Source organism: Pararge aegeria, chromosome 18 (genome assembly GCF_905163445.1).
Source record: "Pararge aegeria chromosome 18, ilParAegt1.1, whole genome shotgun sequence".
Classification (NCBI taxonomy): domain Eukaryota; kingdom Metazoa; phylum Arthropoda; class Insecta; order Lepidoptera; family Nymphalidae; genus Pararge; species Pararge aegeria.
The window spans coordinates 1,933,241-1,994,188 of NC_053197.1; the positions used below are offsets into that span (position 1 = coordinate 1,933,241).

At 35.6% G+C, this 60,948-nt stretch overlaps 1 protein-coding gene across 2 annotated transcripts; it reads right to left on the minus strand.

Annotated features, from left to right (window-relative positions):
* Positions 1–53,790: 53,790 nt before the first annotated feature.
* LOC120631555 lies at positions 53,791–58,909 on the minus strand. 2 transcript variants are annotated; one of them, XM_039901187.1, is made up of 4 exons: positions 58,561–58,909; positions 58,056–58,129; positions 56,331–56,533; positions 53,791–54,463 (listed from the first exon to the last, which is right to left on the minus strand). In XM_039901187.1, exons 1-4 carry the CDS (start codon positions 58,746–58,748, stop codon positions 54,122–54,124), a joined length of 807 nt encoding a protein of 268 aa, XP_039757121.1. In that variant the 5' UTR covers positions 58,749–58,909; the 3' UTR covers positions 53,791–54,121. The 2 variants fall into 2 exon arrangements, with proteins under 2 accessions (XP_039757121.1, XP_039757122.1); XM_039901188.1 differs by lacking the exons at positions 58,056–58,129; positions 58,561–58,909 and adding an exon at positions 57,039–57,216.
* Positions 58,910–60,948: the final 2,039 nt, after the last annotated feature.

Below are 60,948 nucleotides of genomic sequence, written 5' to 3' on the forward strand. Positions count from 1 at the left end.
CCTCAACGCTTCGCTTATGAGGCGTGCAATTAAGCTTGTTATACTCCGCGAAAAGCAGGAGAATATGTATGGTGTAATTTATAGTTTCTTCAATCCTTATGCTCCACACTTCGGCAATGTACCCTCTACGCACGTTTCGCTCCGAAACCGGAGCATCCTCAGGAGATGTTGACTTTACGTGATTTCATTGTAAATGTCCTTGGCTAAAAAGAAGCCCACAATAAACTTAGCCGAATGTTTTTTTTTTATTATCACCATCTCACAATGTCATTTAAAACAAAAAACCCAATTTTTTTTATCAATTACGAAATTTTTCTATAGTAGCTTACGTTTAATACAAACTTTGAACTTTTTAAGAGACATCTCATGTCAATGGCTAGTTTATTGTAGAATTTTATGCTATTTCCTTTAAACAAATTATGAATTTTATGTAACATAATATATTGCACTCTAAGTTTACTCTTACTTCTAATGTTTAAATTATTGCAGCCACATTTTTTACACAGAACATACATTCAATTTTCAAATATGTACTGACTATACACTGTCATTATTTTAAAATCTTTAAATTTATCTCTCAATCTCTATCTCTTATTAAATGCCTATTTAAAAATAAAAACTCTTATAAACCAAACCGCTTTACCCTTGCGAGTTTCTCTTTTTCTTTCCTTTTTAAGTCTATAATCCAGATTACATCGCAAAATTATATATTAGTGGAGGTACTTCAGTTAATTCCTTGTTATTATAAAAAGGGTGAAGTTGACAACCCTAAATATAACGAGCATTCATTACAATTGCTGCTTATACGGTAGGTGATGCGAAAACTATTGCCGCACTAATATCACCTTTATGTATTCGCTCTTAAGAATAACTGAGATTTTAGCTATTTCTTACCAGTCTATTCTAATCGCTTGAGCACCATAATCATAGGTTCGTTTTGTTTCTATACAACCGTAATAGATTATTTGTATATATATTATGGTTCTATTTCTACTGTATCAGATAATGGTTTATAAGGAAGAATAAAAACTATAAAAATCAACATTACAAAATTTTTTGAATTTTGAATTTTAAGGAAGAATAAAAACTTTTTCATAAATTAATAAAAACTGATCATGTAAGTGTCAACGATACCATAGAGTATCGTGTTTATTAGATTTCCTTTCAATCAAATTGAATTAATTTATTTCAATTGACGCATATTTTTTTTTTTAATTAACAACTTTAAATTAAAGCTACGAGCGTTTCAAAGGCGCCTTGGACTTATAAAAAAATTCAAATTTTCAAATTCAAATTCAAATTCATTTATTGCATATTACAGGTCAGGTTGGGTAGAATTATAAGTATGAAGTCCCAATGTATATTGCCTCTTTGGGCGTGCAACAATTACAGAGTAGGTATTATATTTTACAGACTAAAGTTAATTATTTAGAACTAGTACATTAAATGTCATATTTAAACTAATTATAAAATTAATTAATGTTATAAAATGTATTGTTAACTAAAAATTTAAAACACTCTGTTTTAAAATTAATTAAATTATTTTCCCTTACGATCTTTGGTAACTTTTTGTATAGCCATCACACAGACACTTTTGTTAAAGAGCGCGGTTTTGTGAGGGGGAAACCTAAACTTATCCCTATATATAATATATAATATGCGTCAATTTAAATAAATAAACCAGTGTAGTTACACCAGGATCTCGATGTCTGTTTAGATTTGGTATATACGCTACAAGTGTGTTCTTGCCTATTTTTACACCCCAAACGCATTTTAATTTTTTTTGTTTGTTTACAAAGTGAATTAGTCGAGAGTGTTCATACCTGTGTAGGATAAAAATCTGTCCAAGATCTGACAAAATCGCGAATTACATTTTTTACAAATAAACCCTTAATACGGAGATCAAATGAAAGGGCACGACTAGTAGAATACAATAAACTCTCATAACTTTCAAAACCAAGATGGCCGCCACCATTCTTCTATGGGCGAAATTGAAAACGTTTTTCCGTTAGGTACTGCCTAAGGTAACCAAAATGTCGCTTGAAATGTAAACCATTTTCCAACGCGGTGGTTCATAAAAAGGTCTGAATCTAATTCAGGCAAGGGGTGCGTTTAGGAATATCTAAATCGGGTTTCCGGAGCAGATAGGGGGTGGATAGTTAATTACTTAATTTGTTTAAACACCTGTTTTAGGGATCTAATAACCCGTTTGGCTATATTACACGTAGGCTCGGAAAATTAAGATAATTTGTGTTCGTTGAAATATAAAATGAGACATTAACTCCAAAACCTTCACGTGAATTTCCGTAGATATTTTGTGTTAATAATTTCCTTTTTAACATATTATATAATAAAATACTTTATAACATATAATATAACATATACTTATAAATAAATCAAAAATAGTAAAGCCTTTTATTTCTTGCAACTTGCGATACCTAAGCTACGATACCGATATACCTTCAAGCTATTTTAATGCTAGCGCTACATATTTGTTTATTACAAGAACCCCAGATAGGGTAAAGGCCTCCGACAACGATCTCCATTTTTCTCTGTCTTTTGCTATTTTAGCCCAGTTTGGACCGGCTATATTCTTGATCTCATCCAACCATTGACGCATCGTGTCTTTAGTCTCCACATATTTTAGTTCCTTTATTTGCATGAGTAATTAAAAGGGCCTATTTAAAAAAAAACATCTGGTAATTGGTTATACAATGTCTTTTCTCTTTCCGTCATCATTTATTTGAAATTCTAAAGAAGAAGACAAAAAATTGCGTAACTATAACAAATAAATAGGTATAATAAGAGGCTTGATTTTTAAATTATTTATTTAGCACCAAAACAAAGTAATTAAAAAACGTATAAAAAGTCATGAAGTTGTAAAAGGACCGCTTACCTCTAAAGATAATGTGAGATAATTCAACTAAAGTAGTCCTATACGAACACTAGGTACATAAATTTCTATCTAAATACGTGCTTCTACCAACTTTGCACCAAACTAAAATGGGTTAGTATGTAGCAGCTAAATTATTATTACGTAATCTATTACTATAAGGAACTTTTTTGCGTGTAATAAATAATAATAATTAAAGTATCTATCTTGTAAGCTTTCTTAATTTTTCGTGTCGATTTTCGAGATTTTTTTCGTATTACGCGATAAGTTACGATGCTTTTGAATACAAAATTCCATACGTCAATCGTCACGCTTAGCTCTCCCTAACTCAAAGGACACAAACTCTACTTCCTTCCCGGCAGATATCCTCTTACCTTATAAAAAACTCAATCAATTATAACAATTAAAAAAAAAAATTGGCAAATGTTGTTATTTTGCTAAGCCAGGTTAGCTGTACGCTCATTACAAATTTAACGTCTCAAAACAGTACACATGTTAATTAAAGGTACCTTCGCTTTGTATCCTCTGCTCCTCAAGCTTTACCTTAGCAGGCAATCATCTAACATTTCTATAAGAACGATTCTTTTAAGCCAGTTCACCCACTTCTGTAACTGACTTAAGAGAAAGACAAATTTCCCCATCTTATCATCATCATCACAACAACCGATAGGCGTCCACTGCTGAACAAAGATCTCTTGTAGGGAGTTCCAAAATCCACGGATTGTGCCGCTTGGATCCAGCGGCTATCTGCGAAGCGCTTATTGTCATCTGTCCACCTCGTTGGGGGTCGACTAACTCTGCGTTTTCGAGCACAAAAGATCCTGGAGGGTCGAAGTGCACCCGCTGAAGCGGGCCTCATTACAAGATAGATAGATAGAACTCTGCGTTTACCAGTGCGTGGCTGCCATTCTCTCCAAACTATGTGCCCGCCCATTGCCACTTCAGCTTCACGACACGTTGAGCTATGTCGATAACTCTGGTTCAATCTTATTATACCAATATATAAAGCGTAAGAGTTTGTTTACTTGAGCGCAATGATCACAGAAACTGTTAAAACGATTCAAATCATTATTTCCGTGTTTGGTAGCCCATTTATCGAGGAAAGCTATAGGCTACACAGTCACACCATCACGCTTAAACCAATAGGAACATAGCCCCAATGAAGAATGTTTCAAAGGGTTTTTTTTACCTTTACCTTTTGAGAGTTTTCGCTGCGTGCGCTGCGTAAACGGTTAAAGTTTCGATAAAATCATGTAAGAAAAAAATGTACCAATTTAGAAGTTGTAAAAAAAGTCCAGGACAGCATATATCTTTTAAATTTGGTTTATACGCGGACGAAGTCGGAAGGGACCGCAAGTACCGTGTTTTCCAAAAAATCTTTCCGAAGTGTTATCGAGTGCCAATTACTTCGATTGCTCGGCATTTGTGAGCAACACGAATCTGGTAAGCTTTGACGTTTATTCTAACCATCCATCAATCTTTGCTTAAACAGAAACATTATTTGCTGTCGGGAAATATTAATGACTCAAGTAATTACTTCGCAATACAAAATATTTCCGCGTGTCAACCAGCATTCGAGTACTGGGTAATCTATCGAGCACTTGCCTACCGATTATTGGGACTCAAACTTACCTGTTCATGATGATGAAGGTAAGTCAAAAAGCTCATAGGTTACCTAAAGCGGTGATACTAAGGAATTCTGCCTGCAAACTTTTAAGGTAAACTTGCGAGGTAAAATGAAGTTATGCAATTTACTACTACTACTAAAGCTGGCATATTATGACATTAAAATCTTTTGTACTTACTTTATTACTATGACATGCACGTGCATTAATTAATTGGATACAAATAGTTTTTTATAATAATTTTGTTTGATTTGAATTTTTGCATACTATTAAATTAGTTGAGTGTTTAGGAGTCACAAATAATTATTGTAAGACCAAAATATTTACCACATTCCAGCAAATATAGTAAATCTTTTCTATTCCCTTTTGGGAATCGGTCCAAATCCCCGGCATGAACTTTTGATCATAATAATAAATAAAGTAAATATAGCGTTTGTTACGGGTACTAAGACGACTGATGAATATTTTTGTGAATAATATACATAGCTACTTATAATATACAGATAATTACCTAGACACAGAAAAACATTTATGTTATCAACCAAATAATTTACAGTTGTGGGAATCGAACCCACTGCACACCCACTTAGAGAGCAGGGTCTACGCCAATTGGCCGGCAAACTTGTCGGAGCTATGCGCGTTTTGAACAATTAAATAACACTTGATTTAACAACGTACATTAAGATTTAATTTGCTATACCTACTACGCGAATAGCAGGAAAATCCATACGGTGACAGCACTTTTCATATATCTCTTATCATAGGCTTTTGGTCTTTTGTACAGATTTTCGAGCCCTATACGGTCTTCTAGTCGTCGATTTCGGCATAAAATATTTCTTATAAAGTGGAAATAATACCTAAATGAGTAATTAAAATAAGAAAACGAAGTTCAATACGTTATTTAAGGTAAGTTTTTCTATCGAAATGATTTAACAATTTGTGTAAAGTGTACCTTTTAGTCAGAAATATGGTCAAGAATAACATAGCTTTTTTCGCTCCAAAGAATTACGTAGGTTATAACGATTTTAAGTCCTTTCAACTTCATTTATATTCTTCAACAAGAAGTAATCTTCAGATGCTGAATCTAAAGATTACTTATTCTTTCAATTAAAGTATTTTACTAATATTGTAAAAGGTAAGATAAGGCAAAAGTTTAAATTCAAAATGGCATAGCCTCTTCTAAAGTAACTTTTACATTATTTCCATTCATTCCACGTTTCAACTTCACCCTTCAATACGCCATAGAAATACACCGTTATACAAAAGTTGCTTCACCCCTTTACACCCCCGAAAACACTTAATAAAATTAAACAAAATGACTAAGAAACATTTATAAAGAACTCGCAATTAACCAAAGTCGGCTATTAAACACAAAAAGAGTAGAGTTGAGCAAGATGGCACACAGAAAACGATTGAGAGATAGCAGTAGCTTTAGGATTTTGGAGCTGTATCACTCTTTAAGTTCAATAAAATTCAACCATCATAGAGCTAAGAAACAAACCAAGTTTGATAATGCACAGCAAGTTTTGTGAAATAAAAAACCAAAATTTACAGAATATAAAGATAATATTATATACTTAGTTATAGCCAATTTGGTAAAATTTTAACGTGGCTTTAACTTCTGAGCTATGATTCCTCATTTGATAATTAGTTTAAGCTATAAATGAATCGTTTTTACATAGTTTTAAGTTTAATGTTTTCTCATCATCACCAACATTATATAAGCCCAATACCGACCTACTACAGGCCACGAGCCTGAGCCGAACGGTTTAGGCCGTAGCCTACCACGCTGGCCTCTACTGATTGTTTGACTCCTCTCGCTTTTGAGAATATTATGGGGAACTCTCAGGTATTTAGGTTTCCCACGATGTTTTCCTTTACAAAGCAAATGATAATTTAATTGCTTGACATGCACATAACTTAGAAAACTTAGAGGTAGATTCGAACTCAGCTCCTCGAAAGTGAAGCCGAAGTCATATCTCATACACGATGGATGCTACATGCAGCATTGGTGAACAAATTCATTCATTCAGATATATGGCTACTTTAAAAGCAGGAACTAACTCATTTATATATAATACAAACCAAGATCGTTTTTTTTATGATGTAACAGATGATGTTAACCGGCTCGTGGTTTGTGAACACAAGATTGTAATGTTCATTTTTATCTTTCCTTCGTGCACAACCCTATTATGAAAGAGCCAAAAAGTTTTTAATTAAACCCGTATTGACGTTTAAAAGTTCGGGGAAGATTGATTCCAATCATGGGCGGAAGTTGATCAGTATTAAACATTAATATAAATACTTTGCAAGATCCATTAAAAGTATCGGACTTGTCGAAGTTTTGGGCGTGTTTGATGGCTGTATTTATAACCCTACCTTAAGATATTCTAAGATATTTATAAGAGTCGAATTTACGGAAAATTTATGTGCGTTCTTTATTCAAGATGTTCATATAAGCTAACATACTGAGTCTTGGCTCGTTAGATTGCTTTGAAGAGTTTAGTGGGTTCAGAGCCGTAACGTTCATTGTTTATTTCAGTGATTAAAATATCACTCAGGCATGCAGGTTTTCTCACGATTTAAGTTAATTAGTAGAAGTGAATTACCATCCTATCGTAATTTCCGGGGATCCCAGTCTGGTCAAAATTTGGTAAGTTTCAAGTTTCATGCCTATACACGATCAGCACCAGCCCCGTAGGGCTAACATGACAACGTATTACGAAAATGAATCTTGTTGCTATACTCCGCGTAAAGCACAGAGTTTTGGCAATGTACCCTCTTCGCACATTTCGCTCCGAAACCGGAGCATTCTCAGGAGATGTTGACTTTACAATAATTATTGTCAATAATTGTAAGTCAATATCTAACAATAACTAAAACACAACAACTTTTCGCGGAGTATAGCAAATTAAACTTAATTTTCATAATATATCATGGAATTCCGCCAAGTAACGCCAAGAAGAAGGCGTCCAATGCACATGCCGTTTATGCGTCCTTAACTATTCCTTTTACTTCCCCTTTTCGAAGCAACGGATCCACCCTTTTAAAATCGCTACTCAAAATATTTCATTTTAACACTAAACAATCCAGAACCAAACACGAATTGTCCGGATTCCAGAATTCCAGGTGTGGTAGGGTGGGGGAGGTAATGAACTTCCAGAAAGTTGCCGCTGTCACAGCCGTGTAATATAATTAATAGCGCTGCGTTCCATCACCCCCCGGACACCCCCAGGTTTGTTCCGTACTGGACGTATAACTATATTTTCAGTGAACGGAAGAATAGAGAAGATTCTGAAGAAAACGCGTAGGTATTTAGATTCTGTATTCATAAATTTTAGCACAGCTACTTTATACTTCAAAGGCTAGCATCTTGAAGTCGGAAATAAAAAGCTTATTTTTTTAAATAAAAAAAACATACTCGTAACTAGTAGGAAAATAGGCACACCCACAGGTTTTTTAGTCTAAGCGCCTAGATAGACAAAAAAACTACAGATGGGAACTTCCAATTATTTGGAAACGGCCATCTTAGAGATTCTTTAATCGAGGTTTGATATATTGCTAAAGTACCTAAGTATGCATAACTAAATGAATAAATGAATGAATACACTTTTATTGTGCACCACATAAACATAAAGAAAAATTGTAAACAGAAATTTAACAAAAAGTATACAATTTGGCAGCTTTATCGCTACATAGCGATCTCTACCAGGCAACCAAAGGCGTAAAACACAGCTCAAGAACTAAACTTGGAGGAAATTTCTTCTTCCTTAAGAGCCTTTGTGTGTTTATACAATAACCCAATACAATCACCGGCGGGGGCTATTTGGAAATTTATAAATTCCAAAATTTCTCTATCTGCTCTGATGGGGGACTTTGACCGTCGCCAGTTACTATTCTACCAACAAAGTCATGCCACTGAGCTATTTAGGTACCACTAGAGGTGCCAATAAGAATATTACAGGCAAGGGCACTAGACATATTCAAACATTGTCTTGAGCAATAAAAACATTAGGTGATTTATTCTTACTCATATTTAAATATCTATAGTTAGTTATACTGTACATTAGTTTATAATTTTTTGTTAATTATTAACTTTCTCTTCGGTATGTCCTTATCGATTTTGAGATGCCTTACTATAGGTACGACCCGGCGTCAGTTATTGAAAATAGCAGTGCATTGCTCTACTGAGATCGATCGATTATCACTGACAGGTATATTACAGCTAATAGACCTGATATAGTGCTAGTCATATCTGTAGTGGAGCTTTCTGTGACAGAGCTCGTCCGGGGAAGTACTACCTAAATTTAAGATTTAAAATATTGAATAGCTTATGCTTCGCCAGTTATATTCAGTGCACGAATATCTAAAACTAAAGGTTTAAATATTTTGGTTTACTTTATATTATTTAATTTTAAGTTGACATTGTTATTTAATTTCACAGTTTTCATACCTTAACTTTCACATTTTTTATAAAATGGAAAAATAATTTTATAATTAGGGTGTTATTATAATTTGCATGCCATAGAATGGCAGATTGTAGCACGGAACATGTTATATTTTATTATGTATATTATGAAATTCCTTCGTTTTTTTTTTCCTAACGTCAAAGGTTGTCTGGAAGAGATCGCTTTAGTGATAAGACCGCCTTTTGCACGCTCTATTTTATTTTTATATTTTTAAGTTTCTTCTGTATTTGTGTTTAATTTATATAAAATGTGTGTGTGCAATAAAGACCTAAAACAAACAAACAAACAAATGTGTTAACCTGCAATCACGCAAATAAACATTTGAATTTGAATTTGAATTTACCATTATGGTTATTACTGCCGCTGTTCTGGTCTCAAGGGCGTCGTTGTCAGTGTAACTATATGCACATGAGGCTTCAGATTGAGATGGACACAGGGCAACACTTTGTTCCTTTCATGCTCTGCGAAGTGTTGCTCTAATTATAAGCGATGGTTTTCAACTTACCATCAGGTGGGCTATCTGCTTGGTCAATCAAATATTAACTACATATAAAAAAAACAACACTTACCATATGTGATTGCCGTGAAGGGCTATCTTGTAGATTAATTAATGTAGATACTGTAGTAAATCTTGAATTAACAAATGTATCCTTTTTTGTAAATTAATGGACCCAAGTAGAACCTACCCATCCACATATACAGGGAATGACAAACTTCCAAAGCGTCAGCAAATAGGTATTTGTTGACTAAATTCGGATCTGCCCGATCGATCAGCGGACCGGTTGGCCGATCGGTGCAAATCCCGATAGTACGATTAAGTTCCTTAATTGACATGAATTAATAATTTGATACAGGATTAAAATGTTCCATATAGTACGAGTACAGTATAATAGCACGCATGTTACACTGGATTAATAGTTTAGGCTTAACTGAAAGGTTTATCGCCATGGAAACTAATCAATTCATATTAGGGCGTGTTCTTAATTAAATTCAAGCTTCAATGCTTATCAATTGCACATTTTTTTTATTCACTCACTGTTAAGTAACACAAAGATACTCTTACTTAAATTTAAATATTACCGAATAACTGTGATTATAACATTACTTAAACTATATTATATTCAACCTTGTTTACTTTATCCTGGGGAAAGGGCCTGGTGGCTTGAGATACAGGTTCTACCTAGTTCAAGAATCAGTCCCCAAATTATAAATGTGTAACAAAATAGCCCGTAAGCAACATTATATTGTACTCATACTTATAAGTAATGTGGAGAAATAAATAAATCATTCATTCATTCAACGTGGCGTGGCGATTCCTCACTGGAAAATGTATTTCTTAGTAATAATTGACTGCCAAAGCAGATAGATATTAAATGATATACCTGATATTAAATGAAAACGGGAAACCCATCGCCTGTAAACTTCGCAGGGTATGCGAAGGACACTTCAAAACATTCTAAGTGTTTACCTACGATAGCCCTATTTAAGATAAAAGACCGGCACGCACATAGTACCTCCGCTACAAGACGTGTATCTTATAAAGTGACAGATTTGCATGTGACGTTAGAGTTGTATCTTATTTCATTGGCAGTGGATTACTCATAAACTATGAGGTATTCGGTTTCACAGATGAGGCTCAGAGACAGAACATAATGTACCTCTAAAGCCTGTTAAGTATTATTTCAGTTTTCGTTTACATGTGTGTATATTGCAAACCTACTCGTATCTCACGATTTTTCACGGGCATCCTATCGGAACACTTAATCTGAGTAAGATGAATGCATATTCTTCAACTTAATCGAAAACCACTGGGCCGTTTGCAGGGTAAAAAGCTCTATGTAAGCTTTAGTGTCTACCCGATGGAAATAAACAAGCTGAAGGTAATCACAATTTTTCGTTAAGGTGCTACCCACCAAGGCTAATAAGATACAAAAATAAAAAATTGGAATAGACCCATTCTGGAAACCCTTATCTTCCACTGACAAGATCACAACACACTGGTGCGCCTGAGGTCGTCAAATCTAGAATATAAGACAGTCAGCGGGAATCGTCAAAACTAGACGACTATAAGACAGTCAACAGCAAGACGCGTAGCGGCCTAACAAAACATATTTTAAATTACCCCAAGTGCTCTTGGGAGCAAGCGCGCTAATCCCCCAAAATAACTTCCCCAAAACCTCCCGAGTGCATCCCGTTCTCATTGTTACGATACGGTGAATTAATCGGTGTGACCTTAAAAGGTAGTTTTAAAAACTGAATTAATTGTACTCAATTTATCGTTATAATTTAATACGGCTTACTAAGGTGCCCCATCATATATGCCCCATTCTATAGAATAAGAAAACCTTATACTATATTGTTTAGAATTAAGATTTTTTTGAAATAAACATTTTTATTTTTTATTACTAAAATACTAAGTGAGCTTACATTTGTGGTAACTTCAAATCATATGACTACGGTCTCTTACTAGCCTAAAAAGTGCTAAAGAAGTAATGTATTCAAATTAGTATTTCATTTTGAAATTGTTTAAATCACTAAGGCTTTAAAGGGTGATTAACCCATTAAATACATTTTGAAATTGTTAATAATTAAAGATTTTCTAAATAAAATACAAATTTGAATATATTACTTTTTTAGTACTTCTTATGGCTGCATAACAAAACGGTAAAAAAATACCCTTATAATGCTCTATGTATCCGTCGTTCTAGGATAACTTTTGATTAAAGTAAGTTTTCTTCTCAGGTTTAGCCATGTTGGCTATCTATAATGACTTATCGAAAAAAATTGAAATAATCAAGACGCGATAAACTTTGATGTAAGCAACTCTCTCGCTAAAACATTTGAGGATCTCATTTTTAGTCGAAAAAAACAAATGAAACCGCCTTTAAAATAACAAATGCATTAAGATTCTGGTTCGAAACTATACCCATTAAATGTAGTGGCTTAAAAAAAAGTAAATAAAGAATCGCACGTCGTTCCCATTGGTTTAAAAGACAATGGAAACCAAGTTCAAGTTTCAATTAAGCCTCCCCATTCGTCCTCGCCTTTATAAGCCTACGATTCTGTAAACGCCTTGTTATAGAAGCCTCTAACTAAATAGTGTTGTTGTATTAAATTTGGGAATCTTACATCGGTATAATTAAATTATCTGGATAATTAAGATTTTCCAGAACTTTCCAAAACTTATTTCACGCCAATGCGTGCCGTGTAGTGACAGTAGATCAGAATACAGTTGTCGCCAGCCCTCACCTTCCCGCGGGTGTTATACGAGGCGAATAAGTGAACGGGCAGCTGTGAAAACTACCCCAACTGCAATCATCAACCCGTCTGGCCAGCGTGGTGATTATGGGCTAACCCTTCCGTTGCGTTAGGCTTTAAGTCAAGCAGTAGACTGTTACGGACTATTAAATAAATAAATAATAAATAAATATACTACGACAATATCATTCACACACATCTCCATCTAGCCCCAAAGTAAACTTAGCTTGTGTTATAGGTACTAAGATAACTGATGAATATTTTTTTGAATAATATACATAAATACTTAAATTATACATGTAAACACCCAGACACTGAAAAACATTCATGCTCATCACACAAACCTTTTCCAGTAGTGGGAATCGAACCCACGGCCATGGACTCAGAAAGCAGGGTCGCTGCCCACTGCCCCAGTCGGCTGTCTATTACTGATAGACTATTAATGATTGGCTTTGCAAATAGTAAGTCAAAGTTGTAAAAGATGTTGAATTTAAGTTACCAGTTAATAATTTGGTGAACTATAGCGATTTCCATATTAAAGATTGTCTCAATTTTTCGACTGTCTTTGGGGTTTTCCCAACTACCTTTTTTATTGAGTATTGAAGGAGAGAAAACAACAATTTAGTGTTTTTCCGCGATATACTTTAGGCAATTTCTTGATTGTGAACGTGTAACGGAATTAAGAAATATTGTTTAAGGGTGCATAAGTATATTTCTTAAGGAATCACCCTGTAAAAATATTAAATCAAGAAAAGCAATTTTTTTTTTTCCTACACTAATTCAAAACATTCTAAGTGTTGTCGTATGACAACCCTATTGAACATAAAAGACCGACACGTTGATTTTACTTTTGCATGTGATGATGCGGCTGTATATGATATCTTTCAGTAAAAACCATAGCAATGATTAACAAGTTTTGGTTTCACAGATAAGTCTCAGAGACAGTAAATAATGTACCACTAAAGCCTAAAAAAAAAGTATTATTTTGGTTTTCATTTACACCTTGTATAAGGAAGTTTTTTGTATATTAACCTTTAATGGTAGATGGAAATTAAGAGCGCGGGAACGCTCAAGTCCTTCTGGGAATCGCCATGGGAACCTCTCACCTGTCGCCAAACGGCCCTACAGAGGCCATCCCAGGATTTTTCGGATGTAGGTAAGGCTGCCTTTCTTTGATGGCTTTCTTTACTTTTTTATTCATACTCTGTCTAGACTCTAGACGGTTTTGTTATAACTCTGCATGACCATCTATATTCATAAGATTATTACCATAGCTAGTAATAATCTTAAGACATAGGAATAAATACTGTTACAAAGAATCCTATTACTAGGAATGTCCGGAGTACGTAACGGCGCGTGATCGAAATTTGAAATGTTTCTGGGTCATTTCTTTTGTTCAGGATTTCCGAGTAAAGAAGGTTCTTTAATAAAAATATCATCTAGGCATCAGATAGTATGAAAAATGGTGTACGTCTAAGTCAATTTGCACTAGAAGCGAAGCTTTGTAGCTTCAAGCGAACAAGTGGTAAATTGTGAAATCTAGTGAATTTGGCTACTATTCTGGACTACGATTGATCTGCGATTGGAAGTTTGTTCTGAAACCTTGTACTGAAGAGAGACTTAAAGCAGAGTCTTACAAAATCACTTGTAACAGAACTGAACTTACCATAAATAAGTATCTAAAGTTCAAACTAATATCTGACCATCTCAAAATGATTCAATGCGAGCCAGACTCAATAATAATACGGCAACCCTGTCTAAGCGGCTTACATAGCAGCCAGGCTGCCTATGCCCCGGCGGATTACTGGAAATAGGCACCGAATTTAATAAAATATATCACGTTCATACATAGTTTGGAAGACCGACGTTGTTAGATCCCTACTAGGGGAATAATCATTTATTTCAGGGTTTACTCATATCGGGGGTTAGGAGGCGCCGGTATGCACATCTTCTCCCACCGTAAATATCGGTGGGGAAATGTGGAGGGCGGGGAAGAAAAAAAAAGGGGGGGGGGGATGGGTGCAGAAGCCCATAATTTAAATTAAAGGATGGACCCTCCTAACGTAGGGAGGGGTGTAGGTTTAACGTCGGGATGCCACAGTAGCATGCGAAAGCGATCCTGTGGTGTCCCCAGTGGCGTGCACTGGGTTTCTTACCAGGGTATGCATACACCAGTAAAATTGCATAAAAAGGCACAAATTCTCCTCCTATACGACTTTTATATCTTCGTAGGGTATGCAGTGATTTTGTGCATGTATGGAGTGCACGCCACTGGGTGTCCCGGTATGGCGTAGAAGGTTCCGCTGGGTTTTAGTGGGTATTCTGGCCCCGTGTCAGCGAGTCCCACATACCCTTCCGGAAACAGGTTAGATAGTTTCTTACCTGTCTAAAACCTGTAAAAAAAAGTATTTTCTCATGAACATTAAACATTGTATATCAATTAAAAAATTTAGAAAGGTATTTGTAAAAAATTAATTAATTAAAAATTAAATTAAATTAAATCAAATCAATCAAATCAAAATCAAGATTAAAGAACAGAATTAAAAATAAAAGAAATTAAATATGAATAATCACTCAATACGGCATTGGTATTGCAATGTGTCCATCACAGCAATGCCGGAGGTAGTGACAATCCAGTCTAGCCGCGATCATCTTCAGAACCATGTTGGAGCTATCCCACATCCTGCGCACCAAATATGTACCGCTTGCGCAAAGTAGTATGTAAACAATCCGTGCACGCATCCGCTAACATGCCTGAGACGCTGCAGGCATCGAGGTAGCCCCAACAACATTCTGAATATAATAGTTACAAGACGCGGGGGTCGCTGCACCTTTTCTTAGAATAGACGTCAAGCGAGTTGCAAAGATTGCCTCAAAATTGCCAAATGCCTTTCTTCATAGTAATTGTCGGTCCAAGCAGACAGCTGACCTGATGATAAGGAGAAAACATCGGCATGCAAGGAACACGTCCTACCGCTCTGTGCCTGTCCACCTGAGGTGTAGTTGTTTAGCCTCATGTTCCTCTAATTACATCGGCAACCACGCCCATAAGGTCGATATTCCTTGGCAAAAGAAATAAACACGGCGGTAGTAAATCCCTGGACGAGCTCAGACCAGGTATTTTAAAAAACTATTCCCACAGCGTACATACTCAGACAACTTTTATTTATAAAAAATTGACGAGAACGAGGTTTCGTATTCCTCGGTTTTCTGATCCAAAACTGAGCCAATTCAATTTTTTTTGGCATGATAATTTTAAGACAGAATACGTCTATATTTCTATTACTTTCTTTCGTTTTAATTTTATAAAGTATTTGACTTTGAGCTCACTGTACATGGTGGGATAAGATGAAATGTTGGTCACTTTCAAGGGTCAGATTTTCTAAGTTATTAGATTTAAAAAAAAGAAAATGATAGCGATATATCTACTCTAGACTTGGAATTTACAAAAAAAGGTATAAGCTAAAGTAATACATAACTGGTTATCACATGCCATGCCAGCAAGAAATATATTCAAAGCAAAAATACGAGTGCGCATTAGTATTAACTTAAGTACGTAGGGCAATTCACCATTAATCAGCCTTCCCCTACCGTTCCAGATCATCGAACTAACCAGATATATGTACAGGAGTACTTCAGGCAGTCGAAAAACAAAGCATTTACCCGCGGGACCCGAATAAAGAACGTATGGTACTATCTAAAGTTTGACAGTTTGAATCACCGTAGAAGCTTCCTCGGGGTCTTAGGGATAAGTCCCTTTAAGTATATTTTGAGTTACTGTGCGATGGAGATAGTGAGTTTTGTTCCTAGAGTACTGTAAAGCTAGGTATTATGAATGAATGAATACACTTTTATTGTACACCACATAAAAATACGGGAGAAATTATAACTAACTAGTTTACACGATGTATACAATTAGGCGGCCTTACCGTTACGCAGCGATCTCTTCCAGGCAACCGATGGCGTAAAACACAGCTCTAAGCGAAAGGTAGGTGTTGCATATAAATAGTAACGCATATACAAATTCATATATATTTATACATAAATGCTACATATATAATAAACTTATGCACAATATCATATATACATACTCATAATTAATATATATATTTACAATAAATAGGAACAATATTGTCAATCCCCAAACAAAACAAAATAGGATAGACATTACAAAGGTTCCGAAGAGGCAGACCTCTGATTATGCTTAGATTATTAAAACAAATAAATATACTACGGCAATACACACATCACTTCTAGCCCCAAAGTAAGCGTAGCTTGTGTTATGGGTACTAAGAAGACTGTTGAATAATAAATAATAAATAAATATACTACGGCAATACACACATCACTTCTAGCCCCAAAGTAAGCGTGGCTTGTGTTATTTTCACCCGGCTAAGTTTGTTGTGGGCTTCTTCTTAGTCCAGGGCGCGATTGGAACCCTCGTAGCTTTAGTTTTAAGTTTACGATTGTAGTTATCGCCATCACTACTCACTGCTATGTACACATTTTGTATACAATAACGCATCAAAAGTGCCATCTATGTGCCTATTTGAATAAAGGAATATTTGACTTTGACTTTGACTTTGTTATGGGTACTAAGAAGACAGTTGAATAATAAATAAATATACTACGACATTACACACATCGCCATCTAGCCCAAATGTAAGCGTAGCTTGTGTTATGGGTACTAAGATAGCTGATGAATTTTTTTATTAATATAATAAACATAAATACTTATAATATACGGATAAACACCCAGACACTGAAAAACATTCATTTTCATCATACAAACATTTTCCAGTTGTGGGAATCAACGGCACGGCCACGGCTGAGAAAGTAGGGCCGCTGCCCACTGCGCCAATCGGCCGTCAAAATTATGAGTTGGCATTTCTATGAATAATATACATAAATACTTATAATATACGTATAAACACCCAGACCCTGAAAAACATTTATGTTCATCACACAAACATTTTCCAGTTGTGGGAATCAAGCCCACAGCCTTGGACTCAGAAATGATCATCGTTGTAGTACTTTCCCGGACGAGCAAACTGCACTACAACTGTGTACTAATGCTATACTTATAATTTATTGTGAATGTGCCCATCTGATGGACCTTATTTGGATTTGTGTGCTCTCAGCCTCCTATACTAAACGAGTAGTATTCAAAGTACCGGTGTTAGAGTCGCTACAAACTTAAACTTAAAGGTAGTCTTAACTGTTCAAAAGTGCTTATTAAGTTGACCAAGAGGTTAAAACCATTGAGTTCTAATTTTGAATAAAAGACATGCGAAACTTCCAAAAAAATTTGTATCTGTAAAAAAAAAAGAAAAATATTATGCTGCATAAGAAAAGGTGATTTTCCAATTGGCCCGAATACGATACAAAAACGTTATCGTGATACCTTAATCTCAATACAAACGGTACAATATACCCTAGAGGCACTAGTAAGCGATATTCGCGTATACGTTTTTTAGTCTGTATCCCTCAGGAATTGTAAAGGAGAAACCCAATATGAATATTGCAGGGAAATGTCAGGTTTTCTCTCTTTGTGTGTATACTTTTTTGTAATAATATGTCAGGAAAGGAGAAACGTAAACGTCTCAATACATAATACATTTTCGACGACCTCCCTGGCACAAGCGGCAACGGTGAGCGCTGTGAATTTAAGTAGTAGGCCCCGGGTTCTATTCCCGGAAATTTATAATCTCTGAATTTTCTCTGATCTAGTCTGGTTGGTGGCTTTGGCCGTGGCTAGTTACCACTCTACCGACAGTAGTTCCGGTGCGATGTCGCGCGGTAACCAATTAGGGGTATAACTAATTTACTCCCTGACAGGTTAGCCCGCTACCATCTTAGACTGCATCATAACTTACTACGGGGTGAGATTGCAGTCAAGGGCTAGCTTATAGTGACAAAAAAATAATGCATTCAGAATGATATTCTGTACAGGATTAGCTCATAGTTGTAGCAAGCTTGCTGCTTGGATACGCTACGTTATTAATTTTTCATATTTAACAAGATTTTTCTCGCAGTTTTTTATATTCCACTAAAAGTTTTTCAAAATTCAAATTAAAAATTTCTTTATTCATGTAGGCCTATCACTGGCACTTATGAAGCGTTCATACATATCTGTTTACATAATTGTAAGGGGATGGTGATAACTTCGTTTGCCAACTTAAACCTAAAACTACGAGGGTTACAAACGCGCCCTGGTCTAAGAAGAGCCCACAACAAACTTAGCCATGTAAAAGATTGCCTTTGACTGCAATCTCACCTGATGTTGCAGTTTGAGATGGTATCGGGATAATTTTCAAGCCGTATGGAATTTTTAGACCAATACCAAAGGAATTTGGCAATCATATTAAACCTTAGTTACATACCTAGTCGGTTGCAACGCAATATCGTACCGCAACGCTGGGCCGCACGTTTTTGGTGACTAGCCACGACGGAAGCCTCCCACCAGACGATGATGTAACATTGTTAGATTGCGAAACTGCACTATTGAAACTTGTGTTAACTCTCCGTAAGACTTTTGCGTTCAACGTTTTAGTAGTAGTAAATCTTTTTATGATAGTGCTCGGCCGAGGAAGTACTACCGCTTCGCTTATTTCTGTCGCCAAGCAGCATTGATGTGTTACGGTCAGAAGGACGTGGTTGCCGGTGTAATTACAGGTACCAGAGACTTACCACCTACGCCTCAGGTTGATGAACACAGGTGATTATCAGGTACGTTCAATCTGAAAGAACAAGTAAATTATAATCATTAATCACCAATCCCTATCCCTATCCCTACTAATACTATAAATGTGAATGTAAGTTTGTTTGTTACGCTTTCACGCAAAAACTACTTAACCGATCCTCATGAAACTTTGTACACATATCTTTGGAAAAGTTAGAAGTGATATAGGGTATTTTTAACCCCACATTTAGCTCAGTTCTTTTGGGAGAGGCGACGAAAGTGTTTGACGATTTTACACCATAACGCCGTCAAATGATAACTGATTTAAAAACCTAACAAAAATTGCATGCCACATTTGTTTCGAAAAACAAAAACAATCGCAGACGAAGTCGAGGACAACAGCTAGTGGAATATAAATGAATTTACCATGGGTCATGCCTGAAAATCATCGACTGCAGCATCAAGCCGAGGCAGCGCATCAAGTTCAGCCAACTTAAAATAATGAAGAAGTTAGTAAAAGGGAGCAGGGTGTCCGGAAAAATTTTTTTTTTTGTCTTTTTCCATAACGCCTTATTTGCAAGTTACAATAGGTGTTTCGGGGGGGTCGAGTTTGAATCCCAGCACCTCTAACTTTTCTAAGTTATGTGCGTTTTAAGCAATAAAATATCACTAGCTGCAACGGTGAAGGAAAACATCGTGACGAAACCTGCATGCCTGAGAGTTCTCCATAAGATTCTCAAAAGGTGTGTGGAGTACTCGAATCCACACCAGGCCAGCTTGGTGGACTACGGCCTTAACCCCTTCTCATTGTGTGAGGTTCTGTATCGTGTAGTGTGCCGGCAATTGGTTTTATGATCAATCGACTTACCAGAAACTGACATAAATTAGTGATATCTGCATATCGTCTGCGAAAGGTGCAGAACTCCTTTGTGGGATTGAGTATACGCTTTTACAACATGATGCCTAAAGAAATTCTTGACCTTCCAATGCATACATTAAAAAAAATGTTTATAAACGCATCTAGTACAGCGAGGTTACTATAAATTTGATGAATTCCTCAATGACAAGGTAGATTGGAAACAGCCAGCCTCGCTCTCATCTCCCTCCCTGTAAATGTTGATGTTGGAAAAGAGCAACTCCTGAGTTTCTTGCCGGCTCTTCTCGGTAGAATCTGTTTTCCGAACCGGAGGTAGAGTCACTACAAACATACATACTTGAATGTTTGTCAAAAGTGCTTATACTGTCTAATGGCCTACTTGAAATAAATGAATTTGAATTTGATGATGATGATTAAATAAATAAGTAATGGAGGCACTCGAATAGCCCAAACTACACCAATACATTTTGAAACATTTTGCGTCTATTTTTTCTAATATCCACGCCCTTGAGGATGTTGTAAGAAGGGTTAACGGCGAAAAACATTTTTCCGGACAGCACAAAGCACTTTGCGGGCAAACGTCAATCACCGACGGCGTGTAATTGGCGTTTTTACCCTACGCCTACTATTATACGTCAGATGTTTCTGACGGAAGCTTTATTAATGCCTGTTTCCGTGGGGACGCGGATTGCTAAATTGCTATTGTGTTCTTTGACATTTTGGGTATTGAATGCTTTTGTTCTTGGTGAAACGTTAGTTAAGGATTTAATTAATTTTCCGTTTTTTCCATCTCTTTTAGAACGTTTTATTATCAGTATTGAAGCGGTAATAGCCCAGTGGGTAGGAGCTCGACTTCACTTTCGGCATCAATAATATTTATATATTTTTATTTTAATGGATCATCAACAAGCCAACAATGTCATTTTTATAACGAAATATTAGAAAGTAGGCACCTGAGAACAATGAGAACCAGACAGACACTGACGAGACAAGCAAAGGTAAACAGTGCCACTAAAAAGCCTGATATAGATCTACAAAACATTAATGTTAGTATAACAGATTTCCAAGTACCTACACGGTACACCTAAAGTACGTACAATATAATATACCGAACCCAAGTAGTCCCATGTCGTGTGGCTCAATAAGCCCGTGTAAGTCCAAAAATTGGAAAATTGATTTAACCGGACCCTCAATACCGCCTGAGGGGAATAGGAAAGGGGACGCAGTCAACGGTGGACGGTCATGTCAAAGCGTAGCGTAAAAAATTAATCAAAGAATTCGGGAACACTGCTCGGTAATAGGGTATTTTAGGGATATATGAATCGTTATATATAAATACCGTTACATAATCGTATCCCAAGCTGGGTGCTTACCGCTTTCGCTTAAAGCAGTATTACCAGTTTTGTAAGTCAAACTTTTGACTGATTCTCACTATATTAGTATTTTTTTTATTCCAAACTCTAAAGCTATATTTACAACGTGTAACGAAATTACGATATACTGTTGAAGAGTGAATAAGTATATTTCATAAGGAATCACCCTGTATAAATATTAAATACAAAAAAGCATATTCTTTTTTTCCTACAAACTAATTCAAAACATTCCAAGTGTTCACTTTATCACAACCCTATTAAAGATAAAATACCGTCACGGGCATAGTACCTACGCTACGCGACACGTACCTAATAAGGTGACAGGATTCACTTGAATCTAATTATGCATGTGATGTTTCTAACTTCTTTCAGTAAAAACTATGGCAGTGGTTTACTCACAAACTATTAGCGTTTCGTTCGTAGATAAGTCTGAGAGATAATTAATAACGTGCATCTAAAGCCTGCGTAGTAATATTTCGGTTTTCGACGGTTTAGACGGTGTATAAGTGAACGTGTACCTATCTAAAGCAGTTGGAAATAACTTTGGCTTTAGCTTAAAATTCACTTGCAAATGTTTACCTACACGTAATAGATACTATTATGTGTAGGTAAACATTTAATATTACTACATGGCTACTGGAAATGAGCTATGATCAAACGGAAGAGTTCATTCAATGAAATATATGACAGCCATAGCCATCCTGTAGTACGTATCTATAATATAAATATAACTATAACTACACACACACACACAAAAATACACAACAACAGATATATATAAAATACACTAAATCTAGTGGAACATTTTGTATAATTAGTATACTATTACTCGGAGGTGGGTGGTGGTACATGCAACACAGTTTTTACTATTGCTCTGCCACCCTTGCTAATATTTTAAGTGCGATTGTAACTGTTCCAAATAAAGATTTATTATTATTAAAGATTTATTATTATATACTTAAAAGCTTGAAATAAAAATAACTTAAAATGCACAGCGGCATGACAGTTAGTTATGAAGTCTAGAGGTACATAAGCGATTAGATAAACAGTAAACACGCAGACAAGCCGGGCCCACATTAATATGCCGCGGCTGTTGCTCGCAGGTGCTTTCAAACTTACTCTGAATAACTTGGGATCACTGTCTTGATGTCACTGGCTCCCAGCCAGCCGGGCTTACTCTGGTACGATAATAACGATACAAATATTTGTAATATATGACTAGGTATGTTATGAATTCGATGATTCGATTCGATTCGATTTAAATGTTTAGTTTTTCTACTAAATAAATAAAAAAAAATTAAATATACTACGACAGAAATACACACATCGCTTTCTAGCCCCAAAGTAAGTAAGTTTTTATAAATAATATACATAAACTAACAAAATTCAAAGATCATTACACAAAAGTTTTCCAGCTGCGGGAATCAATCCACTGCGACAATCGGCAGTTGCGTCGCTAAAATCATCTTGTGTGTTTCAAAACCTTTATAAAAAAATTCATAAAATCCATCCATTTTCATCAGTATCCAAGTGGTGGTGAAACCACGGGAAACATCTTGTATTTTATCATTGTAAAAATAATTTCCTTTTTATAATATTACTATAGAAGTATAGATAAACAACGTTAAATAATAGTCTACGAAAATGCCGACCTTTTTATAATTTCCGCAACCAAAATAACATTTGTTTACGTTATTGTTTTTTTTTTTTAATTTTAAATTAAAGGTTAATTAAAATATTAAAAATAACGGAAGCATCAAACAAAATTTCACTGTTTTCAATGCATTCATATACCGTTTAGGTCACGTTACCCTTCATTTCTTTTATGATTATGTTCACTGATTTAGTTATAGCGTCGATCATTATGACAGACAATATATGTGGTAGTGATGAAATGATTTCTTAATAAAACCGTCCTCTTGGCGAGGTTCCACGCAGCGTCACGCCGGCCTTCTCATAAATACTCAGCAACAAGTCGCTAATTTGGGGCAACCGAGCAACACCTAAATAAATGAGTTTACTCTGAAACTTCACAATCTTGTTCCCTCTTCACTATTCTAACATAAAACCCACTGGTTTTAAAAAAGTACTTATCATCACAATGAGAAGGGGTTAAGACCGTAGTCCACCTCGCTGGCCCAGTGCGTATTGGTGGACTCCGCACACCTTTGAGAACATTATCGAGAACTCTCAGGCATGCAGGATTCCTCACGATGTGTTCCTTCACCGTCGAAGCAAGTGATATTTTATTTTATTAAAACGCACATATCTTAGAAAATTTAGAAGTGCTTGCTGGGATTCGAACTCAACCCCCGAAAGTGAAATCGAGCTCCTACCCTATGAGCTACCACCGCTTAAAAAAAGAAAATGGATAGATAAGTCTTTATTGCACAAATTAAAAGGGAAAACAAGAAATAAAATAAATAAATAATATAAAATGTACAAAGGCGGTCTTATCGCTTTAAGCGATCTCCTCCAGACAATCCTTATTTACGTACTAACAGTTGACATTGAATTTATCCGTCAGAACTCCTTTTATGGAGTCATCATCATCATCATCATATCAACCGATAGACGTCCCACAACTGGACATAGGTCTTTTGTAGGGAGTTCCAAATTCCACGGTTCTGTGCCGCTTGGATCCGGTGGCTAGCTGCGACTGTATGGAGTATGTAAGCATAACAGTAACCAATAAAGTATCTCAAAAGCAGGATATCATTGTGTTGTATATTTAAAGCAATTAATAAGCAAGTACTCGTACTAATAGAGTAAAATAATAAGTTTCCAGAATAAGCCGTCGAGATAATCGTGCCCCGTGCCAGCTTGTGTAATTTTGACAACTTTAAAATTCGCCCTCCGTCTGTCACTCCGACACGTACCGTACCGTGTTGTATTTATTAGGTGCCTTTTACTTGCATCCCTCTCTTTTCTGGCCTATTGTACCAACATCGACTCTACCATCGACTCTACCATCAAGTTCCGAGAGTAGTACAGACACGTTACCGGTTCGTTATAACCATTTCTGCGTCTTAGGATTTAGGAGAAATCATACGAAGAGACGTCGACGTGCTTTGTTTTTTTTAATTTCCATGAAAACCTTCATAGAAATTTAAAAAAAACAAAGCATTGATACTTTTAGTAATATATACCTGTGCCAGGGTATCAAACCTAAGAAATTATTGAAACATACAATTAAACTTTTTTATTTCTTTATCCGATTAAAATATCCCCCCACATTCCAAAACGGCTTGGTAAGTATTAGATTAACACCAACAATGGCTATTGAAAATATTTGTTTTCAAAATATGCGGGACTAAACCGGGACTTTCCGGGACATTCTTGAAGCTTTGAAGGGGTTGGGGCAAATTCTAAAAAGTTTTTGATTAATTACATTTCGCTTGGAGGAAATATAGCGCGTTCCAGGTGAATTCTATACGAGATGCCATAGAGCTGGGAATGATTAGATTGGTTCCGTAATTGGAATCGGTATGTCTCGTGGCTTTACCGTGAGATGGCAGCTCTAAACAGAAATGGCGACATATCATGTAACCAAAGTTGAAGTTTCTATAGCACAACGGAAGGCAAGGGCATTGTTGGTACTTAACTTGGATTTCGAGATTTGAAAATAAGTCCAATAAATCATGTTCGAGTGGTAATTACTAACTGTTGCTACACGATTTAATCATTTTAACACAGGGTACATTTGTGGACGTAATATCAATGTGGCAATAGCCTACAGTACAAGTATTTCTTACAACATAAATAAAGATGGTAAAGACATGATAAACACATATCTCTTATCTACGGCAGGAATGCATGAGTCGTACACGCAGGAATTAGGTCTACGACGTTTTTTTTTGATATTGTGAAAATCAGATGAGAATATGAAATAAAATATCACAAGTGATATAGCTTACCACTTTCGATATTTCATTTGGTTTTGCTTAAGTAGGATTTATGATAAATACCCCTACTTAAGTCATGGTTTGTAAAAATATCAAACACCGCTACAGCTATTTTTCACTTTACACTGCCTCGATAACAGATTAAAAACATTTGTATACAAATTAGTAATCAGTATGAAGCGGTGCAGAACATAACAGTAAGACTTTGATAAAATAGTTAAAGAACACACATTTCACTTGGTGCCAATATTAGTATGTCATGTCTATTTGTTCCGAACTCTGCTTTTAAAGTGTGGCGCGAGACTTTAGAGTTTATTACCTGACATGTTTGAAATACCAGTTTTATTGCCAAAAGGGAGAGTTTCCGAAGGTATTCCTATCTGACGTATTATACATTTATTACCTCATAATATACCGGAGGATACCCGCAACTTCATCTGGGAGAGTTTGAGTTTAAACCGCGCGAACACTAAAGCCAAATGAGATAGGTATTCGCTAGAATTTATAACATACTCCTTGCTTATGCAGTCAGGCATGTTTTTATTATATACTAGCATTATACCATAATATAGCACTATTTTAACTAACTTAGCAAATGTAACATCCTAATATATAAAATGTAAGACAAAATTAGTTCGTTGAAAAAGGACTCCGACAACCTTATCGTAGGTAACTACAGACATCCTTCATAAATGAAGGTTGGATTTAAAAAAAAAAAAACATAACCTAACCTAACCTATAGATTCAACAATTTGACTGCTAAATACACATACACTTACCGCGGCTCCTGGTCGAGACTTTCTACGAGTCCGCTGTCGGGGTGAGCTTCCTGGCCCGAGTGGAATTAAAAAAATAGTCGTATCTTGTCGCGGACTGTTTTATAGAACTTTAGAGAAACAACAATTCCGACAATTCCGATGTACTCGTATTTACTTCATACTTCCGTCGTTTGGCGTAACGTTTACCGTTCACGCATCGCACGCATCAGATTCTCTCGAAAAGGATATTGTTTGCAGTTATTGCAACATTTCTCATTAATGATAGTAGCCATTGGTCGTAGCGTGATGTTGTATAGCCATAAATGTTACTACCATCATCCAAAAAAATAATAAAAATCGAAACAGCATTTTCTGAGATTAGCGCGTTCAACCAAACCAATTTGAAAAGCTTTATAATATTTCAATTATACCTTTCCAAAAAACCACGTCAATCTAAAACTCCGTTGCGCGGATTTTGAAAGACAAATGCGGAAAAAAATGTTATCCTGTAGAAGCTGTTTGCTTTTCCGGGATAAAAAGAAGCATATGAGCTATTCCAGACTATATTGTAGGTATCTCTTACATATTTTAGCCAAATAGGTTCATTCGTCGTGGCGTTAAAGCGTAACAAACATCCATCCATCCATACATCTATTCTCACACATTTTCGCCTTTATAATATTAGTAGGAGGGTACGCATGCATTCGATCGTTGTCCCATATGCCTTGCGACTGGCTGTTATCTGTAAAGAATTATGTCCTTGATCTCCGACAATATTCATCAGATTTTATAGATCTTAGAATACATGCTTGGTAGTACACACTGTCAAATAAAAAAAGAATTATCAAAATGGGTGCAAATTTAGCGGAGACATGAAGTAAAATTGATAAAAAAAATCATCTCATTTCCCGGAAGAAACTTACTGTTTATCGGTATAAAAAGTATCCTATATGTTGACCCGGGATATCAGCTACCACTATACCAAATTTTATTTAAATTGGTCCAGTAGTTTTCACGTGATGCCCGGACAGACAGACAGACAGACAAAAATTAAATATAAATCAGTTTTGGACTCAGTATCGATTATGAAGCGTCCCCCGATCAAAATTTTCAAAGTATATTAAATGTACAGAAATCTTCCAGTTACAGTTTTATTATAAGTATATATATCATTAAAGTGATTAGAAGAATTTAAATATGATTTTCGTAGTTAACGTTCCTCAAATATAGTTCAATTTGAATTAATACAAATGTCAGTCAGATACACTATTATACAAAATTTGTAATGATTAGTTTTGCTCCCAAGCCGTTTATAAGGTGGCAGAGTGAGGTTGAAACCCTCCCATTTTATGTACTACTTATTATTGTCTCATGGCCAAAGTTCTCAGGGAAAAGGAGAAGTAAACTCGCGTTTAATATTACTCGTATATTAGATATTAATTTCACCCAAGAGGCGATGCTCGGAGAGTGGATAAAACTGTAGGAGAAGATAAATATTTCGTCCTTTCCCCATGGATAAAATGTAAGCTTGCAATAGTAGCAGTGCAGGTCTTTACAAATCTTAGCACTTATATTTAGAATGCATCCTGGAAACGGTCATAGGATACTTTTCATTTCGGGAAAAGGAACGGTATATTTTAAAGCCAAAATAAATTCTAAGCATTTTTTCGCATTTCAAAAACACGCTCGTGAATAAATGAAATTAAAATGGATATGTACGTGCAGAAGTAAAAAGGAATAAGGAATAAATGCAGAAATGATTTCTAAAAATTGGATCTAGTTAAGCGGAATCTAGGTTAAATTGTAAAACTCCGGGAAGAAAATATGATGTTTTCTTCCCGGGAATCGGTCGGCTATTTTAATTGGGAACAAAACTATGAAAAATGCATGCTTTGAAAATTCTTTACCATAATGAGATTTGGGATTATAACGAGTGAGCGTTCTGATCTTATAAATGGGAGCCACGAACCACGAATCGAACCCACGGCCTTTGACTCAGAAAGCAGTGTCGCTACCCACTGCGCCATTCGGCCGTCGGATTTTCGGGCTTTAACGATTATTATCACATATTATTTATAATAACGGTCATAGCCTGAAATAATAATTGGGCATTACGTGCTCGGGAGCAGTGGTGTGCATTGCATATATGCAAATAAGCAGTGCATACCCTACCCTCAGGGTCTTAAAGAGCCTTCAGATAGGACCATTAAAGTTTTGTAATGAAAACTGCTGAGTTTCTTGCCGGCTTCTTCTCGGTAGAATCTGCCTTCCGAACCGGTGGTAGAGTCACTACACACGGACAGACTTGACGTTTCAAAAGTGCTTGTATTAGGCCTACTTGAAATAAATGAATTTTGAATTTTGAATTTTTGAATTTTGAAAAAAACACTAAGTAAAAAATATATGAAAGCGCCATCTAGTAATGAGCGGCCAAACTTCTAGGTCAATTGTCGTTAGACAGGCGACAGCGCAACCAGCGCGCGCGAGGCGTATAGCGTACAAAATAAAATCTTCTACACATACATTTACCTACATTTACTACATTTTTGTACATTTACCTTTTAAAACACGTAGAAATATCAAATAGAATAAGCCGGTCCAAAGAAAGAATCGTTGTGCTAGATGTGTGCGTGCAAGTTAGTAGTGTGTGTCGTGTAAGGTTATAATTGTGCGCTTGTACTTACAAGCTTAGCATCGGTCTTGTGTAAACAGTTTCATTCATAAATTCCTTACGTGTGGGTGTCTATACGTGTTTGATTTTTTTATGAATAAAATTATTTGCTTGGTTTGTTATTGTTGTTAACGGTCATTATTCTTTTTTTAGAATTAAAAACATTATTCACAAATGTAAATACCTTTTAGTGTCTTTTAAGAAAATTAAGGAACTAATATTATCGAATTAGTCTTTCGTTTTAAAAATAAGTTATGAAACCAAACGCTGTCTAAATTTTGAAAAATGAATAATTTAGGTTTTCCAGGAATCATTGGAAAGTGAGAGAGTTTACAATAAATATGGTTTCTATTTATTGTTTACATGTCAATATAAAATAGCGTACCCATACTTACAAAAAAAATTAAGACATATTTTGACTAATTTCGATTGCAATACTATCATTAGCATATTCAATCGCCATTATTGTTTACCTTCGAACAATGCTCTATGGCGTTGGTAATAAATAAACGGTTCAAGTGCATAAATTTAGTAACTTATAAAAGTTTGAGTAGTGATAGTTTAATGTGTTAAGGTTGATTTATAGTTTATTCATTCATTTTATAATGAAAGCACATTCGTGCAGTCTTTGTTTGGGTTCAGTGTGCCTGGAAAAAGTACTTAGAGAAAACTTTAATTTCTATCCCTATATCGTAAAATTTGAAATCATTCGCAAAGGAAGGTTTTTTACCAATGTTACAAATATACGTAAAGTGTGGAATGATAAAGGATATTGTGATCTTAATCATTTTCATAAAGACGCTAAAATTCAAAATTCAAAATTCAAAATTCATTTATTTCAAGTAGGCCTAATAATACAAGCACTTTTGAAACGTCAAGTCTGTCCGTGTGTAGTGACTCTACCACCGGTTCGGAAGGCAGATTCTACCGAGAAGAAGCCGGCAAGAAACTCAGCAGTTGCTCTTTTCCAACATCAAAAATTTACATTTTATATTTTAACATTCATTTTTCTATCTTGTGAGAGATGAAAGCGGAGCCGGGTGCTTCCAAGCCACCTTGTCATTAAGAAACTCATCAATTGTATAATAACCTCGCTGTAATAAATGTGTTTTAACACATTCTTTAAACTTATGCATTGGTAGGTCCAAAATTACCTTAGGCTAAAAACATGATATGTTGGAAAAAAATATTGTAATCGTCAGTGTGCTTAGAAAATACTGCCGAATGGTGTGTCATAATTTTGCAGTCAAAATTAGCAGTAGATAGACGATAGTATTAAATCAATAAAAAATATAACTGTCGTAAAGTAATTTGATTATAAACCGACATATCTAAAATCTAAATTTTAATTTTACTTAATGTTTGTGCTGAATACCTTGTGCATACCCTGGGTCCAAGGGCTATACACGCCACTGCTCGGCAGTGTATAACTCTTATTTATTACCCCAAAGATATTACTGATTCTAGACAAAAAAAAACACAACTTCTAACCATTATTGGTAATCATAGGTAATTAGTCGAGAAAGGTTTCTTTTCACGCAATTTTCCATTGTAAAAATGCTTTTAAAGTAAAATGCTGCTGGCTAAAGCTAAATATGTAAGGAGAGCGCAGAGAGCTCTCCGCGAGGTTTCTTTTAATCTCGCCACCGACTTGTAAATGGTCGACATCAATCTGGACTGCGTCTTTTGTTTGCCCTGCTTCATTGTTTCAAGGAGGTCTTTTAAGGGGTATTTTAATCAACTCTAAAAAAGGGAATAAGCTACAACGAGTTTATATGAAACTGTTACGTAAAACATTGACTATTAAGTTGCAGCATTTAAAAATGAAGCGATAGCCCAGTGGGCAGGAGCTCGACTGCCCTTTTGAAAGCCGAGTTCGAATCCCAGCACGTACTTCTAACTTTTCTAAGTAATGTCCGTTTTAATTAATTAAAATATCACTTGCTTCAACGGGGAAGGAAAACATCGTCAGGAAACCTGCCAGAAAGTTCTCCATAATTTTCTCAAAGGTATGTGGAGTCCACCAATCCGCACTAGTGGTGAACTACGGCCTTAACCCCTTCTCATTGTGTGAGGAGACCCGTGCCCTGACGGTAATAGGTTGATATAATGATTTGAAATTAAAAAGATATAAATATAATCGGCATCAAAAACCGGGTTCTGACGTACCTTAATGTTATGCTAACCAAAAAATTAAATAATTTTTTGTATAAAGCAAGTTTGAATATACATGCTACAACTAGCTTTCAGACGCGAAACAATATGTAACTACTACTAAATAAATAGAAAATTCTAAGGTTGCCTGGCAGAGATCGCTATTAAGCCATAAGGCCGCCTCCTGTATTCTACTTCTTTGTTTATGTTTTTGTTTTTATTATATTTTATTGTTGTGGTATACAAATAAAGAGTTTAATAATAACCGTTTGAATGTACAGACGTGACGTCATGTTGCCAAATGCATGCATATTTTTGCGATGGCCGCAATATATTTGCTGTAATATTATGAAAAGTTCCTTATCTGTCTCTCCGGAACTCTTCATCAAATTTAGAAATTTAAATGAAATAATTTCGGAACAAACATCATAAGAATAAATTTTTTTTTTTTAAAACCGTCTATATAAGACGGAGCTATGCTCGAACATACTTTAAAAAAAAGCGAACTGATAAAGCCTTTTTGAAAGAGCTCGGTTAAAAATAAGTGACTTCAATACTAAAATGGTTTTAAAGTATTCATTTGACTAAAGAATTTCACTGAATGTAAATCATTCTATCTTCGTGAAATGGTAAATACCGGGTCATACTTCAACACGCTGATATGAAGATTCTTTTGCTTTTAAATTTACATTACACACTAGGGCTACAAACGTTCATAGTATGTAGCGATTTTTATAACAACCGGATAAACTTTGTACAACCAAAAGGGCATAACGCAATGGTTACGCCCATACAAACTATGTTTTTTTTAATTTTTAACTGTTCCTTTGGATTCTCCCCAATTTCTTTTTCCTCAACTGAAGCAACCAAAAATCGAGCCATTCTCTAGTTTTATGCGTATCATATGTCTTATAAAAATAGAGATAAATAAAGCGAAATAAATCACAAATAACGTTGGCTAAAACTATATTGGGACCGCAACATATTAGGTATAGTTCAACAAAATCCAAACTATTTCTTTGTTTAACCGCTAAAAGTTATTACTTGAAAGAGAAGGGCGCCTGTGTACTGTCCAATTAATTACTCATTCAATTAAAGGCCCTTTAGGGACAGATCAAAGGCGAATTTAAATAGAAATATGCACCCTTTCGCCAATCAGTTGACCCTTTCACATAATTAATAGTAATTATTCCAATTTTGACAGCTTAATCCTAAGTATATTGGTTAACTTTTGATTAGCGGTTATAAAGGTATATATTAAAATTTAAATTATTTAAAACCGACTTAACTCTTGGTTCTTATTACCTTGTCCTACTATACCAAAAAGTTTGCAATTTCCGGTGCAATATGAGGTTATGTTTATTTTCCCGATCTCCTTATTTCTAATTAAAGGTACATTTAAATATTTTTTTAATTATTCTATGCAGCTCTTCATTTTAATTCAATCAAATAGGATAATCTGACTCTTACTTGCAGCTCGCATCGGCTGATGTCGTCTCGACCTAGTTGGGGGCCCCAACTACGCTGCGTTTACCAGTCGCAATTCCAGCCATTCCCGGATAAGATACAGTATAATAATTTAGGTAAAGGAAAACATCATGTGGAAACCTAAATACCTGTGACATGCCTGAGATTTAAATAAAGAGTTCTCGATTATGTTCAAAAGCCTGCGAAGCCACACTAGGCCAACGTTTACTGTTACCGTTTACCTAAGAGTAACGTGGTTGAATACTTTCTACGCCGATCTCATTCTGAGAGGAGCCTGGAACTGTAACCTATAGCGGATCGGTAATGGGTTAATATTTATAAAAATTATAATGAATGAATGAATGAAGACACTTTTATTGTACACAAAAGAAAACGTAGTTACATTGATATATAAATTAAAAAAAGGGTACAATGTGGTGGCTTTATCGCTACATAGCGATCTAGGAATAAACATACATATACAACGTGTAACCGAATTACGATATACTGTTTAGAGTGCATATGTATATTTAAAAGTCAAGTCAAAAATATCTTTATTCAAGTAGGCCCACAGGTGGCACTTTTGATGCGTACATAAGAATTACACGGTAGTGAGATGATGGCGATAACCACATTCGTAAACTTAAAACTAAAGCTACGAGGGTTCCAAACGCGTCCCGGTCTAAGAAGAAGCCCACAACAAACTTAGCCGGGTGTTTTTTTTTTTTTTTTTGTTATCGCCATCTCACAATGTAATTTTAAATTATTAGAAGAGCAACCTGGTTAGAGCAATAATTTACACCCAAGCTTTTTTATCGTTTACGTAGTCCTTTATACTATAATAGGACTTTTCTATAAGCTTACGTTTAATACAAACTTTGAACTTTTTAAGAGACATCTCCAAGATGTCAATTGGTAGTTTATTGTAGAATTGTATGCAATTTCCTTTAAACGAATTATGAATTTTATGTAACCTAGTATATTGCACTGTAAGTTTATTCTTACTTCTAATGTTTAAATTATTGCAGTCACATTTTTTCTTAAATTTAGAAATGTTTTTATGGACGTACATTAAATTTTCAAATATGTACTGACTATACACTGTCATTATTTTAAAATCTTTAAATTTATCTCTCAATGACTCTCTCGGACCCATTTTGTAGATAGAACGAACAGCCCTCTTCTGCAGCACGAAAATAGTGCTAATATCAGCAGCATTACCCCAAAGTAAAATTCCATATGACATAATGCTGTGAAAGTAACTAAAATATACCAGTCTAGCAGTTTCTACGTCGGTCATATGGCGTATCTTCTTTACCGCATAGGCAGCAGAACTAAGCCTGTTCGATAAATTATTTACATGAGGGCCCCATTGAAGTTTAGAATCTAACGTTATTCCTAGAAAAACTGTCGTATCCTCCAGTTTCAGTTCCTCATTATTAAGTAGAGTTCCTCATTATTAAGTAGATAATTTCATAAGAAATCACACTGTAAAGATTTTACCATACAAATTAATTCAAAACAAGTGTTTAGTTATGACAACCGTATTGAAAAAAAGACCGACACGCGCATAGCACCCACGCTACGCGACGAGTACTTAAGAAAGTAACAGGAGTCACTTGATTTTAATTTTACAAGCGATGTTAGGGCTGTATCTGATTTCTTTGAGTAAATACAATGACTGTGGTTTACTCAAAAACTATTAGCGTTTCGGTTTCGCAGATAAGTCTCAGAGACAGTAAATAATGTAACTCTGAAGTATGTTAATTAGTATTTCGGTTTTAATTTGAACGTTGTACGTTCTATAAAAAAATATTTATAGTGTAGGAACGATCGAAACGATTTCTAAGTACATATTAAAGAAGAATTCCTGCCAAGTTCTTCTACTACCAGCCCCGGTCCTATTCCTATTATTAGGACAATTTATAAAACGGGGTACTAGGAAAACAGAAATTCCGCGCTAGTAAGGGTTCTTCACATTATTTCGTGTAACGGAATATTTACCCCAATTGAGACACTATACTTTAAATTAAAAACAATTTAATTATGGACGGAATTTCAGTTTTATTTGCGCCGTGTCATAATATTTGACTCCAATTATTCCACCCTTTCTTTCAGCATACTTCAGTGGCCATCATGGGGCTCAGGATCGAGGGTGGGAATGGGCCCCAACAAGTAAAGTTTTCCCTCGCGCGCTGTAAAACTACCCTCTCTTAATAGTAGTGCTCGATTGTATATGCCTAGATGTATAATAACTATACCTATTGGATAGAAGCAGGCGTTACTTTGCGGAAATCCATGATATATTATCAAAATTAAGCTTAATTTGCCATACTCCGCGAAAAGCAGGAGAATCTGTGTGGTGTAATTTTTAATTTCTTTAATCCTTATACTCCACACCAAACAGATCTTCGGCAATATACCCTCTACGCACGTTTCGCTCCGAAACCGGAGAATCCTCAGGAGATGTTGACTTTACAATGAATAATTGTTAAGTCATCATTGTAAAGTCAACATATTCTGAGGATGCAATTCAAGCTTAATTTTGATAATATATAACTATACCTAGTAGAGTTTGTAGGAGGAATGGCATGGAGTAAAAAATAATGTAGATTCTGTAGGATTTCTTACAGATCACTTTCATCGTCATTATTACATCAACGCATTACCGCTTTACAATGAGAAGTGGTTAAAGCTTTAGACCATCACGCTGGCCCAGTGCTGATTGGTAGACTCCACACACCTTTGAGAAGATTATGGAGAATTCTCAGGCATGCAGATTTCCTCACTATGTTTCCCTTCGCCGTTGAAGCAAGTAATATTTGAATTGCTCAAAATGCACATAACTTAGAAAAGTTAGAGGTACTGGGATTTAAACTCAGCTCCCTGAAAGTGAAGTTGAAGGCCTACCCACTGAGCCATCACCGCTTCTATCATATTTCAAAATAAGTTAATCAATATTCACATATTACTTTATGTGTTTATATATGTATGAAGTGAATAAATATTATATGTAGATTTCACAGAAAGCAAACATCACCTACCGAGTCTGCTTATGTTTTCAAACCATCCAGTATACGCATAAATTTTTTATCGAAATTGATCTATCCACTTAGAAGGAGTTAGGTGACTGTCACACGTACAGAAGAATGATATATTTATGTAGTGGTCTCCACATTACTTAACTAGATGGCGCTACAAAAATCTGCATCGCGCTAGCGAAGTGTTCACGAAGAATGCCTATATATGCAACTTTCATAAATGAATGTTCGGACCTCGGTCCCCGAGCACGATCACCCGCTCGGAGGAAGATCTTCCTATTGTTACGGTCGAGCGTATCACCATAGCTCCCGTTCATTTATATTAAGATTTTGTATATGTTTATTTGGATGTGGTTAACCGAAAGAAATATATGTTAAATGTAAATGCATGTATGTAGACTTATCGCAAAACCTACGAATAAATCTACATCTATAGCTATGTTCTTTTACGCCTTTGTTTGCCTCGAAGACATCGCTATGTAGCGATAAGGCCACGAAATTGTACCCTTTATCTAACTTGCTTTATGTATTCTTATTTCCTTTTTTTTGCTGTGGTCTACAATGAAGTGTAATAGTCAAAAGTCAATAGTAATTTATTCATAAATTATAGTTGGTATTAAATTTTAAATTATCTCATGCTAATGCATATGAATTTATAAATTAATTTCAATATAATTCTATAATTGCAAATAAGTAAAGTCAATTTTCACAATATTTTAATTTCCAATAATTAATTATAACTGTAGAAAGCTTTCTTGTCAAGCCAAGTCTTTATTATTCCTGAATAAATTATCATTTGGTGCATTCCTTATACTACCTGGTACCCTATTAAAAACTTCTGGGCCCATGCCATGTACAAAAAATTAAAAAAAAGAGGAACTAAATATACAGAGTTATACGAAAGGAAAAAAAAACGTATTTTTTTAAAAAAGAAAGAGAGAACAATATTTATGTACTAAACAAACAAAATCTGACGAGCCAAGTATTTTTAGTAGTAGCTTCCCATGAGGTATTATATACTGTGTATATGTTATGTAAATATATTAAGTTTTCTATTCTATTGGCAGTTCAAACAGACTGAGACATGTTTTATTTAATTTATTATTTCGGTGCTTTGAAATGCTGGTTGATTTGATAAAACCTTTTTACAAGACTTCACAAAGTCACGCAAGAGATATCTCCAAGAATCTCATTCGATATTTTTATTATCACCTGCTACAATTTTTTTCGGAAACATCTGTCGACAATGAGTTTAGGCAGGAGCCGAGAACGCGTTTATGGTATTTTGTTTATTGCAAACGGTTTATTGCTCGGTGGAATTGGTTTTCGTTTCCATTTACTTGCGTATAGAATACAATGTTTGAGGTAAAATAAAATTGTAGATTATAGTGAGTTAGAGATATATTTGCCAGTGGTAGGTTCTGATACTTCATCGTTATAAACTTTAAAATAAGTTTTAATAAGATACCTTAGGATATAAAATAATTCTATTTTAATACCTTTAAAAGAAAACTTACAAAATATGTTATTATTGCTGAATGATTATTTCAATGACAACATTAATTGACATATTTTGAACTAAGTATAATAATGATTTTAATTAATAACTATGTGTGATAATTGTGTTTCAGTAATTGTATTTAATTAATTCTATTTAAATCTTTATGTGAAATATTGGTAGACCGGAAACGGTAGAATATGATGCACTCTGTATATTGACAACAAAAATGACCAAATATATTATAAATAAACAACCTTATCTTATCTTAACCCTTTTACCGTTCACCTGCAAGGCACGGGGTCTCCTCTACGAATGTTGAGGCCGTAGTGAGTGTTGGAAGACTTCACGCACCTTTGAAATCGTTATAGAGAATGCAGGCATAGGCATGCAGTTTTCCTCACCGTTAAACCAAGTGCTATTTTAAATTCCTTATAAATTGAAACTCTAACCACTAGGCTGTCACCGCTTATCACATTTTAACAGTATTTAAAAAAAAGTTGACAAATCTTGATAAACGGCTCAAAATTAGAAAAATCCTGTACTAAAAATTACAATTTATTAATGAAAAACTTTATTTTAAAATTAATGGTAAAATAATGTTTTGAACCATTATTTTAAGAAACGAAAATTTTTGTATAACATTTAAGAGTAAATGAAAAAATTAAAAATCATTTATTTGTTATCACAATTTCATTACAAAACAATAGGTTAAGACCACTGAATTCGAATTTGTCTACAGCACTCAGTATACCGAGTAAATAGGTTCTCTGTTCAGACTGAAAAGTGAATAAAAATGATTCTGAACTCGAATTTGTCTACAGCACTAGTTAACGCAACTGGAAGTTTAAAAAAAAATAACTACATCGTCGTGCGCATATCCCATAGAAAAGAGATAAATTCACAGCGTATGTAAAAACAACAAAGTTTCAACGAGTTTCCCTAGCATTGCATGTTTGATATCATTTCAGCCGTACGTAAGTGAATAAATTCTACATCCATGGATATATACTAAGATACATAATAATAATATAAATGCCAAAGTTTAATTGTTTGTTTGTCCTTACTTATACACCCGAAATAAACGACTGATCGGTCTTATTTTTGTCATAGAGTTAGTTGAAAGGATTTTTTATATAAATCTTAAGATTAACATATATAAATCTTTCTATCCCTGGGAAACAAACGGACACCACGGGTTAACACGGTACACCAAAAAAATACATATATAACTAGCTGTTGCCCGCGACTTCGACTGCGTTTGATTTTGATTTTTGATGTAGCATTCAATTTAGTTGTAGTTCTAAAAAAATTTAAGTATTCAGTATCGCTAAGCCTTAAATGAGGGGTTTGCTGCTGTCCGCTGAGGAGTTCTGTCCTTCATCTCTAACCACATTCATCAGATCTACACAAAGTTTGGGCAGAATTGAACACATATTACAACCTCTATAGTACAAAAATAATGATTTAAATCGGTTATAATTTGTCGGAGTTATGGTGTAAAATCGTCAAAAATTTTCATCCTCTCTCCTAAAATTTAATAAGCCTAAACCTGGACATTGACGTTAAATTTTTTTTTTTTAATTTTAATTTGAATTTGAATTTTAATTCTATTTATATTTTTAACATTATAACCTTATTAATTAGTAAAATATTTTTAGACATTCATTTTGTAATGCAGTTATATATAAAATGTAATTAATTTTGAAATTATTTGTAAACGTTGTGAAAACCTGTAATAAGCTGAACATTCACTTAGCTAGCAACGTAAAAACTTGGACAAGAAAAAATGTATTAGCGGTTGGTTTTCCTAAATAAATAAATAAAGGAACCGAGCTTAATGTCGGGATAAAATTCTTTCTTAATGATGGGATTTTTTTATTGGAGGTGTTTTAATTTTTTTTTAATTTATATTGGTAAAAACTGTAATTACATAGAAGTAACGTAATACATATAATAATAAACTTATTATAGACAAAACATTGCCGAGATTAAAGAATGATAAAATTATTGAGCAGAGCAGTAAGGCAGTGGTCTTAAAGAATACTTAGGTAGGTACATAAAAAATACTTAGATACATAAAAATTATAATCAAAAGCAAAGAAATAAGTGAAGGTACACTCAATCAACTGATGACCCGGGATAGTTCACTGCTCCCTTCTTCTTTTTTATTCATTTTTTATTATTTTTATTTAAGGATATACGTTCTTGTCGTACGCTGTCTTTGAGCATGCCGTTTCATAAAACTAAGTTTTATAAGCATTCATTCATTGTTCAAAGTTCTGAACTGTGGAATGCACTCCCAATAAGCATACGACAGTCAAGGTCACTAGACATATTCAAAAATGCTGTCACAGCCCATTATCTTGAGCAATAATGACGACAGTGAGTAACTCTTACTCATATTTAAGTATGTTTTAGTATATATTAGTTTATTATTTTTTATATTTATTATTATTAGTATTTTATGTGTGTAATCTTGATAAGTATTAGTGTGTAATTGTTCGTAAGTATGTATATAATAATAATACACCCCCCACCTCACCAATCGGTTTCCCTTGGTTTTCCTAATCCTAAGGTTGCCTGGAAGAGATCGCTACTAAGCGATAAGGCCGCCCTTTGTATCCTACTTTTTAAGTTTATTTTTGTTGTGTCCATTGTTTTTTTTTACTATTTGTGGTTTACAAATAAAGTGTTTAAATAAAAAAAAAATAAGATAATTATTTATTTTATATATTTTTTTATTGTAGTTACCTACTTATTTATTTATTTGTCTTTAGGTACAAATATTGTTTTTTATATATTTTTTATATATTATATGTATATATTTAAGTAATGAAATATGTATTTTATGGGTATATGTATATATGCACCACCTAACTTTATCTGTAACTATTTTTACTTTTGCCAATGGTCTGGAAAAAATCGCTATGTGGCCGCCAAATTGTATACGTTGTTTTGTTATACTTTTCTTTTTGTTCCATGTACTTTTTGTGGTGTGCAATAAAAGTATATTCATTCATTCATACATTATAGTTTTTTATAAGATTTAAGTTTTAATTCGCAGATGCTCACCGCATGAGAAACATAACAGTTGCATGTATATTTATTCCCGATTGCGAAAGAAGAGGTGTATAATATGTATGTACGAGTATGTATGTATATTTTATACGGCCTACAGCCTGAATGGTGTGCCGTATTTTTATGTAAGTGGTGTCAATAGATTCGTCTTAGTCGTGAGAGTGACACTGGGTACATCAAAATTAAAAAAATAACAAATTAAGTATTTTTGACGCCGAAAAAATTATATTTTCAAAATACATCGAGTGTGGAATTCTGAATGTTTTATTGGAGTTTGGAATAGGACTTGCTAATAAGTCACATAATAATAAAAATGTGAATTTTGTGTTAGTTTGTTACTTCTTTACGGTAATACGACTTGACGGGTTTTGCTAAAATCTGGCGCACGGGAACGAAGTCGGAGTCGGCACCTGCTCTATTAAAATCTTGTTTCTATCTTTTCAGTTCTTCAATAAATTCAATAAAGATTGCAGATATTGACACAGTTGTGTTTTTTTAAGTTATACTTCTTTTGGAGCGTTAGGGAAAAATGGTGAGAGTAAATTTTTACTATGCTCGCGCACGCCGTCACAAAAAACCGTCACTATGAAGTTAGCTATAGTCGACATTTTAGTTTTGCTAAAAAGGTTTGACAGTTGACTTTTAATAATTCAAACAATACCTTTTTTCTATAGTTAGTGTCGTCTTTTCTACAAGCGTAGAATAAGGCGAAAGATAAAATTTTTAAAAAGATTTTTATCTTATTACGCCAAAGATAACTTCTAACGCGTGTACATGAGTACACACACGTTCATATTGTTTCTTTTTTAAATATTTTTTTTGTAGAAAATAATTACCGCTGCTAGAGCGGTACTTACTCCATTTTCCCTTAGACTCGTATATTTTCAGTTTGAAAACTAGTAAGTTGGATGGCAAAATCCATATAACAAGTTAACTATTAACCAATAGACTACGTAGCTGCAAAGTTGTTTTCCAACTTGTTTGAAGAAGGCGAAATCACGGCTATCTGCTGCTACAGCAATAAACTTCAATAAGGGTGACTAACGGATTAGTGATGTTACTAAAGCCTGTGTTCGACTACAGTTTAATAATAATAATTTATTCACAAAAATGTGGTACATAGAGTTTTTATAATATTAAATAGTACTATTTCACAATATCAAAAATGTTACATTAATAAGATTAAATGAAGGAAGTACTTAACAATTTATTATAATTCAATAGAATCATAATTTTATTTTACTATATATGTTATAAATACATCAAATTAAGTAGATGTTAGAACAGAATTATGAAATGTTTTAATATTAACTAAAAGATTATGAAGGTAAACCACGTGTAGCAGTCACAGGATTAAGAACATACAGAAACCGTGTACTCGACTAAATTGAAGCATCAAAAACCACTCTACTTTAGAGTGTTTCTCGAACGGGTGATTAGTCACTTGATACCATTTAGCAGTTCACAGTATTTATTTTAAACATTGGATAGAAGCAGGCGTTACTTTGCGGATTTTCATGCTATTATGAAAATTAAGCTTAATTTTTATTAAGCCTGATTTTTTTACCTGTGCTAAACGTTAAACATAAAATTTGAAATGAAGAAAAGTTTGTGATCCAGCAACATTCTGCAGGTGTGAAGTGAGACATGCGCGGTGCGTTTTTATTGTTTCGGACACAATGCACAGCATGCAATAATTGCTGAATGAGGGTTCTGTTGGTTTTTAATTCTGTGGTCATCAGCTAAATCCTACTAATATGATAAATTCTAAGCGCAGATCCAGATGTAGAACTTAATAACTAAGAGGCGTATTTATGATAACATGATAACAACGGTGCAGACAATCGAAGGCAACCTTGCAAACTGACTCGACTTCGAATATCGAATCGACTTCCAACAGCGACTTCGAGATGATCCATACCGTAGCATCACTAGTGCAGATACTAGTAGTTTCAATTAGGTAGGACGCATCGCGCATCGCCGCAACTCAGTGATGCGAAAGCTTGTTAGATATTAAACTACGTCTGACTTTCAAGGGAACTACGTATTTATACAATGCGTAGTCATGGTAAATGTGTATGGTTTTTATTTTACATGCAATTATATGGACTAGTTTGTCATCGAGTTTTCGCGTCTAACATCATTAGCCTATAACAGTTGCTGGTCTAAAGGCCTCTTCCAACGCTGGGCAGACGGATTGGTGATCGCAGAAGATGGTTGTAGTAGCTCAGTGGACGCTGGTACCCGTTCTCCGTTTCTCCCTTAGTCACCTCGTAAGACACCCGTAAGAAGAGAAGTTGTGACAACTGTTTTCTGATCTGCTTTCACCACGCAGCGTCTAACTAGTCGACTATAAGTTGGTCAGTGGAACTGAATTGAAGAAATCGGGCTCCATCCCGAGTTCGAATCCCAGAACTCGTCCGATAAAATAAAATAAAAAGCCTTTATTCTACTAACAATTATTACATTATATCATTTTGTTTTTATAACATTTTTACTAATCATCATTTGAATTTATTTGATAAAAATTATATAAAGCTAATTTTGTGACCTTGTTGTTGTCTTTCAATGTCTAATACTTAGGTCTAATTTAAGGTAGAAGTCGCCTCATCGGCGTAGGCATCCCCCAAGTTTTTCTTAGTCATCCAGTCTGTGCCAATTTTCAGCGCAAAAACATCTCTCCACCTCTTCTTTTGACGACCTTTTTTCCTTTTCTTGTCTCCAGATATCCATTGAGTTAGTCGTTTAGCCTAACCTCCTTGAGTCATCCATTCTACAAACGTGACCCATTTCCATTTTAGAAGAAGTACTAAAGCCATGCTTGTTTCTACCGTTAAGCAGCATTGTTGCAATGCTATGTTCCGGTCTGAAAGGCGTGGTTGCCGGTGTTATTACAGGCACATGTTGTATTTGTATCTCTGTAAATTTTCTCTGTGGTGTACAATAAAAGTGTATTCATTCACATGAGCCGTAGCACCTACATCTCAAATTGGACAGAGGGCGGTACGTTGCAGAACTTGCGTCTGGTATGCCACTAACTTTTTTAAGATATGTGCGTTTTAAGCAATAAAAATATCAATTGCTCCAACGGTGAAGTTAAACATCAGAGGAAACCTGGATGACTGTAAATTCTGTGTAATGTTCTCGAAGGCATGTGGTCCACCACGTCGGTGAATTCCAACAATCGTCACTGGGTCAACGTTTTGGACTACGGTCTAAATCCTTCTCACTGTGCCAGACCCGTCCCCTGTAGTGAGCCGAAATGGGTTAATATGATTATGTGAATGGAATATAATTATTCATTAATATCAATTATAGCATATGGCTGAGTTCTCAAGGCTGAAGACAGCGCCACTCATACTTAGGGACAGTGGCGTGCACTTCATACATGCGCAAAAGCACTGCATACCCTAAAATTTATATATAGTATAGGAAGAGGATTTTGCTGTTTTAAGCAATTTTTCTACCGTATGCATACCCTAGTAAGGAACTCTAGCATAACAATATCATGACAATCGTGAGCTGGCACCTATTCAGAGCAAAAGTCGCATAAAGAAGTTCTCTAACACCATTGCAGAGGATGCGAAACAATTAAAAAAGTCGCATCTTTTCGATTTTACAGTCCTTTGCTGAATGTTGCCAGCAATTGTCTGTGGATTGTTTGATGTTGTCTGTTCACCTAGTTGGCGGCCTACCAACGCTGTATTTACCATTTTTCCCATTCCAGCGCCTTCACCTCGCTCGGGGATCTCGGCGTCAGTTGATTTTTTAAACTACTTAAGCTTCGCGATTCGTTGAGTTATGTCGGAAACTTTTACTCTTCTACCTCATCATCCGCAGCTTATTTACGTCCCATTTGGCTAAGGTCTTCTCTCTCATAGGAGAAACGGTTTTAGAGCATAGGCCCACCACGTTGCTCCAATGTGGGTTGACGACACGCTCGGCAGGCAAGTTGGTGATCGCAGGAGATGGTACAGGGCACAGAGGACGCTGCAGCACGTTCTCAGTTAAATTCTCTTTGTCACAAGCTGCAAGATTCACGGGCTTGATTCGCGGCACTTATAATTTGTGGTGAAGAATTGGATTTAAAGATGAAGATCTTTGGAAGATGCACAACTGCTGACTGTAAATAGAGGCAAGTTACTCGCAATCGGTGCAATATTTGTAGCTATCAATTGGTAGTACATATTTATCATGTGTTTTATTTATTTATTTATAATTTTTTTGTAGACGCCGATATCTTTTACTACTAGTTGGATTTAGAGGTAAACTTTATTAGCCTTAGAAGCCAAATGGACTTTGTAGTAGAAGCAGTTGCGAAACCTGGCGCGGTTGGTCAGGGTAGAACAGTCAATAATTGTTTGAATGGTAAACTTATGACCAGTTGTACATGGGCATAATCGCGGGGAAATCCTTCTGTATTATTAAGGTTACAAACATCATTAAAGCCCGTCAACCTGCATTGGAGCCGCGTTGTGGGTCTATGCCCCAAAACTTTTCTGTTGCGGTGAAGGTGACCTGCCTGAAAATTAAAAGAGTGCGAATTATGACGATGACATAGCACAAGGAAGCCGGTTTATTTTTTTCCCCCAGTTATTACTTTCATCTTACAAATCGTAGATTTATCATAAGACGTCTTAAAACACTGTACCGTATCTAAGTAGGTACTCCATTATTTTATCATCACGTAGATAGCAAAAGATTTTTCCATTGGAAAGTAGCGGAATAATCAAATCAATTTATATTTTTTGCCCGAATAAACTACAAGGGAACTCACGTTAACTGAGATGCGAGTACAGTTATCGGCAGAAGTTATAAAAACCGAAAGACTAATATTAAAAAAAAGTTGATAAAAATCTATAACAAACAAACTTCCCAATACCCTCCGCTGGCTTATAACGTTAAATCTGAACCCCTTAAAAGGTAATGGTCTAGTACATATATCACAGCTATTTTAGGTAATGAAAACTTACTGGAAGTGACAAGATTTTGAAAGTTATCTTATTGCCAACATTAAAACGACCAATGTCCCAATAACCGTGATGTCATCAAGGCGGATATAGTAATTTTTTTTTTCAGTCCCTTCTGCGCATAGGGTTTACTCAACTTCTTACTGCACCAGCCACATTCTTACAGCACGTACGACGATTTATACTTTGAATTATATTTTGTCATTCATACACATTATGAATTTCAAAAGAAGAACATTGTCATTCACGTGCGTTTCATTATGCCAGAACGCCATAAAAAAGTATGTTATTCGAATCCCCGCCATCTTTCTTCGATATTTTTATTGTTTTGTTTCAAGTATTTTTGACGGCCGACTGGCGTGCACGCAGTGGGCAGTGACCCTGCTTTCTGAGTCAAAGGCCGTGGGTTCGATTCCTACAACATTCATTCTTTCATTTTTCAGTGTTAGGGTGTATATCTGTATATTACAAGTGTTTATGTACCTTTTATTTATAAAAATATTCATCAGTCATCTTAGTACCCATAAAACAAGCTATGTTCACTTTGGGGCTAGATGGCGATGTGTGTACTGTCGTAGTATATTTATTTATTTTAATTGATGATACTGAGAAAACTTCCCACTTACCTACGTTAGTGAATATAATTGATGTCACTACAAACAAGAGCTAACATCCCGTGTTAATTGCTCTATTCTGTCAGTCAGATAGGTCCCTCACACAATGTTTGTATTACGAACATAGTTTTGTCCGCGCCTGTACAATAGGGGGAGGCCAGACGTCAGGTATCGATTATTCGAGAGCGAATACAGACTCATTCGAGACGCGGCAATGCGTTTCCTTCCCTCAAAATTATACATCTTAACTTCTCCACGTTAAAGTCCAATTTGGCATATCAGATTCATAAATCACTCACGCTTCCCTATCTTATGCACACCATTTTAATTTGTATTCTAAATTTGAGACTGTAAGGTCGAAATTGATTTGTTGGGTCGACGCATGTCACAGTGAATCGATGAATAGTTGTGTAGTTTTCAAAGGCTTTCAGTAAATGCAGTTTCCAAAGTTGGATTATGATGGTTTGTACAAATATGCTGGGGTTTTATATTAAAACGCTGCACTGTGTAGATAGTTTTGATGGCACTCAATTACGTGCGTCGAGGGATATAAATCGTTGTATGGCAAAGTATGTGAGGATTTGGCTCCGTACAAGTGAATCTAGTCTTTGTTCTGTGAGGACTAGCACGGACAGGAGGCAAAAATTATATCCTTAGATTATATGCCCTAAAAAGGGATATAATTAACGTGTCCACCTGCTAAAGCACGGGAACATGGAATAGGAGAAGTTTACCCCCGTTTATTATTACACATATATTTGGAAATTATTTCCACTTGTGCGCTAGTGCGATGAGAGTTGATAAAGCTTTGGGAGAAGATACATTTTTATCCTTTTCCGGGGATATAATTGTCTCCTGCCCATGCTAGCCGTGCTGAAGAGCTATCGAGATCCTCGATCCGATTCCCGGGTTAATTAAAAACGTGTGTTGTGTTTTTCTGTAAACATCGAAAATATATCGGTAAAAGAAAGAAAGAAATAAAATACATTTATTCACGTTAAGTGTTACAAATAGTACATCCTATAATAATACAGTAACAATGTCTGTGTGTAACACAAGACATTATTACTATATTATTTAAAGACGAAGGTGTACAGCTCGGCATTTGCCATTCATTTTAGGTACATGCATGCCGTTTATTTTCAGCTGAGACTCTAGTGACGATACGGCAAATTAAACAGATAAATAAAAATAATGACATAAATAAATAAAATGAAGCACATTCCCATTAAGTTAATAAAAGTGAAAAGCAACAAAATTATGATTATATTAAAAATAATAAAAATTAGAAATACTGTCAATTACATCATAAATAAATAACATGTTGCAATTACATTATAAGTGTTAATATAATAGAATACGATTTGTATATAAATGTAGCAGATTAACTAAAACTCACATGCATAAGGAAAGTGGAATTGTCCAACGTTTAGCCGTTGATCCCGGTTTTTAAAATAGTAACCTGCATTGGTTGAATTTTAAAAAGTATTTAATAAATTTAAAATGCATATGCAAATTTTCGGAACCGACAGCATTTGAACCTGCGACTCTCTGGCAATCGCGGCCTCTCTTTGCTCTCCTACCGTCGATGCCGAAATTAGTATATGCCTTTCACATCAGTCTTATAGCAACGGTAGCATCATCAGTTGCATTTTCGATCTTCTTTTTCAAAGGTCCATATTGCAATAAGACACGTTTGAGATGACACATTGCTTTTTTATAATTTTTATTAGTGTTTTTGCCTATACTTGGAGGATTTATCAATTTTATAAATTTAAAAACACTGATAAAAATTATAAAATTTTTATAAAGTAGTGTAGTGGAGCTGTTTATAATAGAACCGTTAATACTTATAATATACAGATAAACACCCAGATACTGAAAAACATTTATTTTTACCACACAAACATGTACCATTTGTGGGAATCGTACCTACGGCCATGGACACAGAAACGGTTACTGCCCACTGCGCCAGTCGGCCGTCAAATGTCAAGGAACGCTACCAACAGAAATAAGAATCTTATCAGGCCCCGAGCAAAGAGGGTAGAAACCCGGATTACAAAGATATAAACAGTGTTGTATTTGAATTTCTCTAATAAAGATCTAATTTATTTGTACATTGAATTCAGTGTAATGCCGCTGAATAGATAATTGAGCCGCGATAATGCGGGTGTAAAGCAATTATACCGGAGTCGTAGGCTTTTCAAAGGTACAGACTAAACGAACGTATCAAAGCGCCTTGCTGAAGCCCTTTGAATCAGTGATAACACAACGCAGAAGTATAGAAGGCTTCGAACCTTCTCCGAGGATTCACGCACCTTTGAAACATTTTGAAAGGTACCTACGACATTAATTTTGATCACTTTATATACATGGATTAAAGCATGGTGTGAAAGTATTTACTTATAATGATCATACTCTCACTGTGGAAGGAAACATAAAAATATGTCATCAATTAGAAAAAAAAACTTCTAATTAATTTTATGAGATTTAAGAGTTTAGGCAATCCATTTCTGTGTTGTCATTTTATATTTATTTCTAACTTAGCATATATATAAAAACTTCATCTGTTATACAGCGCTCAGAACTTCTTACATGCATAAAATCATTGCCTACTGTAAAGATATTATTTAAATTTTTAATTACATTGTAAGTGACATCCAATTTAAATGTCTACTTGACCTGTTGATTGTTTTTCTTTTTCTCTTAACTTGACATCAATACTAATATTATACATGTGATGCGGTGCGATTGTTTGATTGTTTGTTTGACCTTACTTTACGCTTTAACTAAGCAACCAATCAACTTGATTTTTGGCATAGAGTTAGTTGATAGGAAGGAGCGTAATATAAGCTTTTTATTCCAGGAAAATAACTGGTTCTAATGGAATTTGTAAAAAAACGTAAAGTTGAAGTAGAGTGGTAAGGAAGCGGTAATACCTTAAGATTTAAGTGTTTAGGACTTCGGCTACACTTTCGGGGGGCCGAGTTCGAGCGCCTAAGTTATGATGGCTTTTCTAAGTTATGAGCTTTTTAAGCAATAAAAATATCACTTGCTTCAACTGTGAAGGAAAATATCTTCAGGAAACCTGCATTTCTGACAGTTCAAAGGTGTGAATCCACCAATCGCAGTGGACTACAACCTAAACTTTATGAGCCGGTAAAGGGCTCTAATATGATGATGACGAGGTTTGAATAAAATAAAACCTAATTTCAATAACTTTATAACAATGTTATAGCGGGCGTAATATAACCTTTTATTTATATACAAAGGAATTGGTTATTCAAATTCTAAATTCATTTATTTCAAGTAGGCCTACTATAAGCACTTTTGAAACGTCAAGTCTGTCTGTTTGTAGTGACTCTACCACAGGTTCGGAACGCAGATTCTACTGAGAAGAAGCCGGCAAGAAGCTCATCACTTGGTCTTTTCCTACATCAACAATTAGTTAGTAAATCTAAATCTAAAGATTTATTACAACTCGCATTAGACCAGTATATTTTCGTTTTATATTTTACCGCCTACACCGGGTCGACCATCCTGTATATATCCATATTTGATATGCTACCAGCTGTACCGTGGAGGTCATTAACTCTCAATCAACAACTTCATTTTACCGTGTATCTGATGGACACATCATCAAATTGGTCTTATCACTCCATGGGTAGATACGTCAATGCTGATATTTTCAGGCTTTTAGTATGCAATACCCTTAGTACGCCACTCCACACATCGCTACCGAGTATGGTATTCGAGTATCGAATTAAAAAATTTAATAACGGTCCGTGCAGGTTCTTCTTTTGTCCGTGCTTGGTTGGCCTGAACTGTAATATGGCCAGCACGGTTATGGAGCAATGATTCAATTTTATTCACAACAAAAGTCGTAATAGACCACTGAAAGTACCTCAAATGTCACCTTGGTATCAGTGAGCCTGATCTTGACTTTGTAACGTGTTGTTTTTAAACAGATATAATTGATGGACCAATCAGATAGCCCCGTTGATGGTAATTGGAAAACCATCGCCTAAAAGACCGGAGCAGAACTTCGCGGCGAATGCAAGTAACAAGTCCTACAAACCGCCGCCCATCAAAGTTTTAAGTTGTAAAGCTTTTTGTGACAGACCTCATGCGAGGTATTACTATGCTTATGTCTGCCGCTAAGCAGATTTGACCGCAATTCTGTGTTCCGGTCTGAAAGGTGTGGTTGCCGGTGTAGTTACAGCCACATGAGGCTTACTTAATACATACGCCTCCGTTTGGTGGACATAGGGTTACTACAAACACACAGCGTAACACTATGCAGGATGTTTTCCTTGCATGTACTGGGAAGTGTTGTTCTGTTGATAGACTTTTCTATTTTTCTTTACTTTTTTTTTTCTTCTTTTTTTTGAGCTTTTCACTTACCATCAGATGGGCTTTTTTGCTTTGTCCATCAATTAATAATTAAAAAAATTAATATAAGGAGTACTTACTTAAACCTAATCATTCCCAATCCTTCACTTCATACCTGTCCACTACTCGGCACGGGTCAAAATAAGGAGGGTTCAGCAGTAGTTCACCACGCTAGTGCGGATTGGTAGACTTCACACTCCCTTAAGAATGTAATGGAGAATTCTCAGGCATGAAACTTCCTCACGCTGTATTTCTTCACAGTTAAAACGAGTAATATTTGAATTAGATTAACATCGAACATAACACCGTAATGCGAAATATCACCGGCAACCACGCACTACAGGATAGATTTCAACACTGCTGCTTAGCGGCAGAAATAAGCATGGTGGCATTACTTCCCCGGACGAGCCCTGTCACAAGAACCTCTAATAATACTTGATGTGGGCTATCAACTTCCCCGCCGAGGAAAAGTTACCGGGTTCGAAGATGCGTCGGCGACTTTAATTATGTAGACTCCTTAGAGCCATTGCCAGTTTATCGCTTTTAAATCGTAATTATCATAGATAAATTCAAGGGTAAACTACGAGATATTAGCTATTGAGCTAAAAACTTTGGTTATAAGAAAATAATGACCCCATCAAAAACTATTTTGCCTTAGCCACTTTGGAATTTTAATATGCAAAAACTTTCAAAGCTATCGAGTTGTACAATCGTAATAGGGGTACAGTACAATGATGAGTTGACAGCCAATTCCACTAATTGAGCGCTCGCTGAAATTCCCGCTATCAACTTTTTCCATCAAAACTGGCTTTTAACAAAATTAATATTGATCAACAAATTCATCAAAAGCTAAGCGTTAGCTGGGTACTACTTCAATTTTGCTGTAACATATTACTACCTTGTATGTTAAATATTTTATAAATATACCTACGAGAGACCGTGACTTCATTCGCATATAACTTCTGGATACATAATTCTCATACTTCCGATACTTTGCGATTCACGTCGCCCGCCTTTGCTATTCGGTTGCACTAGGCGTTCTTTCAAACATTAAACAAAAATTACCTTAGACTGCTACGAGTATCTCACCTGTTGTAGAATGATGATGCAATTTAAGATGGTAGCGGGCTAATCTGTTAGGGGTTAAGGTAGTTACATATAAGCCATACCTACCCATCAGTTTCTACGCGACATCGTACCGGAACGCTAAATCACAGGGCGGCATGTCTGTGTCGGTAGTGCGGTAACTAACTAAGTCTGAAGCCTCAGACTTTTTTCTTTTTTTTTATAATGTGCACAAAAGAATTTTCTTATCCAGTGTTACCTACGTGGTTCATAGTACTCAACAAATAAACAAAAAAACTCTCAGCTTTATTATTAGTATAGATAGAGCAGGGCTTGACTGATAGCATAGAAAAAAAAAACAGTGTACGTTTTTTTTTGTTATGGAAGAGTAAAGACTTTTGACACACGTATTTTGAGGTCTCCACAACATGTAAGAAAGAAAAGAAATGTATGAAACGATTTTTTAATTTTTTATTAAAAGTAGAGTTTCTAGTGATATCCCAACGTGTTAAACAACCATCTAAACTAAGTCAGAATTTCTTGCAAACGTAATAACTTTGTTAGGAGGCCGAGTTATTTTTATATGCATGACTTTACGAACAAACACACGGTGTGGGCAAAAGAAGTGCGAATATAGATCTCAGTGAGATAGGACACGCACCGTGCGGAGAGAATGTCGGTGAAAAGGGAACTTCCAATAGGAATATGGGCCGAGTGTTTAACTTGATCAACGAGGAGTTTCCTTTGTAACTTAAGATCATGTGTATCGTGATTGTAACTTAAGAGGCTAGTTTTCAGCTTTAGAAGGCCGACTGGCGCAGTTTGCAGTGACCCTGTTTTCGGCGTCCCAAGCCGTGGGTTCGATGCTCCCAGCTGCAAAATGTTTGTGTGATGAACATAAATATTTTTGAGTGGCTGGGTGTTTATCTGTATTTTATAAGTTTTAATGTATAATTCTCATAACATTATTCATCAGTTATCTTAGTACCTATACTACAAACTACGACGCTTACTTTGGGGGCTAGATGGCGTTGTGTGTATTGTCGTAATATATTTATTTCTTTATTCTCAGTCAGCATTTCTATTAGATATACAGGTGCAAATTAGAAATGATCCAAAGAAGCACGACAATAACTGATTTAGCTCAACATTTCTAACTTTTAAGGGGCAGCTAACTCTGGAGACCAGAGAAGCGATTGTAAAAGAACATCGTATTTTAATCTTATTGGTAAAACGAATGAAGAATGCGATGAGGTTGTAACAGTTTATTACAAAAATTTTGGTAATTAAAGCCAAGTTATTGTTGGGTCAAGAGTTGGCTATCGTCTTAAAGAGATTCTGTGGCGCCTCGAAATTAATTAACTAGATGGCGCCACAAAGATCCTGCATCGCGCTATACATAAATACATATAACATACCAACGGATAAACAGCAAGACAATTAAAAAGCATTCATGTTCATCACAGAAACATTCTCCAGTTGTGGGAATCAAACCCAGTCTTAGACTCAGAAGGCAGGGTCACAGGCCACAGCGCCAATCGTTCGTCAAAATAATAAATATCGATTAGGATTGCAAATATAATATTGCACACTTTGTCATGACGGTGTTCTTTATAGTCTGTATTACTAATAGAGTACGCTAAAATGCTCTTTTTCATAAAGTTCACTGCATTCCGGTATTCATAATGCATGTTTACCCATTGTCATAGTTCTAAATATGTAGGTTACTTTTAATTTATAGTTGTAGTTTGACAGCTTGTGACAGAGCTTGTCCGGGGAAGTACCATAGCCATGCTTATTTCTGCCGCTAAGCAGCAATGTTGCAATGCTGCTAAGCGGCAATGTGTTCCGGTCTGAAGGACACGGTCGCTGTTGTAATTACAGGCACATGAGGCTAAACACCTTCGCCTCAAATTGATGGACACGGGGCGGCATGTTGCAGAACAACACTTCACAGGGCATGCAATGCCCTGTGAAGTGTTGTTCTGTTTATAGGCGACGGTTTTCTACATACCATCAGGTGGGCCATCTGTTTCGTCAATTATTAAATGTGACTGCAATAATTTGAACATTAGAAGCAAAAATAAACTTGCAGTGCAATATATTAGATAACATAAAATAAGTAATTCATTTAAAGGAAATTGTATACAATTTTACATTAAACTACAAGTTCATATCTTGCAGATGTCTCTGAAAAAGTTCAAAGTTTGTATTAAACGTAAGCTTATAGAAAAGTCCTATTATAGTATTAAGGACTACGTCAACGATAAAAATGCTTGGGTGTAAATTATTGCTCTAACCAGGTTGCTTCTTTTACTTTTATAGTTTTTAAACGACAATGTGATATAGTGATAATAACAACCGGCTAAGTTTGTTGTGGGCTTCTTCTTAGACCGCGTTTGGAACCCACGTAGCTTTACTTTTAAGTTGACGAATTTATTTATCGCCATCAACTCACTCCTATGTCATATTTTACATGTAATGTACGCATCAAAAGTGTCATCTATGTGCCTATTTGAATAAAGAAATATTTGACTTTGACTTTATTAATGTAAAAAAAATATTTAAGCAAATTGTATCCTCAAAACAAACTTACCTGTTTCTGAACGCAACCAGAATCCAGGAGTTATGGAAAGTTTGAAGAAAATACTGTTTTTAAATTAATTATGTGCAAAGAGCACAAAAATACCTTTCCTAAAATTAAGAACTCTTTATTTATTTTTTAAAAGTTGGTAGCCCTCAACTTTATTCAAGTAATTTAAAATAGAAATTAATGAATTTAAAAGCTTTTGTTTCAGTGGTATCATGAACAAAAGGATGGATTTGATTAATTTTTAATTTAGAAAAAGCTAATTTCAAAAATAACATTATAATATTAATTTTAGTTCATTTAGTTTGGTAACTTAACTTCAAATTTAAAACAACAGCATCACATTTATTTTCACACTTTAAATAAATCACATTAGTAGTATACAACGTGTAAATTAAAACCTAAATATTACTTCACAGGCTTTAGAGCTAAATTTTTTATTGTCTCAGAGACTTGTCCGTCTTGCTGTCCGAAACGTTACTTACTACTTTTTGAGTAGACCACTGCCATTTTTACTGAAAGAAAGGAATCTTTAAATCAAGCGACTCCTGTCACTTTATTAGGTACTATGCGCGTGTCGATCTTTTATCTTCAATAGGGTTGTCAAAGGAAAAGACTTTGTTTTCTTTGGTTTCACGATGTTTTGAATTATATAATATTTGCAACAAAAATATTTTTACAGCATTTCGTAATTTGGTTACACATTGTATAGAACTAAACAATTCCACGCTTTAGACCTCAATCGGTTATAGGCTCAACTTTTACAGTATTACTTGGCACTAAGATGTTATCAATTAAATCGAGAACTTTCTTTTTAAACGTCCTTATCTGTTGACTCGACATCTCGTTCAAATCTGGTAACAAGCTTAGCAGGAACAAAGTGTTCGCATCCTTTTGAGGATTCAAACTATCTGTAATTTTACTTATTTTAGATGTCAAATTCTCCGGGAAGTCGTTGTTTTCTTCATTCGGTCTCTTCTTAGACGACTGATTGTTGAGTGGGCCTTGTGGTGGCGGTGTTGCTTCTCGTAGATTTGTTTCTGGTGATTGAATTTGGCATAACGGTTTGGTATCTTCATCCTGGAAAGTAATGAAACCAATATAGAAGAAAAAGACTTCACTTTGAATAATTTTAAGATGCAGGTTAATTTGCAGATGAATTAAGAAATAAAACTAAAATCTTATACTATTATTTAAAGCTTAAGAGTTTGTTTGTTTGTTCAGCTCACGCGCATGCCACTACTGGGCCGTCAAGGCGGGCGCCTCCCACCACTTCTTTCACCAACGGTATTAATATATAAAGCTAACGATTTTGTTTACTTGAACGCGACGATCTCAACAACTACTGAGTCTGATTTACTAAAAATCTTTCAGTGTTGGGTAGACCATAAATTTAGGAAGGCTATTGGCTGAATATCATCACGCTAAGACCGATAGAAGCATAGCACCAATGAAGAATGTTTCAACATCGTGGTATTTTTCCTTTTGAGAGCTTCCGCTGTGTGAGCTGCGTAAACGTTTAAAGTTTCGATAAAATCATGTATGACTTAAGTTGTTGTATAAAGCATGTGTCTTTCTTTAAAGGTTGATTTATACGCGGACGTAGTCGCGAGGGACCGCTATTGTTAGATATAATGATTCATTTAAAAAAAAACCATGAACCGGCTAAAGTGTTATTGCGGAACCCGTAAAGCTGTTGGCCACGGCTATTATAACATGTCATCGTAACAGCCCACCAACCCGCATTGGACAAGCATGGTGACTGTATAGAGGAGAGGTCTGTGTTCAGCGGTGAGACCTGAATAAGTTCATGAAGATGATGATTATAATGACGGTTGTCAACCACCTCCTCTTCCCAAGGGTGTCATACGTGGTGACTAAGAGAATATAGTGCAAAACGGGCAGCAGCTTCCTCCATGCTACTACTTAATCTACTCTAACTACTCTGATCACCATGTCTGCCCAGCTCGGTGATTTTGGCCAAACGTTGCGTTGTCCAGCCGTGGATTTTGATTATGACGATTTGGGTGTTCACATGCTACGTAGTTTAATGAAATTTGTATGAAATTTCTTGATTAATCATTATAATATCAACTACCAGCCCACTACAGAGCACGGGTCTCCTCCCACGAGAAGGGGTTAAGCCCGTAGTCCACCACTCTGGCCCAGTGCGAATTGGTGGACTCCCAGTGGCGTGCATAGAGGGTATGCACAGGGTATGCAAATGGTATAGAACGGCCGACTGGCGCAGTGGGCAGCGAACCTGCTTTCTGAGTCGTGGCCGTGGGTTCGATTCCCACAACTGGAAAATGTTTGTTTGATGAACATGAATGTTTTTCAGTGTCTGGGTGTTTATCTGTATATTATAAGTAATTATGTGTATTATATTCATAGAAATATTCATCAGTCATCTTAGTACCCATAACACAAGCTACGCTTACTTTGGGACTATGTGGCGATGTGTGTAATGTCGTAGTATAAAAAAAAAAAAAAAATGAAGTCTCCGGTACGAGTTATAAAAAACTTAAGAATAGGCATTGTAAGAGATATACAAAGCCTACCACTAAGTATTTATAACTTGTACTGCAGTGTTGCCTGTTTACCGGTTTTTAGCCGGATATACTTCGGTGAGTGTGCTCGACAACTTCACAATCTTGTTCCTCCTTCCCCGTTCTACCACAGAACAGCGAGACACCGTGAGCGGTGGCATCCTTATGTGGTTGATATTCTATCAACACGCACGAAACTTTTTTTATCCAAGTTTCTGATACGTGCCGCTAAGATGTGGAACGCCCTCCCGGCGACTGTTTCCTGCCACGTATAATTTGAGTACCTTCAAGGCTAGAGTGAATATGCTTTTCCTAGGCAAGCGTGCTCCAACCTAGACCTCATCATTGCTTTCTAACGGGCATGATTGTCGTTAAATTGAAATTGAAAATTAAATAACCTGATCATCGTATATAGTGTCGTTGGATGCTGTAGAGGAAGTATACGCTGATGTGGGGTTCAACGTTTTTATGTATGGCAACGTGAATTCCATGGCCTCCTCTAAATAGTACGGTTTCCTTGTCCCCATGCCATTCTTCGCATATTTTTTGTGTCTCACGTAAACTGCTCGGAGGTTCTTCCAACGCTCTCTGCATTCGTTTACTGGAACAAAGAACGAACGATATGAATATACAACGACAATACACACACCGCCATCTAGCCCCAAAGTAAGCAGCTTGTGTTATGGGTACTAAGATAGCTGATGAATATTTTTTTATGAATATAGCGGGCCGGTAATGGGTTGATTTGAAGATGAAGGAGAATTAAAAATATACATGCTTTATAATATATTCTACAACATCTTTAGGTACATGTATAATGTATACCTATATAATATGTCAGCATTAGTGACACAACGAAAAAAAACTTGCGGGCAGTCTTTAGGAGCTGCCGATAGTGACATATCAAAATACATAATATTGTATAGACAGTGTACAGACAGCACATGGGAAGCGTGCGGTGAGGATGACGCGAGTTCCATGAGTTTTGTTGAACCAAAAAGTGCTCAAGAATTTTTCACTTTAAAGTATTTTTTTTACCGATAAGAATTTATAGGTGTACATAACAATGATCTGTACAAAAGTTTATTATCTGCATCCATACATACCAGATAACTGTACAGCTTCACTGACATCGTTCCAAGCTTTGTCACTTACATCCTTAAAAGAATAACCAACCATTGTATAGTTATAGAGACACGGATGTTTTTCTATCTCTTTGACTAAATTCAAATTGAATGTCTGATCGTTGGCCATTTTGATATTATTGGAGACATAGAGACGTGAGACAAGTGGCCCGGGCGAGAGAGGCGCCGTGACTGGCGTGCGGACCGATTACTGACGCGTTCCATACCGGTTACCGACCAATAGCGTAACTGGGGAATATGTGTGAGAGACGCTACTAGTAAAAATCCACAGTTGAGGTCATTGCAGTTATTATAGACTATGGAGTATGGAGTATGGAGCTGCTTCTTTTATGAGCTTTTCTGTCGCTTGGGAACACTTTATGTGTAATAAAAATTCATGTCTTTGTCCGTGAGTGTACGTCTGGCTGACATCGTAGCTCCCAACTGGATAAATTGATTTTGATTTCGCACTTCAAAAAAATAACAAAATAACTTTTTTACTTTGAAAGGAGAATTAGTCGGGAGTGTTTTATGTTTGATGAAAATCCCTACAAGATGGCCGCCGCCATACAATGGCAGTTAACATATCTACAGTGTTCATTAAGCGTAGGCAGTAATATCCTTAAGTAAATCCGATGAAGGTGGCATGCTCAGAATTGATCAAACCCTCCATAAAAATTAAGAAAAAAATATATTAACATATAATTATTTACATATAATTTTACAACTCCTTCAATATGGGTTCCATTCAAAAGGACGAGTGCAATCCATATGTAATATATTTAGAACTGTTTTTATTTTTTTTAATTTATACAGTTATTTGACTATAGACATGCTGTAAATAAATTATATAATTATGTACTATTTACAGCACGCGATTTTATACAAGGTTATAATTTGAAATGGGTTTCGTTCTGCCAAAGGAACTCCAGGGTTATGATGTCATATGCTTATTTCTATAACAAATGAAGTATTCCAATGGAGGCAAATTTTCCTTACCTAAGGGTTCATCGGCGTGATAGTGCCCATCATCAGGATCCTCGAAGTATTGCTCTAAGTTGGATTCTCCCGCTCTGAAAATATTTTACCCATACGAATATTTTCAAATAATAACACGTATCTGAAAAATGTCTGGAGAAAACATCTTGTTTTTTTAAAAATAAATCTTAATTCGTTCGATTATTAAAATTAAAATATAACAGTATTTATAACTCATTGAATAAGTGTAGATGTAGAAAACATAGATAAAAATTCAAATTTTAAATAAATTAAACATATAGAACTATAATAAAAAAAATGCACATAGAGATTTTTTTTATTTTCTAAATCTACTTTCAATATAATCAAATGTTTTTTTAATTACTCAAATCAATTAATGTCTGTTAATTATTTATTTATCATGCCTGATCAAGCAGGATTTTGTTAATGTAAAACAAAATATTAATGAAACATAAATACGGAAATACATTTTTGATTATCAGTGATAGGTAGGATTAGCACTTACTCTTTTTCATCAGCAACCTGTGTTGTCGTGGAACTAACCGGAACAAGCAATTCGGAATCTTCCCCCGAAATTTCCTGTGCAGAGTCAGATATTGATTCATTTTCCTGTTGGTTTAGGAAATCAGGCGGTATTTTAATCGCTGTGAATAGTTTATAGCACTGCGCGTGATAACCGTCCGTTCGTTGCATTGATCTTCCATTTGAAAAAATTTCGATATTAAATGTGACGCGGGATTTTCTGCGAATCGGCTTACTTCGCCGATATTCCGAAACAATCTTGCATTTTTTTAATATTTCCGATGTAAATTGTATTATTTTATTAAATGTTTTTTCACCACAAAATACACAGTTCAAACTATTGTTACTCATTGTTGTAACATAATCTGTAATCAATAAACGACTAAAAACGAAAACAAGCCGGTTGTTAAGAGTATGATCGGCTGGGTAATGGGGCATCATGGCGGTGCGCGGTGTAACTTAGTAAGGGGACGGTGCGAGAGTGAGAGAGAAAGAGTGAGCAGAGCAGATTGGCGTGATGTGGGAAGTACATCGTTCTCAGCATCTGCATGCACGACACTTTATTTATGATTTTAGCTACTTCGGCTTGTGCAAATCGGCAGATTATATTATTTCCTTCGAATTACGTTAGATATGTTCCGTCATGGCTCAACGAGTCGCGAAGCTGAAGTGTCGATGGGCGGGGCACATAGTTCGGAGGAGGGATGGACGTTGGGGTCCCAAGGTGAATGGCAGCCCCGCACTGGTAAGCGCAGCGTTGGTGGACCCCGACGAGGTGTACGGACGACATTAAGCGCGTCGCAGGTAGCCGCTGGTATCAAGCTGCACAAAACCCTCGAATTTAGAACTCCCTACAAAATAGCTTATCGATATCTTCCATGACTCACCCACAGCTTTTAGAAAAAAACTCACCGAACACTTATCGGTGAGTTAAATTTTGTGTTAAATGTTTTTTTTTGCAAATTAAGTTTATATGACGCTTTGTCAATGCTATGTGCACTTGTCATTGACGTGCATATCAGTCCATGTGTTCGTGTGTGTGCTATGTTTAAAAAACGTGTAATATGCATGTTGTTAGTGCTCTTTAATAAATAAATAAATAAATAAATAGCTATGTCCAGTAGTGGACGTCTGTTCTAGTTCTGTAGTATCTCGGTTGATATGATGATGATGATGATGATGATGATGATGATTTTAGGTGATGTATTTTTGTGAATCTCCCCTTTCCTTTTGTCACGATCAAATTGTCAGATTATTAAAATTAACACTTTTCTGCGTGTAAATAGCTTAACTTATCATTATTCTGACGCACTTGAGTTTTCCTATCGATCGATTTTTCTAATCTGATCGACTGCCCTAGACGTTTGACCTGTACATGGCTCACTTATAGTGTATTCTGTCACGCTCGGGTACTCGCACATCCCGAAATCCCCACTTGGGTTCCCCTACATCACTCCGTCCTCACGCTCGTCGAGTGAAGGCGAGCGGTGCAGTTGCGAGTGCGAGCGCGAAGAGAGCTGCTCGCGTACCTCTTAGACCGAGCGTAAAGTGCAAGTATAACTCGTACACCTCAGATCGATGGACACTGGTGGCATGGGCTTATTTGTATTTATATACGAGTATATATATATATAAATTTTATTTCTATATTTGTGTAATGTTTTTAATTTATATGTTATTCTTTGCATTACCGACCTCTTTTCTAAGTTTTTCCGACATGAAGTTAGCTATAGTCAACATTTTAGTTTTTTCTAAAAACTTTCAATAATTCAAATAACTTTCAATTCCTTCTTTCTATTGTTATTGTCTTTTTTCTACAAACGTAGAATAAGGCGACAAATAAAATTTTTGAAAAGATTTTTATCTTATTAGGCCAAATAAGAAGATATAACTTCTAACGCGTGTACATAAGTACACACACAATCTCACCTGTCTCTTTCTCAATCTCACATGGTAAGTGATTATGCAGTCTTATATGGTAGGTAGGGGGCTAAGCTTCTAAGGAATGACAGTCAGACAGACAAATTAAACATATACCTATTCTTTACCCCTACTAGGTTTATATGCGACATCGTACCGGAACGCTATATCGCTTAGCGGCACTTCTTCGTCGGTAGGGTGGTAACTAGCCACGGCCAGAACCGCCAGACACTGACTGATATGACGACGTTATGACACCATATTCAAATGTCCACATTTCGTAATACACAATCGAATATTGCACAGGTCAGTTTGTACAGTATTCAGTGGCGTGCAATTCATACATGCGCAGAAGCACTGCCTACCCAAAAAAAATATTTAACTCGTAAAGTAGGAGGATTTTTACATTTTCTGACAAGTTTTTGAATTATGCTTACCCTTGTCTGAAACC

Coding starts and splice junctions, on each gene's coding strand:
- LOC120631555 (XM_039901187.1), bottom strand. CDS start 58,748: ATGCAACGAACGGACGGTTATCACGCGCAGTGCTATAAACTATTCACA. Junction 58,130..58,560: donor CAGGTTGCTGATGAAAAAGA/GTAAGTGCTAAT, acceptor AAATATTTTCAG/AGCGGGAGAATCCAACTTAG. Junction 56,534..58,055: donor TCACGCCGATGAACCCTTAG/GTAAGGAAAATT, acceptor TCTTTGTTCCAG/TAAACGAATGCAGAGAGCGT.